A 72,089-nucleotide genomic window follows, 5' to 3' on the forward strand; every position below is an offset into this window, starting at 1 on the left:
CCGTCCAGCAAGCGTACGATGGAATTACTCATGCACGGCGGTGAGCATCATGAAATTGGTGATGGAGGAAGGTTGATGATGACGATGGCGACAGATTCCCCTCTCCAGAGCCCCGAACGGACTCCAGATCAGCCCTCCCGAGAGAGATTAGGGCTTGACGGCGGCTCCGTATCGTAAAACGCGATAAATTTTTCTCTTTGATTTTTTTCTCCCCGAACGTGAATATATGGAGTTGGAGTTGACGTCGGTGGAGCCTTAGTGGGCCCATGAGGCAGGGGCGCACCCCAGGGGGGCGCGCCCTGCACCCTCATGGATAGGGTGTGGGCCCCTAGTGTTGATTCTTTCGCCAATATTTTTTATTAATTCCAAAACGTGTCTCCGTAAATTTTCAGGTCATTCCGAGAACTTTTATTTCTGCACAAAAATAACACCATGGCAATTCTGCTGAAAACAGCGCCAGTCCGGGTTAGTTCCATTTAAATCATGCAAGTTAGAGTCCAAAACAAGGTCAAAAGTGTTCGGAAAAGTAGATACGATGGAGACGTATCATTCGTCCATTTCTCTCTCTCTCTCATGCTTGCATTAGATTTTGCTACTGTTGTTCAATTGCTCCTAGTCTGATGCATAGCCTACTTTTGTAACCTGCTTTTGTTAGTTTACCTGTTATCCTATATGCTTAACATAGGTTGGTTAGTGATCTATCAGTGACCCCTCATCCTTGTCCTTGTTGCCCTATTTGTTATCGATGACTCGATCAACGTGATCAATGTGCAGAGACCGACACCTTATCGCACACCCCCTAGTTTTACGACTCTGCAGAGCTACTATCGAGTGCCGAGGGTGATACCTCGTAACGCACTCCTGATGATATCTCTGTTGTGTAGCTGATCGGTCGTGGATTACGGAGGGTGATTCCTCCTTCACCACTCCCGATAAAGACTCCGTCGTGCAACACATCAAATGTGAACCCTTCGAGGGTGATTCCTCTAAGGCCACATTGACGGTTGCATCGAGTGGAAATCCATCAAGGGTGATTCCTCGGATTTCCCCCTTGTTGTTATGAACACACGGTTACCTTGACTTTACCTCAAACATGTTGAAGTCGGGTCGGCCCCGAGGGGTACCCGCGAGAGATGTGAAGTCGGGTTGACCCTGAAGGTACTCGCGAGATAATTACGTGTCACGGCTGGGCAGTCTTGGCCCTTGTCGTAAGTCCGCAAGACGGGGAAACGGGACCACAGATCGTGGATCATTGATCGTCTCCGCGCTCTCCCAAGACACGAACGGGTTTGGATATGTGATCTGAGTAGGCCGGTGTCCTTTTCGCACTAACCACCACGCGGGAATAAGTATGGTCACTCGACGTCGTACGATTCTCCTGAAAGCTCTACAGACGTCATAGTTAAGTGGCACGCGCCTGGGTGGTCTGCGTAAGCACCTGCTTTGTATAAAGAGGTAGCCAGGACTAATCCCGACCATCCTCGCAACGCGCAAGATTGCAAAGGACGATTGGCGACCCCTTTGCATTTAGACGCTGCAAGATGCTAGTATTCGATAGAGTGGGCGTTCCCCTCTATTTTGGCAATTCTGTAGTATAGTCCACAAATACAGCCCCTTCCCATTGATACTGATGCATACTTAGCATAGATCTGATGTAAGTCTTGCGAGTACTTTGGATGAGTACTCACGGTTGTTTTTCTATCTTTTTCTCCCTTTACTGATGATGCGATCAGATGACGGAGCCCGGGAACCAGCTGATCCCGTCGATGACTACTACTACACCGACGGACGACCAGGAGTAGATAGGAGGCTCCTAGGTAGGAGGCCTGCGCCTTTTTTTATCTAGATGTCGTTGTTTTGCTCTGCCTTCTTAAGGCTGACTTGTTTACTTATGTCTGTACTTAGATATTATTGCTTCCGCTAACTTACGATATTCGAGCCTTCGTGGCCATGGCTTGTAATATAAAGCTTTATGTTTGATGAATTTGTGTCTAGAATTATGTTGTGATATCTTCCCGTAAGCCTCTGATCTTGATCATGCATATTTACGTGTATGATTAGTGCACGATTAAGTCGGGACATCACATGGGGTAATTTTACCCCCAAGAGAAAAATTCATTTGCGGCCACTAAAGTTGTTGCAAAATTCACTTTGATATTGTCCTTTGCAGTATCCAAAATATGGTCTGAAGTGGTTTAAGTGGCTCGCGTACGGTCACTCATATGATTTGATATATGTATTTCGCTTAGCTGGAATACGGTTAACATGTCCAACTGTCACATGGGCGACTGTGTGGATATGATGTGACATTTTGCAAAAAAAAAACACCTTGAGCTATCTGTCAGATGGACGAGAGAAATAAAAGCACCCCTCGGCCATGGATATTTGATCTCACGACCTCGCGGGCTTGGCTAATGCGCAGGGTGGGGCCCAGGGTATTTCTTTTCTCTCAAAATGTCACACCACGTTGTCCATATAGTTATCGCTCATGTGGCGGTTGGACCCGTCAACCGTATAACAACTAAGTGAAATATGAATATCAAACTGTATGTGAGTCATTTAAGCCACTTCGGTGATCATATTTTAGATGTTGCAAAGTACGACCGCGAACCACGACAAATTTAGTGACTGCAAGTGATATTTTTTTTTTGCATCCACAATATCACTATAAAAAAATACTCTTATATTATAAGATGGAGGAGTAGTTGACATGGAATATGTAAATCAAAATTTAGAAGAATTGACGACAAAGAAACCGAGGAGTTAAGATTTGAGGGGCATTTGGAAATTTCTCTAGCAAAAAGAGGTGCCCCGAGGGCTTCCCCGATGGAGGTGTGATACATCTTCTCATCTCTCATCTGAACCGGTCGGCTGCTCTGCAAGACTGCAACCAAGTCTGTGCCCACAAGAGTGTCCCGATCTCGACGGCCCTCGCTGACATCAGCCCATGACCAGGTGACCAGACCTAAGCTCTCACGGCCATGGCGAGGGCGAAGGCACCGAGGCGGAAGCCGCCGCAGGCGGTCTCCCGACGGCTCCTCGGATTTTGCGGGCTGAGCTTCGCGGCGGCGTTGTACGTGGGGATTGACTACCTGCGGTACCTCTCGCCGACATGGCACGACCGGCTGCAGCCGGTGCTCTGGGCGGCGCTGGCGCTCGCCGCCGCCGCGCGCGCACCCTTCTACCGCCACTGGGATGTCGAGCTCCGGGCGGTGCTTCCCTTCCTCGGTTCCATCGTCTTCATGCTCAGCGCCTTCCTCATCGAGATGATCTCCGTCCGCTTCGTCTCCGTCCTGATGGGGCTCCAGTGGCACGGGTTAGTATCTTTGGGAACTCAGGAGGGAGCTTCCTCCTTGGCACATGCTTTAGCTTTTCGAGCTGTTTGGTCGCGAATTGCCATGGATCTCGGAGAGATTTGGTTTGTGTTGCTATTTTTGGTGCTTGTTTTGGTTTATGATGCTTGATGATATGTTTTTCAGATGTTTCTAGTGTGTGGTTCGTGTCAGGATGGTATGATCTTGGAGGATTACTTTTGAACAGTGAAACAATCGAGTAGTTTGTATCAGAGAGGCGTGTGTCTTGGAGTAGGGGTTTAATTGTTGAGTGTGGATAATGGTTAAACTTGACGGGTGAAGAATTAGGCTTGTAATGACATACAATTGTTATCCTGGAGAGGGCTGTGAAACATTTCAGAGACTGCAGTTTGGGGGATCTTGAAGAAGTTTATTTCGTAGGTAGACCAAACCTAGAAAATGCTGCGTTTATCCTGTTTATTATTATGGTGCTCAAAACCAGTGGCGTAATAGAGATTCATGGAGATGATAGTATTTATCATGACAAGTGCGTAAAGTGAACCTTGTCGATTAATTGTTGCTACGGCTTCTTGTTGCTGTATATAATTTTGGTGAATGTTGCGTGGCAAATGCATCTTTGTGTAGCCTCTTCGTCTGTCAAGTTTTATTTCAATCATATTTCTGTGGGTTATTGGTCATTGCTAGAGGTACATACCTTGTTTGACTGTTGTTACTCCATGCTATTTTTGGAGTTTTAAAATATTCCTTTGCAGCCTTGTAATGAAGAAAGAAGTCCACATTATTTCTTGTTCAAAATAAGCAAAAGTTTTTATGGTGATTAGTGTTTCAAAGAGTTCAGTTTAAGCAAGGTATCAATGATCTGAACAAAGGGGCATCTAGAAGTTAAGTGGTTAAGAAAGGCATAAGCATTGCTTCATGCTTGGGCAAGTGTATTCCTGTTTGATTACTGAGCATTGGTGTTTACTCTCTCAATCTGATTTACATAAATGAGCTAACCTTCCCTAAATATGCTCCCATTGTGCCCATTGACAAAACATCAAGAAGTTCATATCATGCCTCATTAGATGGCAAGATGGGACTGCACTAGGTTTATTTGGTCATGGCTTTTCAGCTAAGTGTAACTGCCTTTGTGATATGTTGTCAACTTGCCCTCTGTAAAAAGATCATGGTTCGGTCATACTTTGGCTCTCATTGTCAAGGAGTTGCAGTACTTACGGACTTTAACTTTTTATAGTTATTTATTTGCGTGCTCTCATTTCCTTGCCCAGATAAATACATGCATGGATCCTAAATTTTCACACAGTTACCTGTAAACTAAACCTTTTTTTTAATTGTTTTAACAGATCTGCTGCTCCACTTCCTGACACTGGCCAATGGCTGCTTCTAGCTTTGAATGAGAAGCTTCCTGGAAGTGTTGTTGATCTATTGAGAGCTCATGTTATCACTCTTCACCATTATTTGATGTTATTTATGATGTTGGGGTTCTCAGTGCTGTTTGATTGCATCAAGGCTCCTGGTCTTGGAATAGCCACAAGATATATGTTCACCATGGCAGTCGGACGGTTGCTTCGGGTGGCAACTTTTGTTGGTACAATTCTTCCATCTGCGAGACCTTGGTGCGCTGCAGGTCGTTATCAAATACCTGGGCACCCTCATCCCTGGGCGCAAAAATATTATGTTCCATATGCTTCTGATTCACATGCTATTCGTGCGGTCATAGACACTGATATGGCTTATGGTTAGTGTATTTGTCTTATATCACGTAATTGAAGTATGTATTTTTCTGGGATTTGAAAACTGAATTGTCCTTTAAAAAATACAGCTGATGTTCAAGCTTACCCTGATGAGTACAGTCCTGACTGGGGTCGGATGAGTTTCTTAGTAGACATTTTGAGGCCAACCCCTGGAGAGGGGCCTGCATGGTACCATCTGTTGAAAAAAGCCAGTGGAGGTTGCAATGATCTTATGTATAGTGGGCACATGCTTGTCGCTGTTCTTACTGCCATGGCATGGACGGTACGTAATTCATTTTACTTTTCTGTGTTACAACACCATAGTCTGAATATCCCCCGCTGTACTGAAACTGAATTTCCATTATCTGGAGCCACCACTTCCAATCTAGGTTCTATATTCCATTTTCTTGGATATTGTTTAACCAGTTGCATGTAATTGATGACATCTTAACTCATTTTCGACCTGTTTCACACGCATATAGGAAGCTTATGGAGGCTGGATTTCTGTTGCAATATGGTTTCTCGTCCTGCACAGTGCACAAAGGGAGGTACGTGAACGGCATCATTACACCGTGGACTGCGTCGTGGCAATCTACGTCGGAATCCTCTTGTGGAGGATGACACGGTTCATCTGGTCTGCTAGAGATGCCAGCCGAGCTAGAAGGCTTGCTAAGCTTGAAGAGGTTCAGAGCAGGCTAATTCATGCAGCAAAGGATGCAGACGTCAATGAAATCCGGGATCTGCTGAAGGAGGTTGAGCTAGCAGGCCATGACAAGCCCGGCTTTTCACAGAGAGCCATCCTGGCCTTCGCTGCAGCTACAATTATTTTCACGCTGACCTGTGTTGTCCTTGCCCTTACTTTAACCAGTGACGGGTGATTTCAGTTGCTAGAATCCCTTAGATTTTACCCCATTTTCTTTGGTTACACTATTGTTCTCTGCAGTTTGAGACCATCGAGTGTCATTTCTCGCAGGAAACATGTTTGAGCAAAAATGCAAGTTCAGTTTAGCGGCGTCAATTCGATATAAGTTGATAAGTTTGCAAAATGTTGCTGTCGATCATGTTTTGAGCTTGTGTCGTCGTGAACTGTAGCAGTCCTGCTGTGTTCTTTCCTCTGCACCGACCGAAGATATTAGAGAACAAAACTGATGATTTGAACATGGCAGTTGAACTTCTCAAACTCCAATTACATGTCTCTCTTTAACTAGTTATATTAGATACTTAAAATATCATATTTGTAGATGTGTATCAGAATGTATTTCATAATTAAAATATCATATTATTTCATAATTAAAATATCATATTTGTAGATGTGTATCAGAATGTATTTCATAATATTATAATTCTGGTGACTTCGTACAAATATGTTGTCAGTTTTTCTATCTGTCAATCTCTAAGTCGACGCTATCTGGTGATCTACTCCTAGATTACCTTTGTACCCTCTTGCCAGATATGTGGCAAGGCACACATCAGGTGCGGTACTCAGCATGGCACACCGTATAGAGGGGACGACCTGCGTCCTTCCTTTTTCTTCTGCCGTGGTCGTGCTTTAAGTCTTAACTTCATACCTTATAACTCAGGCAAGAACTCCTTCTTTGACTGATCCATCTTGAACACTTTCAAGATCATGTCAAGGTATGTGCTTATTTGAAAGTATCATTAAGCGTTTTGATCTATCCTTATAGATCTTGATGCTCAATGTTCAAACAGCTTAATCCAGGCTTTCCGTTGAAAAACACTTTCCAAATAACCCTATATGCTTTCCAGAAATTCTACGTCATTTCTGATCAACAACATATATTCATCAGAAATTCTATAGTGCTCCCACTCACTTTTTTGGAAATACAAGTTTCTCATAAACTTTGTATACACCCAAAATCTTTGATCATCATCAAAGCGTACATTCCAACTCCGAGATGCTTACTCCAGTCCTTAGAAAGATTGCTGGAGCTTTGCATACTAGTTAGCATCTTTCAGGATTGACAAAACCTTCCGGTTGTATCACATACAACATTTCCTCAAGAAAATCGTTGAGGAAACAATGTTTTGACATCCTATCTGCAAGATTTCATAAATAATGCAGTGATCGCTAATATAATTCCAACAGACTCTTAGCATCGTTACGAGTGAGAAAGTCTCATAGTAGTCAACTCCTTAAACTTGTCGGAAAACATCTTAACGACAAGTCGAGCTTTCTTAATGGTGATACTTACCATCATTGTCCGTCTTCCTTTTAAAATCCGTATGTACTCAACAGCCTTACGACCATCGAGCCGTTCTGCCAAAGTCTACACTTTGTTTTCATACATGGATCCTCTCTCGGATTTTATGGCCTCGAGCCATTTACCGGAATCCGGGCCCACCATCGATTCTCCATATCTCGTAGGTTCATTGTTGTCTAGCAATATGACTTCCAAGACAGGATTACGTACCACTCTGAAGTAGTACGCATCATTGTCATCCCATGAGGTTTGGTAGTGACTTGATCTGAAGTTTCATGATCACTATCATAAGCTTCCACTTCAATTGGTGTAGGTGCCACAGGAACAACTTCCTGTGCCCTGCCACACACTAGTTGAAGAGAAGGTTCAATAACCTCATCAAGTCTCCACCATCCTCCCACTCAATTCTTTCGAGAGAAACTTTTCCTCGAGAAAGGACCCGATTCTAGAAACAATCCCTTATTGCTTTCGGATCTGAGACAGGAGGTATACTCAACTGTTTCGGGTGTCCTATGAAGATGCATTTATCCGCTTTGGGTTCGAGCTTACCAGCCTGAAACTTTTTCACATAAGCGTCGCAGCCCCAAACTTTTAAGAAATGACAGCTTAGGTTTCTCTAAACCATAGTTCATACGGTGTCATCTCATCGGAATTACGTGGTGCCCTATTTAAATTGAATGTGGTTGTCTCTAATGCCTAACCCATAAACTATCATGGTAATTCGATAAGAGACATCATGATATGCATCATATCCAATAGGGTGCAGTTATGATGTTCGGACACACCATCACACTATGGTGTTCCAGGCTGTATTAGTTGTGAAACAATTTCCACAATGTCTTAATTCTGTGCCAAACTCGTAATTCAGATATTCATCTCTATGATCATATCATAGATATTTTATCCTCTTGTCACGACGATCTTTCAACTTCACCCTGAAATTACTTGAACCTTTCAATAATTCAGACTCGTGATTCATCAAGTAAATATACTCAACATCTACTCAAATCATCTATGAAGTAAGAACATAACGATATCCACTACACGCCTCAGCACTCATTGGACTGCACGCATCAAAATGTATTACTTCCAACAAGTTGCTTTCTAGTTCCATTTTACTGAAAACGAGGCTTTCAGTCATCTTGCCCATGTGGTATGATTTGCATGTCTCAAGTGATTCAAAACCAAGTGAGTCCAAACGGTCCATTTGCATGGAGTTTCTTCATGCATATACACCAATAGACATGGTTCGCATGTCTCAAACTTTTCAAAACGAGTGAGCCCAAAGATCCATCAACATGGAGCTTCTTCATGTGTTTTATACCGATATGACTTACATGGCGGTGCCACAAGTAGGTGGTACTATCATTACTATCTTATATCTTTCGGCATGAACATGTGTATCACTACGATCGAGATTCAATAAACCATTCATTTTAGGTGCAAGACCATTGAAGGTATTATTCAAATAACCAGAGTAACCATTATTCTCCTTAAATGAATAACCGTATTGCGATAGACATAATCCAATCATGTCTATGCTCAACGCAAACACCAATCTCGATGGTAGAGGGAGCGTGCGATGCTTGATCACATCAAGCTTGGGAAAAACTTCCAACACATATCGACAGCTCACCTTTAGCTAGTCTCCATTTACTCCGCAGCCTTTTATTTCGAGTTTACTAACACTTAGCAACTGAACCGGTATCTAATACCATGGTGCTACTAGGAGTACTAGTAAAGTACACATTAACATAATGTATATCCAATATACTTCTATCGACCTTGCCAGCCTTCTCATCTACCAAGTATCTAGGGTAATTCTGCTCCAGTGGCCGTTCCCCTTATTACAGAAGCACTTAGTCTCGGGTTTGGGTTCAACCTTGGGTTTCTTCACTAGAGCAGTAGCTGATTTGCCGTTTCATAAGCATCCCTTTTTGCCCTTGCCCTTCTTGAAACTAGTGGTTTCACCAACCATCAACAATTGATGCTCCTTGATTTCTACTTTTGTGGTGTCACACATCGCGAATATCTCAAGGATCATCATATATGTCCCTGATATATTATAGTTCATCACGAAGCTCTAGCAGCTTGGTGGTAATGACTTCGGAGAAACATCACTATCTCATCTGGAAGATCAACTCCCACTCGATTCAAATGATTGTTGTACTCAGACAATCTGAGCACAAGCTCAAGATTGAGCTTTTCTCCCTTATTATGCAGGCTAAGAAAATCGTCGGAGGTCTTATACCTCTTGACGTGGGCACGAGCCTGAAATCCCAATTTCAGTCCTCGAAACATCTCATATGTTTCGCGACGTTTCAAAATGTCTTCGGTGCCTCAACTCTAAACCGTTTAACTGAACTATCACGTAGTTATCAAAATGTGTATGTCAGATGTTCGCAACGACGTTCGAGGTTCAGCACACTGAGCGGTGCATTAAGGACATAAGCCTTCTATGAAGCAATGAGGACAATCCTCAGTTTACGGACCTAGTCCGCATAATTGCTACTATCAACTTTCAACTAAATTTTCTCTAGGAACATATCTAAACAGTAGAACTGAAGCGCGAGCTACGACATAATTTGCGAAGACCTTTTGACTATGTTCAGGATAATTAAGTTCATCTTATGAACTCCCACTCAGATAGACATCCCTCTAGTCATCTAAGTGATTACATGATCCGAGTCAACTAGGCCGTGTCCGATCATCACGTGAGACGGACTAGTCATCATCGGTGAACATCTTCATGTTGATCGTATCTACCATACGACTCATGCTCGACCTTTCGGTCTCTTGTGTTCCGAGGCCATGTCTGTACATGCTAGGCTCGTCAAGTCAACCTAAGTGTTTCGCGTGTGTAAATCTGGCTTACACCCGTTGTATGTGAACATAAGAATCTATCACACCCGATCATCACGTGGTGCTTCGAAACGACGAACTTTCGCAACGGTGCACAGTTAGGGGGAACACTTTCTTGAAATTATTATGAGGGATCATCTTATTTACTACCGTCGTTCTAAGTAAACAAGATGCAAAAACATGATAAACATCACATGCAATCAAATAATAGTGACATGATATGGCCAATATCATATAGCTTCTTTGATCTCCATCTTGGGGCTCCATGATCATCTTGTCACCGGCATGACACCATGATCTCCATCATCATGATCTCCATGATCGTGTCTCCATGAAGTTGCTCGCCAACTATTACTTCTACTACTATGGCTACCGGTTAGCAATAAAGTAAAGTAATTACATGGCATTGTTCAATGACACGCAGGTCATACAATAAATAAAGACAACTCCTATGGCTCCTGCCGGTTGTCATACTCATCGACATGCAAGTCGTGATTCCTATTACAAGAACATGATCAATCTCATACATCACATATCATTCATCACATTCTTTTTGGCCATATCACATCACATAGCATACCCTGCAAAAACAAGTTAGACGTCCTTTAATTGTTGTTTGCATGTTTTACGTGGCTGCTATGGGTTTCTAGCAAGAACGTTTCTTACCTACGCAAAAACCACAACGTGATATGCCAATTGCTATTTACCCTTTATAAGGACCCTTTTCATCAAATCCGATCCGACTAAAGTGGGAGAGACAGACACCCGCTAGCCACCTTATGCAACTAGTGCATGTCAGTCGGTGGAACCAGTCTCACGTAAGAGTACGTGTAAGGTCGGTCCGGGCTGCTTCATCCCACAATACCGTCAAAACAAGATTGGACTAGTAACGGTAAGCATATTGAACAAAATCAACACCCACAACTACTTTGTGTTCTACTCGTGCATAGAATCTACGCAATAGACCTAGCTCATGATGCCACTGTTGCGGAACGTAGCAGAAATTCAAAATTTTCCTACGTGTCACCAAGATCTATCTATGGAGAAACTAGCAACGAGGGGAAGGAGAGTGCATCTACATACACTTGTAGATCGCTAAGCGGAAGCGTTTAAGAGAACGGGGTTGAAGGAGTCGTACTCGTCATGATCCAAATCACCGGAGATCCTAGTGCCGAACGGACGGCACCTCCGCGTTCAACACACGTACAGCCCGATGACGTCTCCCATGCCTTGATCCAGCAAGGAGAGAGGGAGAGGTTGAGGAAGACTCCATCCAGCAGCAGCACAACAGCGTGGTGGTGGTGGAGGAGCGTGGTACTCCAGCAGAGCTTCGCCAAGCACCGCAAGAGACGAGGAGGGAAAGGGGTAGGGCTGCGCCAAGAAGGAGAGGAACTCGTGTGTCTTGGGCAGCCCAAACCTCAAGTATATATAGGGGGAGGGGAGGGGCTGCGCCCCCACCTAGGGTTCCCTCCCTAGGGGTGGCGGCAGCCCCCAGATCCCATCTGGGTGGCGGCCAGGTGGAGGGGGAGAGGGTGGCGCACCAGGCATGGGCCCTAAGGCCCATTTGCCCTTAGGGTTTGCCCCCTTTCCTCCCCTTGGGCGCCTTGGGCCCTTGTGGGGGGGGGGGGGCGCACCAGCCCACCCGGGGCTGGTCCCCTCCCACACTTGGCCCATGCAGCCCTCCGGGGCTTGTGGCCCCACTTGGTGGACCCCCGGGACCCTCCCGGTGGTCCCAGTACGTTACCGATAAAACCCGAAACTTTTCCGGTGACCAAAACAGGACTTCCCATATATAAATCTTTACCTCCGGACCATTCCGGAACTCCTCATGATGTCCGGGATCTCATCTGGGACTCCGAACAACATTCGGTAACCACGTATATCTATTCCTTATAACCCTAGCGTCATCGAACCTTAAGTGTGTAGACCCTACGGGTTCGGGAACCATGCAGACATGACCGAGACGTTCTCCGGTCAATAACCAACAGCGGGATCTGGATACCCATGTTGGTTCCCACACGTTCCACGATGATCTCATCGGATGAACCACGATGTCAAGGACTTAATCAATCCCGTATACAATTCCCTTTGTCTAGCGGTACGATACTTGCCCGAGATTCGATCGTCGGTATCCCGATACCTTGTTCAATCTCGTTACCGGCAAGTCTCTTTACTCGTTCTGTAACACATCATCCCATGATCAACTCCTTGATCACATTGTGCACATTATGATGATGTCCTACCGAGTGGGCCCAGAGATACCTCTCCGTTTATACGGAGTGACAAATCTCAGTCTCGATTCGTGCCAACCCAACAGACACTTTCGGAGATACCTGTAATATACCTTTATAGCCACCCAGTTACGTTGTGACGTTTGACACACCCAAAGCACTCCTACAGTATCCGGGAGTTGCACAATCTCATGGTCTAAGGAAATGATACTTGACATTAGAAAAGCTTTAGCATATGAACTACACGATCTTGTGCTAGGCTTAGGATTGGGTCTTGTCCATCACATCATTCTCCTAATGATGTGATCCCGTTATCAACGACATCCAATGTCCATGGTCAGGAAACCGTAACCATCTATTGATCAACGAGCTAGTCAACTAGAGGCTTACTAGGGACATGGTGTTGTCTATGTATCCACACATGTATCTGAGTTTCCTATCAATACAATTCTAGCATGGATAATAAACGATTATCATGAACAAGGAAATATAATAATAACTAATTTATTATTGCCTCTAGGGCATATTTCCAACATTACACTGTTACAAATGTATGCTAAAGCTACTCCTTACGACAAGGAAAAAGAGGATGAATGCTTTCTATCTTCACCACTTTTGTAGCATGTTCCAAATTGTTGGCTCTTTCTTATTTGAGGATTCATCATTTTTTTGTAATTTAGAAGCTGATCTGAAAGCTTGATAAGGTTAAGCTTGACAAATACTCTAGAATACTTTTCCTTCCATCTTTATTTTTCTTCATAACTCATTTTAGTTTCTATACGTACAAAGCGTCTTACATCATTGTAAGTTAGTATGGTTGCCAACGCATAAACACATACAAAACCGGATAAATATTTTCTATCATGATAATTATTGGATTTCTTTTAGCTCTTTTACATTTCAATTAGTTCTTGTAAATCATCTTTATTTCATATAGAAGTCGTTGTAGTCACATATCATCTTCTATTTCCTATTATCCACAGTAGGTAGCTATATAATTTTGGCAGTCCACACAACAAAAAAAATATATAATTTGATCCAAATTAGTACAAATATATATTTTGCTACGAGGATTAGTAGAATAAAATAAGATTCAAGAATTAAGCATCTTGAACAATATAATTGCACCGTAAGGCAGTTTATACTTTTTTTTCCTGGCTACACTCAAAGAGAAGACTATACTACATGCCTATATTACTGCATTAATAAATAATTGCTGATTTTATTTAAATGAGAATATTTTCCTGCTATTACTCTATGCAGCAACATAACCACTATTGTGTCTCGCTTTTGAAAATACAATTTGAGCGACATCAAACATTGTGTATCCATTTGATTTATATTTTTAAAAACGTTTATTTTTTTATATTATGTGAATTCACCTGTTTTATGTTTGAGACGTGCGTTGCACGTGCATGCTTACTAGTGTATACAAGGATGTAATGTGTACGTGTGCACAATTTCAGGATGAAATACCTTGAATTGTGAGCTGCAAAAAAATCATGGACTTTGAGGGTGAATAGTACATATGCTAAAATGGCACAATAATTTTTGTGTAGCTCTCATTTTAACGTATCTCGATCTAAAATTTTACACGGATGCACATTATGTCTCTAGTTATATGTGTATTTTTTTCAAAATTTTTTAAGTTGCAATGTTTGAATTTTGAAGTTTCTGAATTCGGTTTCCATGGAGCTCAGCCTCCATTTGGCATTTTCGCACTCGTACCCTATATATATAGGATTACAAAACTACAAGAATTTGGATGAAATGTGTTTTTTTGTGAAAAAACTTTCAATCTATTCATCTTTGATCATGGTAGTACAACAAACACTAGAAATAAAAAAATACATCCAGATTCGTAGACCACCTAGCAACGACTACAAACACTGAAGCGAGCCGAAGGCACGCCGATGTCATCGCCCCTCCCTCATGAGAGCCGGGCAAACCTTGTTGTAGTAGACAGTCGGGAAGTCGTCGTGCTAAGGTCTCATAGAACCAACGCACCAGAACAGCAACCGCCGCGGATGAAGAGTGTAGATCAAAAGGATCCAACCTGAAGACACACGAATGAAGACGAACGGCGAACAGATCCGAACTAATCCACCAAAGACAGATCCGCCGGAGACACATCTCCACACGCCCACTGATGATGCTACACGCATCACCGGAACAGGGACTAGACGGGGAGACTTTTATTTCATCTTCAGGGAGCCACCGCCGTCTCGTCTTTCTAAGCAGGACACAAACCATAACTGTAACGCCCTCGATGCGGCTATATCTCCTACGTGTCGAAGCACGACTTAGAGGCATAACCGCATCGAAAGCAATGTCGCAAATGAGGTAATCTTCACACAACCCATGTAATACATAAGGGAAAGAGATACATAGTTGGCTTACAATCGCCACTTCACACAATTACATGAATAAAGCATTACAACATCCAAATACAATCAAGGTCCGACTACGGAACCAAAATAAAAGAAGAACCCCAAATGCGACAAGGTCCCCGATCGACCCCAACTGGGCTCCACTACTGATCAACTATAACGAAACAACACCAAGGACAAGATCTTCATCGAGCTCCTCCGTGAGCTCGGTTGCGTCATCTGCACGGTTCAACGGCACCTGCAAGCTGGTTTTGGAAGTAATCTGTGAGTCACGGGGACTCAGCAATCTCACACCCTCGCGATCAAGACTATTTAAGCTTATGGGTAAGGTAAAAGGTATGAGGTGGAGCTGTAGCAAACGACTAGCATATATGGTGGCTAACATACGCAAAAGAGAGCGAGAAGAGAAGGCAAAGCACGATCGAGAAACTATGATCAAGAAGTGATCCTAGAACAACCTACGTCAAACATAACTCCAACACCGTGTTCACTTCCCGGACTCCGCCGGAAAGAGACCATCACGGTTACACACGCGGTTGATGCATTTTAGTTAAGGTCAACTTTAGGTTTTCTACAACCGGACGTTAAAAAATTCCCATCTGCCCATAACCGCGGGCACGGCTTTCGAAAGTTCAAATCCCTGCAGGGGTGTCCCAACTTAGCCCATGACAAGCTCTCACGGTCAATGAAGGATATACTTTCTCCCGAGACATTCCGATCAGACTCGGTATCCCGGTTCTACAAGACAACTTCGACAAGTTAAAACAAATCCAGCAACACCGCCCGAATGTGCCGACAAATCCCGATAGGAGCTGCACATATCTCGTTCTCAGGGCACACTCAGATGAGCGCTCCATACAACTAAAACCAAACCTCGAGTTTCCCCGAGGGGGCGCTGCACAGGACTCTAGTTTGGACCAACACTCAGAGGAGCACTGGCCCGGGGGGGGGGTAAAATAATGATGACCCTTGGGCTGGCCGACCCAAGGGAAAGAAAAGGCTAGGTGGCGAATGGTAAAACCAATGTTAGGCATTGCTGGAGAAGTTTTATTCAAGGCGAACTGTCAAGGGGTTCCCATTATAACCCAACCGCATAAGGAACGCAAAATCCGGGAACATAACACCGATATGATGGAAACTAGGGCGGCAAGAGTGGAACAAAACACGAGGCATAAGGCCGAGCCTTCCACCCTTTACCAAGTATATAGATGCATTAATTAAATAAGAGATATTGTGATATCCCAACAAGTAAACATGTTCCAACAAGGAACGATCTCCATGTTCCAACAAGGAACAAACTTCAATCTTCACCTGCAACTAACAACGCTATAAGAGGGGCTGAGCAAAGCGGTAACATAGCCAAACAACGGTTTGCTAGGACAAGGTGGGTTAGAGACTTGGTCCAACAATATAGGAGGCATAATAAGCAAGTGGTAGGTATCGTAGCATAGGCATAGCAAAAGAGCGAGCAACTAGCAAGCAAAGATAGAAGTGATTTCGAGGGTATGGTCATCTTGCCTGAAATCCCGCAAGGAAGAAGAACTAGTCCACGAAGAAGACAAACGGACGTAGTCAACGGATCCTCACAACACGACGTTAACGGAAACAACCCGAAGAAGCATCACCGGCAAGGAGCAAACAACATAGTAAACAACCACCACATAAGCATGGCACGATGCGCAAACAAGTATGATGCATGTCCAGTTTAATGAGGCATGGCATGGCAAAGTGCACAAACAATCCTACAAATTAAGTGGAGCTCATTATGCAACGGAGTTGCATATTGAAGAAAACACCACATGACTTATTTAGTTCTCTCTCGTTTATGTACCCAACAAGATTAAATGTTGTTAGCATGGCAAGAGGTGAGGCAAAGAAAACTACCTATCTAGTCAAGTTTAAATGAGGCCGGAAACAACGAACAACAATTCCGGAAACTCCTCATATGCATATATTAGGTTTGGTACTGTTCTGCCCTAAACATAATTTTAGAGTTGTTAAGCATGCAAAATAAGGCCACCATGTTAAACTAGGCAAAATTCTACCCCATTTACATATAAAGTTTATTAAATTCAGAGTTACGACTATTTAGTTATGAATTAAAGCATTTTTAACATGGCATAGGGGCAAATATATGCAAACAGTATTTTAAACATTTGGAACATGGATGAAAGTTGCATATTATGAATCTAGACAAAATTCTAAGCAAGTTTCATATATAATTTATTTAGATTCGATGCACGGTTGTGAAGTTATTAAATGCATGAAACTAGGTTTTTTTTGTAAAACTGCAATTCCCTGGAAATTAGTTAAATTCACAGAGACTGGAAAAAACATCCACGGGCTGAAACTGGTGCAAGTCTGGGCCAACTGGAAAAAAACAAAAGGGACGCTGCTGGGGGGGGGCGTCTCACCATGGGCCAAAGCCCAGTTCGGGCGAGACGGCAGGCTTAAGCTGGGCCTGGGAGAGGCCGCTGAGTCAACGTGAGGCGCAGCGGAGGCGCTGACTGCGTGCGCTCTGCGCGTCTCTGAAGAAAACGGCAGCAGCAGGTCGAGGCAGCCCGGCAGGGGACAGGCGCGGCGGCAGCTGGTGCTTCCGGCGACACACAACGACGGGACGGCCACCGGATGCGAGGCGAGGTCGTCGGGGACCGATTCCCGGCAGTGGGCGGCGGATCCGGCGAGGCAAGGTCTTGGCGGCGGCGACAGCAAGAACGAGCACAGGGGTGGCGAAGAACTTGGCGGGGCGGCGGAGGCAGAGACTTGTTCGATGCAGAGGCGAAGCAGCAGTCACAAGGTTCGGAGAGGACGCGAGGATTCAGGCGGGGATGGACGCCGACGACGCGGACGAGGCGAAGGCCTCCGGCGAAGAAGCTCCAGGCGGCGGCGCTGCAAGATCGGGGACGTGAGCGTCCAAGGCGTCGGGTCTCTGCTGGAGAAGGGAGAGGCGAGAGAGATTAGAGAGGTTGAGAGACAGGAGCACGACGAGCAAATGAAGGGAAGGCAGGGGCATGACGACCTGGTCCTCTGTGGCCTAGCTGACCGTGGTGGTGGTGGTGAGGCACAGCTCCGGCGCGCTGGGCAAGGGGCTTCTGCTCCGGCGATATACGGCGGGGCCATGGCACTCGGTTCAGGAAGGGCACGGGAGGAGCTTGCGCCGACGAGCTTCCCGGTGACTGGAAGGATTTTTTTTTGAGTGGCTGCGAGTGATGGGGATCGAGGAGGGACATGGGGGAGCGCTGGTTGGTGGAGAAGGGGATCTGGGAGGATCCTGATGAGAGAGTGGCGGCGGGTGAGGAAAAAGAGGGAGTTGGTCTAGGGTTAGGCTAATATATATAGCGAGTAGGATAGGTTAGGGGCTATCTCGTCCCTCCGATCGTAATCGTACGAACGAAAAAAATATGTTAGGAAGTCCAATTAACAAAACAGAGACGTTTTGTAGATGTTTGGGGTTGATCCGGACACAGCGGTAACTACTGTCCGGGTCGGGCCCGGGACAGATTTCGAACGCGCGCGGGAGGAGGTCCGCGGGCTGACGAGAGAGATTAGGTAGGGCCTGGCGGTGAGAGGTAGTGCAGAAAGAAAATGGCTGAGAAGATAGAAGAGGAGAGGCCCGGCGACTGTTTTCAGAGACCGAAAACGTCCGACGTTTGACCGACTATATGCCGCTATAGTTATCTGTTGTGGCATCAAACGATCTCCGAATGCGATGAAACTTGACAGGCGGTCTATCTACACTATAATAAGACCACACGTCAACTCTCATCCCATTCCGAGAACATTCTCTGGCCACTTATAAAATACTATTTCGGACATGCCGCGGGCGCTTGCAAGTGTGTTTGGGCTCAGAACGGACAACGGACGGAACTGGGAGAACCCGGGCTAATGCAAGTTTTGATAACATGATGATGCAATGCACATGATGACATGGCAAGATGCAACACGCAAGCGAATGACACGGCAACGACACCGAATAACTGGAAGACACCTGGTGCAACGGTTTCGGGGCGTCACAATAACAGAGCTCGAAAAAAGGTATGAAAGCGGAGCCCTCCCACCGGTAAGGGCCGAGATCCACTCCGCCTCCATAGCCCTAAGGCCACCGGAGACGGGACGGACCGGCGCCGACGCCGGTGGGAAGTAAAGAACCCTAGTTTTGAGGAGGCGGCGGCTGGCTACGTTGGAGGCGGCGGCTGGGTACGTTCCTAAGTTGGATGAAATGTGTTTGATAGAACATAGTACAAAACAAAAGAATTCTTCCAAGAAGTTTAAGCGGAAGGAGTTTTTTCTTCAAAATCGAGTAGAAATGAATCCTATGAAAAAATCCTAATGATTGAGATCATGCAAATCAAACAATCACCATAGGGGACGTACTAAATGTTTACTTTTTAGTTCTTACTAGCAAAAAAGCCCGTGCGTTGCAACAGAAGAGAAAATATAACACACGCTCTTAACTCAACAACCATCACTCAAGACCACAAAAGGTTCATCTCCTTTATTTTTGCGAGGCATCATATTTGTGTTACCGCTTATCCTCCTTCTCACTCTCGTCGGCGATGGCCTCAGTGTTCACACAAAACAACAAAAAAACGTGTGTTAAATATGGTTAATCCCTCTCCCTCTCTCTCCCCCTCTCTCCTCCCTCTCCCTCTCTCTCTCCCTCTCTCTCTTGCTCGCTTTCACTCACTCTCGCGATGAGAAATCTGTTGTTTTCCCCTGCGATATTTTTCAGAGGTATGCATGTGTAGTTATCGATATTTTATTTTTCCGTATATGGTTATAGTGGGGTGTTTATTTGCAATCTGGATCGCCGCCGGTATGAAAAAAATGAATCTTGCGCTATAAATTATAAGTTTGCTTCCATAACAATATTTTAAAAATGTTTAACAGGTAAAATTAACATGATATTTAGATTCCACACATTTTTCTAATAAAATTGAAGTTACGGTTTAAAAGATACAAATAATTTAGAAAATCATTTGGTTTGACTCAAATATATTCTAAAATAATATTTAAAAATACTTAACATGTAAAAATAATCTCATATTCTACATATTTTTCTAATCAAATTTTATATATAACATGTTCAAATCGGAGTTACGGTTTAAAAGATATGGATAATTTTAAAAAGCATTTGTTTGACTTAAATATGATCCACGGATGAATTACCTAAAACATCAGGGGGGGTTTCGAAAAATGTAAAATAACGGTTCGGGTGTGACTTAAATCCGGACGGCGGGTTGATTTCAAGAAAAGACAGAGACTTTTGTGTAAAATACGAAAATAACGATTCATTTTAACTTAAAACAGAATTGCAGATTGAATTCTTTGAAATAGAGGGACTTTTCTGAAAAATGCCATGACAGACGAAAGAAACCAAATTTGCTTTATTATTATATACTAGCAAAAGAGCCCGTGCGTTGCAACGGGAGAGAAAACATAACACACGCTCTTAACTCAACAACCATCACTCAAGATCACAATAGGTCCATCTCCTTTATTTTTGCGAGGCATCATATTTGTGTTGCCGCTTATCCTCCTTATCACCCTCGCCGGCGATGGCCTCGGTGTTCACACAAAACAACAAAAAATGTGTGTTGAATATGGTTAATCCTAAGGCGTCTCTCTGCCTCTCTCCTCCCTCTCCCTCTCTCTCTCTCTCTCACTCTCGCGATGAGAAATCTGTTGTTTTCCCCTGTGACATTTTTCAGAGGTATGCATGTGCAGTTATCGATGTTTTCTTTTCCGTATATGGTTATAGTGGGGTGTTTATTTGCAATTCGGATCGCCGCCGGTATGAAAAAAATGAATCTTGCGTTATAAATTATAAGTTTGCTTCCATAACAATATTTAAAAAATATTTAATAGGTAAAATCAACATCATATTTAGATTCCACACATCTTTCTAATAAAATTTCATATATAATATGTTAAAATCAAAGTTACGGTTTAAAAGATACAAATAATTTAGAAAATCATTTGGTTTGACTCAAATATATTCTAAAATAATATTTAAAAATACTTAACATGTAAAAATAATCTCATATTCATATTCTACATATCTTTCTAATCAAATTTCATATATAACATGTTTAAACCGGAGTTACGGTTTAAAAGATATGAATGATTTTAAAAAGTATTTGTTTGACTTAAATATGATCCGCGGATGAATTAGCTAAAATATCAGGGGAGGTTTCGAAAAGTGTAAAATAACGGTTCGGGTGTGACTTAAATCTGGACATCGGGTTGATTTCAAGAAAAGACAGGGACTTTTGTGCAAAATACGAAAATAACGATTCGGTTTAACTTAAAACAGGACTGCGGGTTGAATTCTCTTAAATAGTGAGACTTTTTTGAAAAATGCCATAACGGACGAAAGAAATCTCATTTGCTTTATTATTAAATAAAGATAAAGATAAAGATATAGGTAAAGATAAAGATACAAGTTTGAGAGAGGCAAGCAAGCAGCGTGGAATCGTGTGCACCACGGGCCCTAAGATCACTCACAGTACATCAAGCCCAGTTTAGAAGGGCTCAGTACATCAGGCCCAGTTTAGAAGGGCTCAAAGCCTCAGATAAGTTCAATAAGCCATCAGCCCAACAACAGCACCAAGAAACAACGCACTCTCGTCTTCTCCGTCGCCGGGGCAACACGCCGCCGTGCCGCCCCCTCTCGTCCCGTCCGTGGTTGTCACCGCGCTTTCCTACCTCACCCGCAGGCTTGCGACTGCGTTGTTCGGCGGCTATCTCGGTTCCAAACTAAGTAAGCCTCACCTTCCCAGCTGTCTTTTTTAGCGAGGGTTTGGTGCCCTACGCATTGCTTCGCATCTCTGCAGCCGCTAGATTTTTCCAGGCCCTGATTTCAGTTGTCTTGAGAACGCTCAATTGTAGTATGTATCTTCAGTGCTCCTGCTCTTCTATTTTGCCCCTAAATGAACTGGTTTGACAGATGATACTCTAGTGGGAAAAATAGGTTTATTTGTTAAGAAGTTTTGGTGTAGTTTCTAAGACCAACCGGAGCCAAAGAGCATACAGGATGTATCATAAAGGGACGGTAGCTGAGACGTAGATCATGTTGCGGCGAAAGCTTAGTTCAGTTCTGCTGAGCATTGGATAATCTAGTCTAACTCATGTTTTCCCTTTTGCGCGAAACTGAACCTTGCAGCAGGAGGAAAGGACCCATGGCGATGGAGATGAGAGCCCGGGAATCTGTAGGCATGTCGGAGGACCTGACACGGGCAATCGCACCTTATGCCACAGCCCTGCACGACGCTTTCCTCCACTCCCATTGCTCCTCGTGTTTCAGGAAGTTGCCATCGCAACCTCCATGTGCCATGTCTTGTATGCTCTGCTGCTCCGTTCAGTACTGCTGCTCAGACTGCTTAAGCTCGGATTGTGAAGTGCATTCTTCTTCTGGTGAATGTTGTTTCTTCGCCGATCACCTCAAGAAAGCATCTCCATCCTACGTCACTGAAGGCACGAGCGATGTCCGTGCTTCTCTTCGACTTCTTTATTTTCTCGAGATGCATGGTCTTGTCTCGTCAGATTCAATCAACCGGTCCAGCAGAATTGGTGGGCTTTCAACAATTGGTATTCGGGAAGTTCTGGAGGAAGGTGGGGAGGTTGCCGAGATGATACTGAAGGGAAGCATGCTGATGTCGTCTGCCAGAAAAATGAGGACGCAAACATCTGTTGTTTTCTCCAATGGCCTGACAGTAGAGATAGTGGCATTATGGGCAGTGATGATCAACAGCGTTGAGGTGCAGATTAGTGACCAGTGGGATCTGGGGATTGCAGTTTATGGACCTAGTTTCTCATGGTTCAATCATAGTTGCTTTCCGAATGCTTCTTATCGTTTTGTGTTGGCTCCATCCAATGAAGATTATGTTTCAGACAAATCAGAATACCGTGCAGTCCCTGCTAGCAAAGGGGTTGCTCCAGATGCGGTAAAGGAAATCAAATTATTGTTTTGTTTGGTGTATTCTGAACTTTTGCATCCACTATTCTTACAGTCAATCAACTACTTTGAATATCAAATATTTCTGAATTTAGAGTAAGTTATTTGACTTTTCATTGGTTGCAGTGGCATGCTTGGCAATTTGAAGAGGGTTCTACTCATGGTACTTCTTTCATGTTCATTTATTCTGCAACGTGAGGCAACATTCTGAACCTTTACCCTGACTCTCTTTAGCACTTGGCAAATATGGCCCAAGAGTTGTTGTCCGTTGCATAAAGCCAATCAACAAGGGGGATGAAGTTTGCATAACATACATTGATCTTCTCCAGACCAGGGTACTGTTTTCTTGCTAAATCCTAGTTTGCATGAGTTTCCAATGCAAGTACTCCCTCTGTCCGGTGAAGAGTGTACATCTAAATTTTTTAGGAAAAATTATGGAGTTAAGTAAAAAATGCATTGGAAAGGTGCAAGCCACCATCTCTCTCCTCTTTAATTACCCAGCCCCCAATGAGCTAAGTGCATGTGGCAATTAAGAAGACCATGTGTAGATTGCTATTGGTCTTGATTACCGTGTGATGAAAGAGAAGTAACTTTTTCTACTTTAAAGTGAATCTGAAAGATAGAAGTACACTTTTTTGTGGACAAATTTTGAAGCTAGATGTACACTTTTCACCGGACGGAGGGAGTAGGTCAGTTATCTTAATATATTATTAGTTGTGCAGAATCACATGAAGGCTCAATTGTTCCATGAACTGTAATAATGGGCTATAGTGGTTCCCTTAGTATTAGTTTTTACATCAAAATCCCCCTTAAGTTTAGATAACCATGCTTAATATAAATCTTTATGCACTTGGCGAAACTGTGTTTCTTGTCGAAAAACAGGGCCACCCTTGTCCATTTTCATCCAAAACAGAAGCACATAGATATTGTAATGCAGTTTAGTATTATAGCTTCTAACTTTCTGTTGAGCTGCTGCTGTCGGTAGATGTTCCGATCACTATTTAGTCCTACCATATGCGAAAGCTATATCTGAATGAAGAACATTGTCCAGTACTCCTAAGCCACAGGAGCACAACCAACAAGCTCCCAAAATTCTAAAACTAATTAAGTCAATTAACACAGTATACACCTGTCATGCTACACAATTGCATGTTCAAACCCAACCTACACATCAAGAAAGAAGAAAAAAGACAAATTCTGCCATGAATAGCACCATCTCCTGTGAATAGCATTTCTCTTCTGCTTTTCTTAGTGGCGGTGTGGAATTTGCATTTTGAAATTTCATGACATACTATAAATACACATTGTATCAATCCACCCGATGTTTCAGAATTTTTTAAGACAGTTTGGTTGTGCTCCCATGAGGTCGTGGGTTCAAGTCCTGGAAACAGCCGCTTGCAGAAATGTAGGGAAAGGCTGCATACTATAGACCCAAAGTGGTCGGACCCTTCCCAGGACCCTGTGCAAGCGGGAGCTACGTGCACCAGGCTGCCCTTTTTTAGTTTGGTTGTGCTCCCATGGCTTGGGATCATGCGAGCTCCACAAGCCTTGGGAGCACCAGATATGTCTTTCATCTGAATGCACACCTACTTCAGGATGGATTTGCACATTATATGTTTCCATTTAGATTGTGTAGCTGTGTTATATCTTGGATCTTTTTATTATGCACACTGACTGTCTTGGTTAAGTAGTTGTGGTAGACAATGTTTTCCGTGCCATCCATATAGCAGGTCAATATGCTTTAGGATATTACATAGTCCCTCCATTCTTGAATGCATAATGACTTAGGAGTTTGCACTTCTAACAAGTTGCATGTGGAAAAGAGTCAAAGACTGCATGACCCCTCTTTATTAGGCCGGTTATTACCTTTCGAAGTTGTCTGTTACTCTAGTCGAAACTAATAAATGGAATTTGAAATAGCCAAAGGGAAGGGTATGCAAGGGAAAATCTGGTGTAAAGTTATCCCGAAATGGTAAAATGACATATTTAGGAACAAAATTTTGAACTAGAATAACATGCGTTCAAGAACTGCAGGAGTTCAGGTGTGTTGTTTCTTTTTTGGTTTTCTAACTGTTTGCACATCAAATAAAGTAGGAGTTACTTTTATTTCCCTTCTTTGTCACACTCATAAGTTAGAACTTCCCTTTACAGGAAGCAAGGCATTCAGATCTTTGGTCAAAGTATAAGTTTATTTGTTCTTGTGAGCGCTGTACTGCATCACCAGAATCATATGTGGATTTTATTCTAAACGTAAGAGCCAAACCCCGGAGAAAATATTGTCATCATTTGCTTGCAATTTACCATGTACTATCTTTATGCACTTCTAGTATTGTGCCATATTCCTTTCAGTCAAATAAATTTGATTTTCTACTCTGCTATGAAGTTCTTTCTAGCCACCCATATTTTCAGACTCTTATAAATTCCAGTGGCTTGTATGTTTGTAAACCTTGGTGCGTTATCTCTATCAGTGTGACCCAGCTTACATCTTTGAACTTCTCTCAGATATCTCTCATCCCAGCACAACTTACAAAAAACTATAAATTGACCAGTAACTAGTATCAGTGACATATACATTAACTAGCAACCCTTTTTAGATAGTCGCGTATGTTGCAGGTTCCTGACAGTTTATGCTTAACTTATATCTTCTGTGAGCTGACATGGTACCCTCATCAGTGTGACTTCAGGAACTTGAATTCACCAGAGAATGCTTTTATATCTCTAGCAATTGAGGATTTTGATGATATCTTACAACAAGCAATATCGGAATATTCATTGGGTGATGATCCCAAAGCCTGCTGTGCTATGATTGAAAGTTTGCTTTCTGAAAACTTGATGGGTGATTTGCAGCAAGTGGAACTTTCACAGAAAAGACATATACTACATCCTCTTCATCATATATGTCTAAGAGCTTATATGACGCTTGCCTCTGCTTACCGCTTTCGTGCCCTAGAATCCAGTACTGATGGCTTTAAGGGAGAAAACAGTGCCGTTTCTTTCAAAATGACCAAAGCTGCAGTAGCTTATTCATTTCTTCTTGCAGGAGCTACGCACCATCTGTTCTTATCTGAACGTTCCTTTATGACCCCGCTGGCGCATTTTTTGTTAAGCGCTGGACGGTCCATGTTAGATTTTGTTGAATGTGTAAAGGGAGAGAGAAGGAAAAATGTATCCCAAGCTAAGTTTAGCTTTGCTTCATGTTCAGCAAGTTCAGGAACACGTGATTCCATGCAGTACCATCAATTCAGATCAACTTGTGAGGAATTTGGCAAGCACATGTTATCGTTATCATTGCAGTGCTGGTCATTTCTTGTGCAAAGCTCACCCTGCCTGGAAAAGATAAAAAACCCTATAGACTTCAGTTGGCTTGGGACAGCAATATTTCAGTCTCTCCATCTTTCTGAGGTAGATTCTGCCAACCTTTCTTGTACAGATGGTCTAGAAATTTTCACTGAAGAGCAGAAGGGGTGTATTCTCAGCTTAGCTATTTGCTGCATCACCTTTTGCAAATATCTTGCAAATTTATGCTATGGTCCACAACATTATTTGGCAAATCATGCTAAAGATCTGCTTGAAGGTATCAATCTTGCACAATGAAGTTGATGTTTGATGTGCTCCATCGTCATTATCGATGGTTGTGGAGCTTACTTTCAAGATGGTCGCAGGATTAAATGAATATTTTCTTTGTATGTAAGCACAGTTTGTCAATTCTGTTTATTCCGATGAACAAAGTTAATGACAATGAGATTTATTGGAAAAGTCTCTGACATGCTTTCGTGGCAGTGGTTTCACTTAAGATTCATGCTTCTGTATAATGATGTAGCAGTGTTGTCTCGAAGTCTGTTCTAGACCTCTGTCACGCTAGCATTCTATGGTTGATCCCTGGACCATTCTATTGGTAACCTCTCCCATTATGCAAAAGTATTCACATGCTTTCTGGTTGAGATGCAAATTCTTTTTGTTTATCGGACATGGAAGAATCATCATCAAACTGGGCCATGAAGATCTTCACCTTAAGTAAAGGCGCAAACAAAGCTATTATATTTCTACTCTTTAGTTGGTGTCAGTTATTGGTGGCTGGGGGAAGGGCAGGGAGGGGATACTCTCATTTCATAGATGACACAAGTTGCATGTTGTTGGCAGCGCAGTGCAGAGTCGTGTCATCTAGCAATAATTGAAGATATTTTCTAAAATAATTTTTGTGAGAAACAATTTACCTTATTTTTGGTCACAAGTTCAAGTATGTCTTGGTTCAATGAACTGAAAACGACATGTTTGCCTCTTTGATCAAGAATATAATTATTTCATTCTTTTTGGCAGCAAAACTGTTAAGTGGAGGATGCTCCTTGTAAATGTATTCCTCAGATGAAAAGAAAATTGTTTTAGACATGAATGACATGGTGACAGTTTATTGCTATGTTTGAACAGAGATATTTCATTCTACACAATTGGATGAAACGAATTCATCCTGCAAAGTTGCCTTGTGTCACCTGCATCTTTGCAGATGGACAGATTTTGTGGATTGTTGTGTACAGTAAACCAAACATGTTTATTTTTCTCATTTTGTCAATTTTAGTATGATAAGTGATTTTGGCCCTACTTCTGTATTCTTAGTTGGTTACTTTCTAAGCCTGATTTGATCTTTGCTGCAGGGATTCCTAAGCACACTGGAGAAATGTGTAAGCACATGAATGACTAATCATTCTGATACCAGCCAGCACAGTTTACTGCAACTGCAACTGCAACTGCAACTGCTGCTTTCTCTTTAACCTGCTCATTATCATGCCAACAGTAACTTGTAGCTTATCTCTAGAACTTCAAGCTTCTATATGTTTCAGTACCACTTAGTTAGCTTCATTGTTTCAAGTAACGGGTTTAGCTTAGACATGTGTTTTACTGATAAGCTGAACAGCATAAATGATCAGAAATTTAGGTTCGACCACAACCACAAACACAGCAAATTTGGTTACTGAGAAACAGATGCTCTGCCGTAGCAGGTTTAATGGATGCCCACCAGAATAATTGTCAGAATATGCTTTGGCATCTTCCACTGCCTGCAGCATTGCTTCCACTGACCTAACCAGTGGGAAGTTAAACTGTCCTCCATTAATGAGCCGGCGTGTCTATTCCTACCAGGCACCTTTCTGCTTAAAGCGGGTGTTGCTGATAATTCAGGAATTTCTCCTCTCTATCGTATCTCTCTCTCTCCCCCAAAGAAAGATCTTATGTGTCAACATTTTTCTAGTTGAAGGATATTCTGTATCGCATGGTATTCACGATGTGCTGCGTGTATAATGAATTCACGATTGATTTGTAGGCACTTATTTGATGCTGAGCTAATGGTCTATACCTGCATCTTAATTCTTAATTTTATACAAGGTTTTTTATAGATGTAGTGCTGATGCTGCAAACCATATGTTAGGAGTGAGCTTTTATTTTAACGGTGTTCTCTTCTCACAATATGGGTGTGCTATGTATGGTTTGTTTTCCCTTTTAGAACAGTTAAAATTTCACAGTTAACAGTTGTAGTGCATAAACCTGCTTTACTTTTGCTGAAAAACTATATATATAAATGAACTTGACGTAGGACCCATCCTTTCAATAAGGGGAGTGATATTTCCCATGTATGTTTAGTTGATTATACATTAACTAAAATAATATGGTGTGCATTGGAAATTTTGAATAATTGAAGGGTATATTTGTGGATTATTTTTGTTTTTGTGGGCACATGTCGCTGCAGTTCCACTTGTCCCTTGGTTACAAAAATTGCAAAAAGATCTCCACCAGAGAACAGAGGAAGTGCTTTCAGTCATTAAGTGTGCATGATATTAGCCACATAATTTCGATTGATGGAGCCTTGTTCTGATGCAATAATTTATTTTTCCAACTGCTTTGGTGTAGCTAGTTACCGCTATAAATACCTCCTACCGTATTGCTTCTTAGTAACACAGTGCAACCAAGCAGCTACTTGTGTTCTGTGTGATACATTTCTCTTTATTTTGAGATGGCAGGTGAGTATGATCGCAGCAGTTACGGAAGGTCAGGCACAGGCAGTGACGAAGGCGGGTACAACAAGACCAGCGAGGAAGACTATGGCCGCAGCAGCGATGAATACGGCCATGGTACCTGTGGTTTCAACAAATCCAGCAACGACACCAACACGGACGACTACAGTAGCAGTGGCGACTACAACAAGTCCAGCACTGACAATTTCACTGGCGGCTTGAACAAATCTAGCACTGATGACTACACTGGCGGTGGCAGCTACAACAAAACTGGTGCCGACGACTACAGTGCCGGTGGCAGCTACAACAAGTCCAGCACCGACGATTTCAGTGGCGGCCACAACAAGTCTAGCACGGACGACTATGATGGTGGCTACAAGAACTCCAGCGCCGATGCCGGCTATGGCGAAGGCGGTTACAAGAAACCAAGCACCGAGGACTCCTCCGCGTACAACAAATCAAGCATCGAGGAGGACTACAGCAGCGGCAAGAACACCCCCAACACTGATGACTACGACGGCAGTGGCTACAACAAGTCCAGCACTGATGACGACTATGATGGCTATAAGAAGCCCAGCGCCGACGAGTACAGTGGTGGCTACAGCAAGTCCGGCGCCGATGGGTATGCCACTGGTGCAGGCAAGACCGGCTCTGATGATTACTAGACAAAATCACCGTGAAAGTGAGTGTGTTTGCGATGCTAAATACTCCCTCCGTAAACTAATATAAGAGCGTTTAGATCACTATTTTAATGTTCTAAACATTCTTATATTAGTTTACAGAGGGAGTACGTATGTATGTGTGGTTGCTACTGCTACTGGTCCTTGCTAAATGATTTAGCATTTGTATTCTTACTCTTTTCTTTATGGTAGGGTTCGTTTATATGTATACTGATGTGATCCCATCATAGAGCCGCGGCTGTTGAGATGAGTGTGTATATGTACCCGTGTATAGCAGTCTTGCTGTCCATCTATGCGCCTGTACGAATGCGTAATACACTTTATCATGTCTGTAGCTGGATATAACGTTACTCCATCCGTCCCGAAAAGGTTGCCTTAGATTTGTCTAGATACATATAATCCTCGGTCATATTCCATTCCCTCCGTTTCACAATGTAGCGCGTATAAGGTCAAACTTTATAAACTTTGACCAAGTTTGTAGAGAAAAATATATACATCTAGAATATCAAATACATATCCTTAGATACATCACAAGACGTACTTCCATATTGTATATATTTTGTATTGTAAATATAAATAGTTTTCTTCATAAACTTGATCAAAATTTGTAAAGTTTGAAAGTCCTGCATATGTATGAACTAGCAAGATGCCCGTGCATTGCATGGGACATCAAGATGCATTTTTATTATAAAACACATGTTGTGATTGATCCATGTGGGAGTAATTTCATGTATAAAAACTAATGATATCTCAAAAAAGAGGAGAGATAAAGTGAGGAGTGGGCGTGATGGTGATTGGTAGTCGACTGAGCAGAGGCATGGGGATGGACGACGCCGGCAGCGGCCACCATGCCAGATTGTTCCAGAGTCTTTCTTTTTAATTGCTCAACAATGAGATTGTGGGAGATAAGAATGAATGAGGAAATGCCTTGTCTGCAAATATGGAGAGAGATGCGGATATCTTTTTGCAAAATTGCCATAGTTTGCTTTCTATATCCGCCAGATATTAGATTGGACGGTTATATTACAAGATGATAGACATACTATTATCATCAACTCGTTTTTTTTATAAAAGTAAAGATTTTGATTATAGTTATGCAAATGTGTACTACACCATTTTTTTCCTTTCGTGCTACTTTTTTGCAGTCGATTATTCATAGCTGAGCAACAGGAAACTAGCTTGATGTGCAACCACACACACGCGGTCTCCATATCAAACTACCCGCAAATGTGTACTGTATGAATAGTTGATTATAATTAAAAAATGTTGCAAATGATCACCGGTACAAAACACCTTAAACATAATAAAAATTAAATCAAGGCCTATGGACTATCGAACAAGCATTTCCGCCACCAGAGTGAGCTGTTGACACGCTGCTGTCGCCGCTCTTATATCAGAGCTGACCCGACCTTGTCGATGACATCACTTATAGTTATGCAAATGTGTAGCAAAAAGAAAAAATATAGGCTTACCAAACAAAGTGTGGTTTGTTGACAAAAGATCACAAATGACTTGGTATACATGGTCTACAGGTCAAAAATAATGCCTTGCTCAGTAAATGATTTGTTGGGGAACGTAGTAATTTCAAAAAATTTCCTACGCACACGCAAGATCATGGTGATGCATAGCAATGAGAGGGGAGAGTGTGATCTACGTACCCTTGTAGACCGACAGCGGAAGCGTTAGCACAACGCGGTTGATGTAATTGCTACCAAGTTATCAGCAACTGGCAGGAGCCATATGGTTGTCGCTTTATTGTATGCAATGCAATTGCGCTGTAATGCTTTACTTTATCACTAAACGGTAGCGATAGTCGTGGAAGCATAAGATTGGCGAGACGACAACGATGCTGCGATGGTGATCAAGGTGTCGCGCCGGTGACGATGGTGATCACGACGGTGCTTCGAAGATGGAGATCACAAGCACAAGATGATGATGGCCATATCATATCACTTATATTGATTGCATGTGATGTTTATCTTTTATGCATCTTATCTTGCTTTGATTGACGGTAACATTTTAAGATGATCTCTCACTAATTATCAAGAAGTGTTCTCCTTGAGTATGCACCATTGCGAAAGTTCTTCGTGCCGAGACACCACGTGATGATCGGGTGTGATAGGCTCTACGTTCAAATACAACGGGTGCAAAACAGTTGCACATGCGGAATACTCAGGTTATACTTGACGAGCCAAGCATATACAGATATGGCCTCGGAACACGGAGACCGAAAGGTCGAGTGTGAATCATATAGTAGATATGATCAACATAGTGATGTTCACCAATGAAACTACTCCATCTCACGTGATGATCGGACATGGTTTAGTTGATTTGGATCACGTAATCACTTAGAGGATTAGAGGGATGTCTATCTAAGTGGGAGTTATTAAGTAATATGATTAATTGAACTTAAATTTATCATGAACTTAGTCCTGGTAGTATTTTGTAAATTATGTTATAGATCAATAGCTCGCGTTGTTGCTTCCCTGTGTTTATTTTGATATGTTCCTAGAGAAAATTGTGTTGAAAGATGTTAGTAGCAATGATGCGGATTGGATCCGTGATCTGAGGTTTATCCTCATTGCTGCACAGAAGAATTATGTCTTTGATGCACCGCCAGGTGACAGACCTATTGCAGGAGCATATGCAGACGTTATGAACGTTTGGCTAGCTCAATATGATGACTACTTGATAGTTTAGTACACCATGCTTAATGGCTTAGAATCGGGACTTCAAAGACGTTTTGAACGTCATGGACCATATGAGATGTTCCAGGAGTTGAAGTTAATATTTCAAGCAAATACCCGAGTTGAGAGATATGAAGTCTCCAACAAGTTCTATAGCTAAAAGATGGAGGAGAATCGCTCAACTAGTGAGCATGTGCTTAGATTGTCTGGGTACTACAATCGCTTGAATCAAGTGGGAGTTAATCTTCCAGATAAGATAGTGATTGACAGAATTCTCTAGTCACCATCACCAAGTTAGTAGAACTTCGTGATGAACTATAATATGCAAGGGATAACGGAAACAACTCCCAAGCTCTTCGTGATGCTGAAATCAACGAAGGTAGAAATCAAGAAAAACATCAAGTGTTGATGGTTGACAAGACCACTAGTTTCAAGAAAAGGGCAAAGGGAAGAAGGGGAACTTCAAGAAGAACGGCAATCAAGTTGCTGCTCAAGTGAAGAAGCCCAAGTCTGATCCTAAGCCTGAGACTAAGTGCTTCTACTGCAAAGGGACTGGTCACTGGAAGTGGAACTGCCCCAAGTATTTGGCGGATAAGAAGGATGGCAAGGTAAACAAAGGTATATTGGATATACATGTTATTGATGTGTACTTTACTAGTGTTTATAGCAACCCCTCGGCATTTGATGCTGGTTCAGTTGCTAAGAGTAGTAACTTAAAACGGGAGTTGCAGAATAAACAGAAACTAGTAAAGGGTGAGGTGACGATGTGTGTTGGAAGTAGTTCCAAGATTGATATGATCACCATCGCACACTCCCTATACTTTCGGGATTAGTGTTGAAACTAAATAAGTGTTATTTGGTGTTTGCGTTGAGCATAAATATGATTTGATCATGTTTATTGCAATGCGGTTATTCATTAAAGTCAGAGAATAATTGTTGTTCTGTTTACATGAATAAAACCTTCGATGGTCATACACCCAATGAAAATAGTTCATTGGATCTCGATCGTAGTGTTACACATATTCATAATATTGAAGCCAAAAGATGCAAAGTTAATAATGATAGTGCAACTTATTTGTGGCACTGCCGTTTAGGTCATATCGGTGTAAAGCGCATGAAGAAACTCCATACTGATGGACTTTTGGAACCACTTGATTATGGATCACTTGATACTTGCGAACCATGCCTCATGGGCAAGATGACTAAGACTCCGTTCTCCGGAACAATGGAGCGAGCAACAAACTTGATTGGAAATAATACATACTGATGTATGCAGTCCAATGAGTGTTGAGGCTCGCGGTGGGTATCATTATTTTCTGACTTTCACAGATGATTTGAGCAGATATGAGTATATCTACTTGATGAAACATAAGTCTGAAAAGTTCAAAGAATTTCAGAGTGAAGTGGAGAATCATCGTAACAAAATAAAAGTTTCTACGATATGATCGCAGAAGTAAAATATTTGAGTTACGAGTTTGGCCTTCAGTTAAAACAATGTGAAATAGTTTCACTACTCACGCCACCTGGAACACCACAGTGTAATGGTGTGTCCGAACGTCGTAACCGTGCTTTATTAGATATGGTGCGATCTATGACGTCTCTTACTGATTTACCGCTATTGTTTTGGACAGCTACATTCACGTTAAATAGGGCACCATCTAAATCCGTTGAGATGACACCGTATGAACTATGGTTTGGCAAGAAACCTAAGTTGTCGTTTCTTAAAAGTTTGAGGTTGCAATGCTTATGTGAAAAAGTTTCAACTTGATAAGCTCAAACCCAAATCAGAGAAGTGCGTCTTCATAGGATACCCAAAAAGAAAAATGTTGGGTACACCTTCTATCACAGATCCGAAGGCAAGCTATTCGTTGCTGGGAATGGATCCTTTCTAGAGAAGGAGTTTCTCTTGAAAGAAGTGAGTGGGAGGAAAGTAGAAAACTTGATAAGGTAATTGTACCTTCTCCCATATTGGAAAGTAGTTCATTACAGAAATCTGTTCTTGTGACTACTACACCAATTAGTGAGGAAGCTAATGATGACGATCATGTAACTTCAGATCAAGTTACTACCGAATCTCGTAGGTAAACCAGAGTGAGATCCGCACCAGAGTGGTACGGTAATCCTGTTCTGGAAGTCATGCTACTAGATCATGATGAACCTACGAACTATGAAGAAGCAATGGTGAGCCCAGATTCCGCAAAATGGCTTGAAGCCATGAAATCTGAGATGGGATCCATGTATGAGAACAAAATATGGACTTTGGTTGACTTGCCCAATGATCGGCAAGCGATTGAGAATAAATGGATCTTCAAGAAGAAGACTGACGCTGACGGTAATGTTACTCTCTACAAAGCTCGACTTGTCACAAAAGGTTTTCGGCAAGTTCAAGGGATTGACTACGATGAGACCTTCTCACCCGTAGCGATGCTTAAGTCTGTCCGAATCATGTTAGCAATTGCCGCATTTTATGATTATGAAATTTGGAAATGGATGTCAAAACTGCATTCCTGAATGGATTTCTGCAAGAAGAGTTGTATATGATGCAGCCGGAAGGTTTTGTCGATCCAAAGGGAGCTAACAAAGTGTGCAAGCTCCAGCAATCCATTTATGGACTGGTGCAAGCCTCTCGGAGTTGGAATAAATGCTTTGATAGTGTGATCAAAGCATTTGGTTTTATACAGACTTTTGGAGAAGCCTGTATTTACAAGAAAGTGAGTGGGAGCTCTGTAGAATTTCTGATATTATATGTAGATGACATATTACTAATCGGAAATGATATAGAATTTCTGGATAGCATAAAAGGATACTTGAATACATATTGGGCATCAAGATCTATAGAGACAGTCCGAGACGCTTAATTGGACTTTCACAAAGCACATACCTTGACAAAGTTTTGAAAAAGTTCAAAATGGATCAAGCAAAGAAAGGATTCTTGCCTGTGTTACAAGGTGTGAAATTGAGTAAGACTCAAAGCCCGACCACAGCAGAAGATAGAAAAAGAATGAAAGTCATTCCCTATGCCTCAGCCATAGGTTCTATAAAGTATGCCATGCTATGTACCAGATCTATTGTATACCCTACACTGATTTTGGTAAGGGAGTACAATAGTGATCTAGGAGTAGATCACTGGACAGCGGTCAAAATTATCCTTAGTGGAATAAGGATATGTTTCTCAATTATGGAGGTGATAAAAGGTTCGTCGTAAAAGGGTTACGTCGATACAAGTTTTGGCACTGATCCGGATGACTCTAAGTCTTCATCTGGATACATATTGAAAGTGGGAGCAATTAGCTAAAGTAGCTCCGTGCAGAGCATTGTAGACATAGAAATTCGCAAAATACTTACGGATCTGTATGTGACAGACCCGTTGACTAAGATTATCTCACAAGCAAAACATGATCACACCTTAGTACTCATTGGGTGTTAATCACATAAGCGATGTGAACTAGATTACTGACTCTAGTAAACCCTTTGGGTGTTGGTCACATATCGATGTGAACTATGGGTGTTAACCACATAAAGATGTGAACTATTGATGTTAGATCACATGGCGATGTGAACTAGATTATTGACTCTAGTGCAAGTGGGAGACTGAAGGAAATATGCCCTAGAGGCAATAATAAAGTTATTATTTATTTCCTTATTTCATGATAAATGTTTATTATTCATGCTAGAATTGTATTATCCAGAAACATAATACTTGTGTGAATACATAGAAAAACTAAACGTCACTAGTATGCCTCTACTTGACTAGCTCATTAATCAAAGATGGTTATGTTTCCTAACCATAGACATGTGTTGTCATTTGATTAACGGGATCACATTATTAGGAGAATGATGTGATTGACATGACCCATTCCATTAGCTTAGCACCCGATCGTTTAGTATGTTGCTATTGCTTTCATTCATGACTTATACATGTTCCTATGACTATGAGATTATGCAACTCCCGTTTACCGGAGGAACACTTTGTGTGCTACCAAACGTCACAACATAACTGGGTGATTATAAAGGAGCTCTACAGGTGTCTCCAGAGGTGAATGTTTGGTTGGCGTATTTCGAGATTAGGATTTGTCACTCCGATTGTCGGAGAGGTATCTCTGGGCCCTCTCGATAATGCACATCACATAAGCCTTGCAAGCATTACAACTAATGAGTTAGTTGCAAGATGATGTATTACGAAACGAGTAAAGAGACTTGCCGGTAACGAGATTGAACTAGGTATTGAGATACCAACGATCGAATCTCAGGCAAGTAACATACCGATGACAAAGGGAACAACGTATGTTGTTATGCGGTCTGACCGATAAAGATCTTCGTAGAATATGTGGGAGCCAATATGAGCATCCAGGTTCCGCTATTGGTTATTGACCGGAGACGTGTCTCGGTCATGTCTACATTGTTCTCGAACCCGTAGGGTCCGCATGCTTAAGGTTTTGATGACAGTTATATTATGAGTTTATGCATTTTGATGTACCGAAGTTTGTTCGGAGTCCCAGATGTGATCACGGACATGACGAGGAGTCTCTAAATGGCCGAGACATAAAGATTGATATATTGGAAGCCTATATTTGGATATCAGAAGTGTTCCGGGTGAAATCGGGATTTTACCGGAGTACCGGGAGGTTACTGGAACCCCCCGGGAGGTATATGGGCCTTAGTGGGCTTTAGTGGAAGAGACGAGAGGTGGCCAGGGCTGGGCCGCGCGCCCCTCCCCCCTAGTCCGAATAGGACAAGGAGAGGGGGGCGGCGCCCACCCTTCCTTCTCTCTCTCTCCTCTTTCCCCCCTCCCGAATCCTATTCCAACTAGGAAAAGGGGAGGAATCCTACTCCCGGTGGGAGTAGGACTCCTCCTGGCGCGCCCTCCTCCTGGCCGGCCGCACCTTCCCCTGCTCCTTTATATACGGGGGCAGGGGGCACCCCTAGACACACAAGTTGATCCACGTGATCATATTCTTAGCCGTGTGCGGTGCCCCTGCCACCATAATCCTCGATAATATTGTAGCGGTGCTTAGGCGAAGCCCTGCGACGGCAGTACATCAAGATCGTCACCACGCCGTCGTGCTGACGGAACTCTTCCCCGACACTTTGCTGGATCGGAGTCCGGGGATCGTCATCGAGCTGAACGTGTGCTAGAAGTCGGAGGTGCCGTAGTTTCGGTGCTTGATCGGTCGGGCCGTGAAGACGTACGACTACATCAACCGCGTTGTGCTAACGCTTCCGCTGTCGGTCTACAAGGGTACGTAGATCACACTCTCCCCTCTCGTTGCTATGCATCACCATGATCTTGCGTGTGCGTAGGAATTTTTTTGAAATTACTACGTTACCCAACATTTATAACATCTGGTGTTGCTCCAGCAGCAGGCCTGGCACCCAGCGGTGCTTTCAGGACGTAATTCTTCTGTGCAGCAATGAGGATATCCTCAAGTTACGGACCCAGTCCGTGTAATTGCTACCATCATCTTTCAACTTTGCTTTCTCAAGGAACGCATTAAAATTCAACGGAACAACAACACGGGCCATCTATCTACAATCAAACATAGACAAGCAAGATACTATCAGGTACTAAGTTCATGATAAATTTAGGTTCAATTAATCATATTACTAAAGAACTCCCACTTAGATAGACATCCCTCTAATCCTCTAAGTGATTACGTGATCCAAATCAACTAAACCATGTCCGATCATCACGTGAGATGGAGTAGTTTCATTGGTGAACATCGCTATGTTGATCATATCTACTATATGATTCACGCTCGACCTTTCGGTCTCCGTGTTCCGAGGCCATATCTGTATATGCTTGGCTCGTCAAGTATAACTTGAGTATTCCGCATGTGCAATTGTTTTGCACCCGTTGTATTTGAACGTAGAGCCTATCACACCCAATCATCACGTGGTGTCTCAGCACGAAGAACTTTCGCAACGATGCATACTCAGGGAGAACACTTCTTGATAATTAGTGAGAGATCATCTTAAAATGTTACCGTCAATCAAAGCAAGATAAGATGCATAAAAGACAAACATCACATGCAATCAATATAAGTGATATGATATGGCCATCATCATCTTGTGCTTGTGATCTCCATCTTCGAAGCACCGTCGTGATCACCATCGTCACCGGCGCGACACCTTGATCACCATCGCAGCATCGTTGTCGTCTCGCCAATCTTATGCTTCCATGACTATCGCTACCGTTTAGTGGTAAAGTAAAGCATTACAGCGCAATTGCATTGCATACAATAAAGCGACAACCATATGGCTCCTGCCAGTTGCTGATAACTTGGTTACAAAACATGATCATCTCATACAATAAAATTTAGCATCATGTCTTGACCATATCACATCACAACATGCCCTGCAAAAACAAGTTAGACGTCCTCTACTTTGTTGTTGCAAGTTTTACGTGGCTGCTACGGGCTTAAGCAAGAATCAATCTCCTCTACGCATCAAAACCACAACGATAGTTTGTCAAGTTGGTGCTGTTTTAACCTTCGCAAGGACCGGGCGTAGCCACACTCGGTTCAACTAAAGTTGGAGAAACTGTCACCCGCTAGCCACCTTTGTGCAAAGCACGTCGGGAGAACCGGTCTCGCGTAAGCGTACGCGTAATGTCGGTCCGGGCCGCTTCGTCCAACAATCCCGCCGAACCAAAGTATGACATGCTGGTAAGCAGTATGACTTATATCGCCCACAACTCACTTGTGTTCTACTTGTGCAAATAACATCAGCACATAAAACCTAGGCTCGGATGCCACTGTTGGGGAACGTAGTAATTTCAAAAAATTTCCTACGCACACGCAAGATCATGGTGATGCATAGCAACGAGAGGGGAGAGTGTGATCTACGTACCCTTGTAGACCGACAGCGGAAGCGTTAGCACAACGCGGTTGTGTAGTCGTACGTCTTCACGGCCCGACCGATCAAGCACCGAAACTACGGCACCTCCGAGTTTTAGCACACGTTCAGCTCGATGACGATCCCCGGACTCCGATCCAGCAAAGTGTCGGGGAAGAGTTTCGTCAGCACGACGGCATGGTGACGATCTTGATGTACTACCGTCGCAGAGCTTCGCCTAAGCACCGCTACAATATTATCGAGGATTATGGTGGAAGGGGGCACCGCACACGGCTAAGAATATGATCACGTGGATCAACTTGTGTGTCTAGGGGTGCCCCCTGCCCCTGTATATAAAGGAGCAAGGGGAGGAGGCCGGCCGGCCCTATAGGCGCGCCAAGGAGGAGTCATCCTCCTAGTAGGAGTAGGACTCCTACTAGGAGGGGGAAGGAAATGGGGAAGGAGAAGGAAAGGGGGGCGCCGCCCCCCCTCTCCTAGTCCAATTCGGACCAGGGGGGAGGAGGCGCGCGGCCCACCTTTGGCTGCCCCTTTCTTTCTCCACTAAGGCCCATATGGCCCATTACTTCTCCCGGTGTGGTTCCGGTAACCCTCCGGCTCTCCGATTTTCTCCGAAATCATCCGGAACACTTCCGGTGTCCGAATATAGCCGTCCAATATATCAATCTTTATGTCTCGACCATTTCGAGACTCCTCGTCATGTCCGTGATCACATCCGGGACTCCGAACTAACTTCGGTACATCAAAACTCATAAACTCATAATATAACTGTCATCGAAACCTTAAGCGTGCGGACCCTACGGGTTCGAGAACAATGTAGACATGACCGAGACACGTCTCCGGTCAATAACCAATAGCGGAACCTGGATGCTCATATTGGCTCCTACATATTCTACGAAGATCTTTATCAGTCAGACCGCATAACAACATACGTTGTTCCCTTTGTCATCGGTATGTTACTTGCCCGAGATTCGATCGTCGGTATCTCAATACCTAGTTCAATCTCGTTACCGGCAAGTCTCTTTACTCGTTTCGTAATACATCATCTTGCAACTAACTCATTAGTTGTAATGCTTGCAAGGCTTATGTGATGTGCATTACCGAGAGGGCCCAGAGATACCTCTCCGACAATCGGAGTGACAAATCCTAATCTCGAAGTACGCCAACCCAACATTCATCTTTGGAGACACCTGTAGAGCTCCTTTATAATCATCCAGTTACGTTGTGACGTTTGGTAGCACACAGAGTGTTCCTCCGGTAAACGGGAGTTGCATAATCTCATAGTCATAGGAACATGTATAAGTCATGAAGAAAGCAATAGAAACATACTAAACGATCGGGTGCTAAGCTAATGAAATGGGTCATGTCAATCACATTATTCTCCTAATGATGTGATCCCATTAATCAAATGACAACACATGTCTATGGTTAGGAAATATAACCATCTTCGATTAACGAGCTAGTCAAGTAGAGGCATACTAGTGACGTTTGGTTTGTCTATGTATTCACACAAGTATTATGTTTCCGGATAATACAATTCTAGCATGAATAATAAACATTTATCATGATATAAGGAAATAAAATAATAACATTATTATTGCCTCTAGGGCATATTTCCTTCATGATTGTACGGACTTTTTATCGAGAATAGTGTTTGGTAAACCCTCTTGTGCAAAAAATATTTGGGCTTTAAAGAATGTCTGAGACTAGCTAGGCCGGGGACTCAAATTTTTGGGTTGAACTGATGGCGGCAAAGAAAACATCTTTCCTGCTTCGGTTCCTTCGCGACCAAGAACGCCTCTAAGAACCGCTTTTGGGAGTACAAGTGTCTTGGAAAACGCTACACTTCAGAAACACTATTCAGTCTTGTATCATATTGTTACCGATAAGAATGATACCCTTGCGCATGTCCTAAACTTCTCGTCTGAAAAATGCCAATGGAGCTCGTTTTCAAAATTCAAATTTCCACAGCGTGATTGGTTTTTTTTTAATTTGTTGTGAACACTCATGCACATGTATAGTATGTTTGTGCAAAAATTCCTAACATTATACTTTCAGACATGGCATACAGAAAAAGGGCAAATACATATTTTCAAAATGGGCCTTTAAATTTTTTCTAGAAAAGGAGAAATCACCCCGTCTTTACATCTGGGTGATGCATACAGCCATATTATTTATTATTCACAAAGACCTTATAAAGTAATACAACAGTAAGCCCGAGGCCACCATCTAAACGACACCTGTCGCTACTCCTATCCTCTTGATGAAGGGGTGCATAATGCCGGGCCAAATAGCAAACAGACATCGCACGGAAGCCTAACATCTAACGTGGGATGCCTCATCAAAGCCACATAGACGGGACTAGGTAACACTCCGGTCCTACGCACTCTCAGTGAGTACGACACGCACACGCTGCAAAGGGCCGTCGCCTCCGTCTTCCTTCGATCCATCCTCAAAGCATGTATTGACACATCGAACTTGTCAGGCCTCTCTGTCATCGACGCCACCACGACGCCAGACAACGTCGACCTCCTGCGCGTGTCCATCGCCACACATCTGACGCCAAGCCTCCACTGCTCCATGCCGCCGAGAACCGCCGCCATGAATATGTAGAAAGAAACACCGCTCCACCGAAGAAGCCATCCGCTGGTCCCTCGAGCCCGAGTGCATCTCCAAGAATGCCGCCCCCAAGGGGGTAACGACACATGAATGTCACCGTCATCCGATCAACTGATCTAGGGTTTCCCCCGGAGGTATTGGGTGGGGTTGGGAGCTTCACCTCGATGATGTCTTCATAAAGGAAACGATGATAAGGGCATCGTCATCACCGGCTTCGGCCAATGACCGAAGACCAAGTTTTCACCCGGATCCGTCTCAAGAAATGGGCCTTTAAATGTTGTTGTTGGGCCGAAAATTCGTTATCTTTTTACGGCCTACAAACCATGATATTTTTAAACGAAATTTCACACGTTTGTGCGGGCCACATATATGTTTCCATGGATTTTTTTTAACATTTAAATACGCTTTCTGTTTTTTTAATACACCAAAAGTCTAATAACTAACCGGAAGAAGGCTAAGCTGCCCTTACGCATAATGCTCCACGTAGCCGTGTAGCATACGCTGTAAGTAGACGTCGATCGTACTGGCAGGCCTACCACCCACTACGTACGACTACACATGCAACTGTCGGTCTTCCCGTCGCCAAATTTGGACGCACGCACCACGCAGGCGCCGCGTCACTGCCCCGAGCCACCCAGTTGGTCCGTGCCGCGCGCTCGCCGTCGCCGTCGGCATCGTACTACACACCGACGGATATCGCGCGGGATATGCCCTCCTGGTTCCTTCCTTCCTTCCCCCCCGCGCTTGCTTGAGTGCTTGCCGACAGTCCCGCCCACATCGACGCCGCGATCGAGCGACCGACACCGCAGGGCGCCAACCAACTCGAGATGGACACGGCCCGGCACGTCCACCTCGCTCCTTTGTGCGAGCGAGAGCCTGACCCTGCACTGCCGGGGCATCCAGCTTACCTGCTTGTTTCTTTGAGCTTTATGCCCTCGCAAGTTGCGATGCAACATCCTGCCTGCCTTTTGCAACTTGCCTCCGTTTCGTTCCTCACCGATGCCAACCTCTCGGTTCACAAGGGTACTGCATTTCTGGAATTGGAATGGGGCCTGCGACCATTTGTTGATTGAACTCGCGACCGTCGCTGAACTGAGCGACAACTAATTCCAGACCCATCAAGTAGATAGCAGAGGTCAGAGGCAAGAGCATCTTCAGTCAGGTACCTTTATTTCGACCCCTCAAACGCCCACGGACGTGCCCAATCAGTGACCGTACGTATCCGTTTTGAATCCTTATTTATCCATCCATGCAACCATAATTCTCATTTTCTTCTTCATATGTCCGGTCACTTGTACGTGATTGGTGAAGATGAAGAGAGAAAAATAAAATAATGACTAAAGGAGAGAAAATGTGGTCCGAGGTGGGGCCGTGTTCTATGTGGCGGATTGACCGGGCGTGCCTGAGCGTGTCCGCAAGCCCTCGTATCCTTCCCGTATTTGAGATGAATATGGGTTCGCGAACAACCCAGACATATAAGAAAGATATGAAAGGTCCGATTGAATCACTTTTTTCCTCCTCTTCTTATGTCCGATCATTGACCGGACGCGTCCGCAGACATATGAGAGATGATTTGAGGGACCCGACTATAGATGCTCTAGCAATCTCCTTTTTGAAAGAAAAATTGACTGAACTAGCGACCAAAGCACATTAAGAAGATTTTGCTCTACCAGCCAATAGGGAGTCCGTTCAGCGCCGTATGGGTTCGTTCGTTCGGACGGGGAGCAAATTGAGTGTGCGAGGGTGTCTGCTCTGGAGCTTGGTACCGACACCGGCCATGATAAGACATGCACTAAAGGCCGACCTACGTATCGAACACGTGGATGCATTGATGTCTGAAAGGGTTGCCTAAAAAAAATTGATGTATGAAAGGGATAACCGGCTCCTCAGTTCAGTTGGATAACAACAAGCACCGTACATGATTTCTGTGTGACAGTTTTTCAGTTTTTTCTTTGTGCGGGGGGGGGGGGGGGGGGGGGGGGGGGTTGCAGTTTTTCAGTTAACTGACACATGCGCGGTCACCAGCACGGAGCCTTTAGTTCCAGAAATATTGCGCACACAAAAATAAGCCGCTCACACAGTTAATGTGAAAAGATTGGGGTGAGCTGCTTAACTTACAAGTGGCGCACTGTCAAGGGCCGCTAGCGTTTGTCATTTTCAGAATCCATCACGGTGCGATAATATCTCGGAGCAAATGGACCTGATGAAATGTCTATTGTGTTCTGATGAATTCCACGACACAACATTTTACAGATTTTGCTTTCTGTTCTGAACTTTTAATTCCTTGATATGTCCAAAGTTCAAAATGTTTTAGGTCTTATTTGGTTGTAGTGGAACTAATCCATTAGGAAGGCAAAAGCTAGAATGTCTCCCACCAGCCCCTTGCACGATGCCGCTCCGGCGACCACAGCCATCCTTGTGGGGACTGCTATTCTGGCGTCCTCACACCCCCCTCCCCAACCTAGCCGCACGTTACCCCCACAGGTCTCCTGCCCCTTGTGCGACGCCGCACCGCGCGCCGGGTTTCCCAACGCCCCCGCCCTCGCCTTGTGATCGGATCTGAGATCTGGACCTCTCCCTGCCTCGATCTGCGTGCCCCGGCACTTCGATGGTGCCCGAATCCCCGGTGCTGGTCATGGCGCCGGGTGTTGGCCAGCTGTGGGGCGCTGGTGCCTTTCATGTCGACTGGGCTGGTTGCTCCGGAGCTGCCTTCAATGAAGCTTCTCAACTGTCCACAGACCCCCTTCGCGACTGCATTAACGCGGGCGATGCGCGTGCTTCTTTGGGCGAGGCGGCGCATTCATGGCCTCCCTCGACTGGTCACCTCCGCGCACAGCTTCCCAGCCCGCTGCCGGCTGCCCCGCATCAATGGCAGGAGGTAAGGCCACCTTTTTGGTGGCACAAGCAGCGCTACAAGGAGCAGAGGAGACGTCCACGCGGCGCGCCTGCCTAGTCCGTCTGGCGTGTCGATCAATCACATTCATCGAGCCATGGCAGGGGTGGTTGGAAATTCAAGCGAGATCGACGCAAATGCTTCCGTTGCAGGCAGTGTGGGCATATCTCTAGAGACTGCAGAGACCCGATTGTGTGCGACTACTGCAACCTACAAGGCCACCGGGCGCGCTTCTACAACAAGCGTCTCCAAGCGCTCCACTCCCTGCGCCACTCAAGCCCTGCAATTCCACCCCCTCCGTCCCCTGCGCCCCGCCCTCCCCAAGCACCTTCCGCCGCCATGCCTCGCCTTGGGGAGCCGGCGTCCCGGCCCACGGAGGGGTTCGTCGCGATGCTGTCCTCCCCTGCCATGGACGTGCAGGCCGCCGCCCTCTCCGACCTTGCGGCCCTCGTCTGGCTCAGGGGCAACCGGCCGCGGGTGAACGCAACCATGATCCAGGAAGCCATCCACTGGCACACCAAGGTCGAGAAGGTGCTCATCAATGTCCTCCCTCACCATCCCGAGGACTTCTTTGTCCGGTTCTCCTTCTCGCACCACCGCGACCTCCTCACCACGGGCTCTGGAAGCTTCCATCATGGCGACCTCGACATCCACTCAGCAAAGTAGACAAAGCTCACGAGGGCCGAAGCGGCAGGCTACCACCACCACGTCCACCTCTGCCTTGAGGAGGTGCTGTCGGCGTTCTGGGAACTGGGGTCCTCAGACTTGCCTGCCTGCGGCCAGCGGTGTGGCTCAAAGGGGGCCCAGCACGGCCCATCTTCACCAACACAAACTCAAGACCCTCGCGAGGGGCCAAGCCTCACGGGGCGGACGACGCGAAGCCTCCTCAGGCACGGCCTCATCAGGCAGGCTCACGAGGAGGTGGAGAGATCAAGGCGGGGTACCTCGCGAGGTGCCCGTGACGCAAGCCATGACGACTCAGGGCGTCAGGCGGGTGCCAGCCCGCGCAGCGTCCTCCTTTCCTCTTTGGTGCAAAGGGGGCAAGCGCAGCCGTGGAGTACCGAGGCATCAGGCAAAGGTTGCCATTTCGGTGCAACGAGACCAAGACCAGGAGGACTACGAGACGGAGGTCACCGTGGAGCCCAAGACGGCGTCATCACCAGAGCTTTGCGCAGGCGAAGACTACTTTTGTCAGGATAGCTGATACTTGCTGTTCCCCTTCAAATTAGCCCGCCATTGTTGGCTCCCTTCCCGCTCGATATTTGGGAAGAGGACCAGGGCCTCTATAAATAGGACCAGCCACCCACATGGCAAAGGGTCGGCTGGTTGGAAGTAGAGAGAGAGAGAGAGAGAGAGAGAGAGAGAGAGAGAGAAAGGTGACTGAACTCCTCCCAGCAGTTCATCGCCCCAGCCAAGAACAGACCCTCGCGAGGCTGTTCTTCCTTGTATTGTTCATCATCATCAGCCCAAGAGGCAATCCACACATCACACACTGGAGTAGGGTATTACACCACAACGGTGGCCCGAACCAGTATAAACCCTGTGTCTCTTGTGTTGTTCTTTCGATAGTTTAGATCCTAGCACGGCGGAGGGGTGCAGGTAGGTAGGAGGCGAAATCTCCGCGCGTACCCCAGTGTTCGAACCTCAAGGGTCTGCCGGAACCCGAAATCCGACATTTGGCGCACCAGGTAGGGGTGCGCCGGAATTCGTCTTTCACCACCCCGTTCTCCTCCGACCATCACGTTCATGTCTGACGCTCGTCGGGCCCGCGCGAAGCGCCGGGCTGCCCTCGCTTCCCGCGTCGCCCAGACGGCCCCTGTCGGCGGGCGTCCTCGCCATTCCCCGTCACCTGCCGTCAACGCCGCCACCGGCCCGGCGGGGGACGGGCAGCAAGCATTGTCTCAGCATCCGTCCGTGCAGCAAGACGGCCGCACCGCAACTCCCTCGCTCGCCCCAGCTGGATCTTCGTCCCGCGCGCTCCGCGCGCCCATGGAGGCTCGGGCTGCACTCATCGCGGCGAACGAGCTCCTGCGCTACCGTCCCGTCGATGACGTCTACGAAGAATGGCTCGACCGCGTCGCCGAGCTCGTCCGCGCCGCAGGGGGCTCTTCCGCGCCATCCGTTCCGCTGCACCGCACTCCGCCCCACGCGGGCGAAGAGGCTCCGGCGGCGCCCCGGCCGCCTCCTCCTCAAGAAGACGCCATGGATCCAAGGCGCGTGGCCCCTGGGCGGAACCCGCTCCGTCAGGTGCCAGCGCGGCAAGAACAAAGCTGCCAAGAAGTCCCTCGCCCGCCAGAAGCTGCCCGGGCGCTCCCTGCGCCAGCACGTCGCGACCATCCTCCTGCTCCAGCGCGTGGGGACATGCAAGACCAGGCTCTCCATCACCCAAGGCCTCCCGTGGCCACAGCAGGCTGCCGCGCCTACACCACCGAACTGCGCAGCATCGCGTGGCCAGACAAGTTCAAGCCGGACCTGCCTCCTCGCTACGACGGCACGGCCGACCCTGCGGAGTTCCTCCAGCTCTATGAGCTGGGCATCGAAGCTGCCAACGGAGACGAGAAGGTCATGGCGAACTGGTTTCCCATGGCGCTCAAGGACGGGGCCCGCACCTGGCTCCTGAACCTGCCTCCAGGCACAATCTCCTCCTGGGAAGAGATGCGCACCCGCTTCATCGCCAACTTCCAAGGTACTCGCGACCGGCCACCCGCCGTGAGCGACATGCGCCACATCAAGCAACAACCCGGGGAGACCCTGCAGAAGTATATCCAGCGCTTCAACAACGCACGCCTCAAGATTACCAAGGTGACTGAAGAGGCCATCATCTCAGCCTTCTCCGACGGCGTGCGCGACGTCAAGATGAAGGAGGAGCTGGCGATGCATGAAGACCTGTGCACTTCCTTGGAGCTGTTCAACTTGGCGAACAAGTGCGCCAGGGCTGAGGAAGGGCGTCTCTCCCTCCTCGAGCTGCCTGCCACAGACCCAGAAGAGAAGAAGCTCAAGGCCAAGGAAGTGAAGCGCAAGGGGGCTGCCGTGCTCGCGGCAGAACCGGACACCAAGCGGGGCAGAGATCAGCCCGAACCTCCCAAGGGCAGCTGGTACTGCGTGTACCACGACCTCCACACCCACAACACCAGCGAATGCCAAGAACTCCGAGCCGTGCGAGAAGGAAGGATCGGCCGTCGCCCTGACCGCGGTGACCGGGGCTACGACCGAGGAGGAGGAAGGAACGCAGGGCGCTGGGAAGACCGTGGCCCGTGCCAGGGATGGCGCGACCAACCTCGTGAGGATCGCTGGCAAGACCCACCTCGCGAGGGAGGCTGGAGGGATCAGCCTCGCGAGGATCGCCCGCAGGGCAACGCAGGCCTCCCGCCGCTGCCGCCGCAGCCAAGGAGAAACAAGGACCGCCACCAGGACGAGGAGGCTGGGGGCTTCCAGGAGCCGCGCACGATCGCCTGCATCCTGGGCGGAGCCCAAGCCCCAGCCTCTCAACGCATCTTCAAGCAGTTCGCCCGCGAAGTGAATGCAACCCTCCCCAGGCTCGAAGCCACGCGCCCTCTCAGGTGGTCAGCATGCGCCATCACGTTCAGCTCAGTGGACCAACTCAAGTGCGCAGCTACAGCCGGAGTCCTCCCGATGCTTTGTTCCCCAATCATCAGCAACATGGTGGTCACCAAGACCCTCATCGATGGTGGGGCAGGGCTCAACGTCCTGTCCGTAGAGACATTCAACAACCTCCAAGTGCCCTACAGCCAACTCCAGCCGACCAAGCCTTTCTCCGGCATCACTGACGGCTCCACGGTCCCGATCGGGCAGGTCCGCCTCCCTGTCACCTTCGGGGCACGCGAAAACTACCGCACTGAGCTCATCGACTTCGACGTTGCTCACATCCGCCTGCCGTACAACGCCATCCTTGGGAACCCAGCGCTGGCCAAGTTCATGGCCGTGACTCACCACGGCTACAACGTCCTCAAGATGCCAGGAAGCGGCGGAGTCATCACGGTGCCCTGTGAAGAGAAGGACGCGGTGTGTTCCCTGGAGCGAGCCTTTCAGGCCGCATCGCTGGAAGACCCAGATCGCGGAAGCAGGAGGCTTCCCGAGGCCGCCCCCAAGAAGAAGAAGACATCGTCCGGCCTGGCCCCTCAGGAGGCAGGCCCCTGTGGGCCCGTGCCTTCCCAGGGGGAACCTCCTTCCATCGCATAGGAAAGCACGCCCGGTGCCCTCCTCAGGCAGGGCTCGGGGGCTCTCCCCTAGAGGGCCACCGACCTAGCTAGGGTCACGAGGGAGGCGCTTGGGCACCACATGGAGACGTGTTTCGAAGCACGTTTCCCTCAAGAAGGAGCAAGGCAAGGAGATCCAGACCCACAGGAGTTCGTGAGCAAGGCCATTCAGGAGTTACAGGAGTCAAGAGTCATGAGAGGCGCCCGCCGCCTACCAGCAGTGGCTCCCCATCCAGGCGAGGATGGCGAGCTGCGCGTCTGCGTCGACGTACCAGGGCTCAACCAAGTCGCCTCCCTGGAGCGCCTCTGGTCCTCGCGAGTGGGGCGCTGCGGAGGTCCACCCCACAGCTACATTCGCGCGCCTTACGGCTTGCCGAGCGCGGCTGACACGCACCAGCGCCTCATGAGGGGCATCACGGAGGCACAAGAGGCCAGGCGCTCCGCAGCCCTGGCGGAGATGGAGATGGCCCGCGAGGAACCGCCAGTGCCTCCGGAGCCTCCCGAGGCTCCTGGGCCTGGGGGCTCATGAGGATCGGCTCCCGTAGCCCACCGAGCCGGCTACACCAACACCCCTTCGTCTTCAGCGTCATCAGGTGACATCTTTCAAGTTTCACTTCCAGCTGGGAGCGCCCCCAGGGCTGCATTATTCCCAGGCCGCGTGGGTCCGTCCCTGCGGCGTGTATCCCTTTACATTCCATGTTGTTAGCTTACCTTGTTGGGGGCGCCCCTCGGGCTGCATGATCCCCAAGCCGCTCGGGCCAGGCCCAGCGGCATGTACCCCATTTGCGTTCATTTTCCGGTTATGCATTAGAACCACCATGCTTGATTATTTGATGCCGGTCCACGGCACCTCTTCTCCTCCATGCCGACCACTTGCACGTTAAAGGGGGTGGTACCTGAGCATCGCGACTCAGGGCTCTTACTGGCTCTCCAGCCCTCACCCTCTGGCCTTGACCACGGCATCGCGACCTGGCATACCAGCGACGACTAAGACCAGCTCGAGGGCCGGGACCCGATGCAGGCATTTAACCAGACTTGCAGGGACACAACACAAGATAAGACCCAGTGCCAGGCGCAACCCGCCTAGAGGTAGGGCCCCGTGAGTCCCGCGCTGGCTCACGGGTGCCCAGATACACCTCGCCAGGCCCTACCGTGCCAGCCACGTGTCAGGGCGGGGCTGTACACGCCCCGGGGGCTCCTCTCGGAGGGGCCCCCCTCCCACGTACCAATGGAAGCACCATGCTCCGCGCTGGCTGAAGACACTGCCGAGGAGCAGCTATGCCCGTACACATACGGAAGCGCTATGCTCCGCGCTGGTGATAAACAACTGAGGGTGGCCTCCGGGCCGCGCCAACCTCAGGGAGCCCAGAGCTCAGTGCCTAGCCTCATCGTAACGCCTCCCCTCGGGAGTGCCGCACAAGGGGGCTGGGCACGGGGGCTGCGCCTGGGTCACGCCCGGACGCACGCCGCCCAGCCAGGTTCCCCCCGGGCCTGGTTCGTCGCGCGCCTCTCCCCGAGTGGAGCCAAGGTATGAAGGCCGTTTGAGCGTCAAGGGGGACTCCTGAGCATCGCGACTCAGGAGCCTAACTGGTCACGTAGCCCCTCACTCCTTGGTCCCGTCCTGGTTTCCGGTCGGGGCTATTGCTGGGTGAGGTACGCGCGGGGCCGGGCTCTGCAGACGTAGAACGGTGGATCCACCTACATCATACCTCCCTACTTGCTGTTCGTGTGCCAAGGGGGACTCCTGAGCATCGCGACTCAGGAGCCTAACTTGTCACGTAGCCCCTCACTCCTTGGTCCCGTCCTGGTTTCCGGTCGGGGCTATTGCTGGGTGAGGTACGCGCGGGGCCGGGCCCTGCCGGAGTAGAACATAAGCAAGTAGGAAGGAAAAGCGCAAATTTCAAAGGAATTCGAAAGCAAATATTACAGTCCACACTGTTATCCCAATATCAGACGCAAGTTTAAACGCCTCCTCGAGGCATGATACATGTGCAGGAATTAAGAGCAGGACAGGAGCCACGATGGAGTCACTTGGCAGCGGGGGAGCAGCGCAGAGTGGGTTCGCCTCACGAAGCAGCGAGGTCGGCAGCGCCTTGCTCCGGCTTGGTGCTGAAGGCCCGGAACTTCCCCAGCAGAGCCTCTGCGCGACCCTTCACAGGCTCGGCAGCAGCCGCGGCACGCTCGCCGCTCACGGGCTCCAGCAGGCTGTCGAGGTCGAACCTGGGATCACGAAGGTGGATGTGGGTGAGGACCCGCGTCAGTGCTGCAGAAGACAGAACACGCGCCTCGGCCTCGGCCGTGGGGCCAAGGCCAAGGGCGACATCTTCAAGAGCGTGGACCAAGAAGGGAAGCAGCTTGGCGGGGCCGTCCTCGGTGCCGGCCAGTGGGCTCTCTAGGCCGCTGTCGTAAAGCGTCCTCAGCGAGGAACGAGCCTTTGCCTCCAGCTCCATGAAGGCCGCGTGGTCTTCGGCAAGGACCCGGGCCTTGTTGTCCAGCTCGGCCTTCCTCGTCCCCAACTCCTGCTCCAGCGCGCCTAGGCAGTCGCGGCGCTTCTTGAGCTTGGCCTCCCGGCCCTCGACGGCCGCCTCGCGAGCCTTCACGCCTTCTTCCTGCTCTTGGCGAAGGTGAACCTCTTTCATGAGTTGATCCTGCAGGCCTTGCAGCTCGTCCTCCAGTGCCTTGCAGCGACCACGGACGTCGACCACCTCTCACAGGGCTGCATCGCGAGCAGCCTTCGCCTCAAGGACGGCCTGCTTCTCCTCGTCGCATGCCATCGAGGCCTGGACCAGCGCCGCCCGAATCGAAGCGTCGGAGCGAACCCATCCAGAAGCCAGCACCAAGCGCCCGGCCACCAGGCGAGGGTCGGCACTGAGAAGATCCTACCGCAGCCGGTCCAGCTCAGCAACAACGCGGTCCAGAACGGCGGAAGGAGTCGGGGAGATAGCAGCCGGTGGAGTAGGAGGAGAAGGCGGCAGCACGACCGCAGCATCCTGAGGCAGAGTCTGCCGCGCCCCGACAACTGTAGCGGCGGCGGCAGGCGAGAGCACCTCGGGAGTCACTTGGGCCATGGGGGCTGAGCTCGCCCCAGCCGGCTTAGTCAGGCCTCGCGAGGACGACCGGGCAGGAGAAGCTTGTGCGTCGCGGTCACCTTCCTTCAGGGGCGCTGTCACGAACGGAACCTCAGGAGCCCCCTTTGACTTCTTCGCTGCGGGCGCCAGCCTATCCAAGGGATGCGAACGTCAAGCCTCAGAAGCAGAGCAAGAAATAAAGACAAGAATCGAACACTTATGGGTCATCGCCAGTGAGCTCAAGCGGCCTCCGGCCAAATTTGAAGCCCGAAAGCCGACTGGAAGGGTCAACCTCGGGAAGCTTGGAGGGGGAAGGTGCGCTTGCAGTCCGCCCCGAGGCCAGGGCAGACCCGCGGGAGATCAGCCCGGTCCTGTCCTTCTTCGGGATCGGGGGTGAGCTCCCGCTGCCCTGCTCGTCGTCGTCCACATCGTCGTCCTCGTCGTCATCCTCGTCGTCGCTCGGAGGGAGGAGGAGAGCACGGGACTTGCACCGGGGAAGGGGAGCCCTCGACTCTCCGTCAGTAGCCTCGGAGTCAGGCCCTTTTCCCCGCTCCCCTCCTTCCTCCTCTTCGCTGGAGTCGTCGGAGGGCACAGCCACCGGTCCCTCGGGAACCTCCAGGGGCACGGGCCCTTCCCCGTTGGAGACGGGCATGGACCTCACTACCCGCTCCCAGTCGTCGCGGAGGAACAAGGGCGTAGGAGTGCCCTCCAACCTTGCCACATTGCCCCCGACCAGAGATTGGAGAATCGCAGCCAGGTCTCCGTCGGCCCAGGCCACGGGGCTCGGACGGGGCCTCCACATTGGAAGCAAGTACTGTCGAAGCGGAGCCAGCTGGTGCTCCAGGAACTCCCTCAGCAACAACGCGCCGGTCAGCTTCGCCGCCGCCATGTCGGTCGGCCTCAGATCCGCATCCATCTTCTCCAACACCATCTTCACGTGGGGATCCGTGAGCTCCGCCCGACCCCAGTTGCTGGAGCTCGTGGGCTACTCCGTGGGCAAGATCAGCCGAGGGTGGATGCGCTCAGCATCCACCAAGACCCACTTTGTCCTGAAGCCCTCAATCCTCTTCTCAGGGTTCGAGATGGCAATGGCGCCACCGTACGCGACGAAGCTCGCGCATGCGGAAGCAGGACCGCGAGAGGTCCAGAGGTAGAAGTAGTGGCGCAGCAAGGCCACTGAGGGCTGCACCCCAACGTGGGCCTCGCAGTAATAAGCAAAGATCGCGAGGAGAAGGACGGAGTTGGGATGGAGATGCAGAGCCTGCAGCTTGTAATGGCGGAGGACAGAGAAGAAGAACTCGGAGAAGGGAGGCACCAGGCCAGCAACAATGGCACTTACGAAGAGCGGATAGAAGGTGCTCCTCTTACCCTCAGGGGTGGCGGAGCCGTCCTTGAACACCTTCGCTCCGTCAATGCCTCGCGCCATCGCTATCCAGCGCAATCGGGCAAGGCCCGCCTCCGACACGTTCGGCGGGTCCAGGGCAGACGAGTACCAAGCTGTGGCCGGGGGTTGGTGAGGTGCCATGGCTTCCTAGGTCGCACAGTCAGAGCAGATATGGAGATTTCGGAGGAAGGGAGGAGAGGCGCAAGAAAGGGGATCTGAACAGCAACCGGGGAAGGCAAGAAGAAGGGCCTAGGCGGACGCCACTCCCTTATCAACTCGCGCGGCTGCTAAGGCACCCACGACCAGTCAACCGCCACGCGGCGCCCAAGGCCGCAGGCTGATAGGGCCCGCGGCGCTTTGCTCTTGCCCTTCCGCCTCCCTGCACGGCCAAGTCCGGGCGCGCCTTGGGCCCGGGGGCTACTATCGGCGTTCTAGGAACGGGGGTCCCCAGACTTGCCTGCCTGCGGCCTGCGGCGTGGCTCAAAGGGGGGCCCAGCACGGCCCATCTTCACCAACACAAACTCAAGACCCTCGCGAGGGGCCAAGCCTCGCGGGGCGGACGACGCGGAGCCTCCTCAGGCACGGCCTCATCAGGCAGGCTCACGAGGAGGCAGAGAGATCAAGGCGGGGTACCTCGCGAGGTACCCGTGACGCAAGCCATGACGACTCAGGGCGCTAGGCGGGTGCCAGCCCGCGCAACGTCCTCCTTTCCTCTTTGGTGCAAAGGGGGCAAGCGCAGCCGCGGAGTATCGAGGCATCAGGCAAAGGTTGCCATTTCAGTGCAACGAGACCAAGACCAGGAGGACTACGAGACGGAGGTCACCATGGAGCCCAAGACGGCGTCATCACCAGAGCTTTGCGCAGGCGAAGACTACTTTTGTCAGGATAGCTGATACTTGCTGTCCCCCTTCAAATTAGCCCGCCATTGTTGGCTCCCTTCCCGCTCGATATTTGGGAAGAGGACCAGGGCCTCTATAAATAGGACCAGCCACCCACACAAAAGGTCGGCCGGTTGGAAGCAGGGAGAGAGAGAGAGAGAGAGAAAGGTGACTGAACTCCTCCCAGCAGTTCATCGCCCCAGCCAAGAACAGACCCTCGCGAGGCTGTTCTTCCTTGTATTGTTCATCATCATCAGCCCAAGAGGCAATCCACACACCACACACTGGAGTAGGGTATTACACCACAACGGTGGCCCGAACCAGTATAAACCCTGTGTCTCTTGTGTTGTTCTTTCGATAGTTTAGATCCTAGCACGGCGGAGGGGTGCAGGTAGGTAGGAGGCGAAATCTCCGCGCGCACCCCAGTGTTCGAACCTCAAGGGTCTGCCGGAACCCGAAATCCGACAGGTGCCCCTGCAAGCCTGGAACGAGGAGGTCATGGGCAAGATCATTGGCAAGGCCTGCATCGTCCACTACTTCAACATCGCCACGACTCAGAAGGAAGATGCGTCCACGCTTGATCTGTGGGCTTGGTGCTCAAACCCGTCGACCATCATCCCCAAGATCATGCGGGTCACGATCATGGACAATGAGGTGCTGGTCCATCTGGACAGATACGAAGACTACACCCCTTTGCCTGATGGCCGTGCCCCATCACGACCCCACAGCTCCGAGCGCTTCGACTGGGAGCGTGCCCATGTTGATGGCGAGTTGGCGCAGCGCGGCCGCCACCATGCTGCCCCAAGGCACGGCGGCAACGATCGGCGCCACAATGACCATGACAAAGACTGCAGGGACGACGACATGCGCCGCGACGACATCAACCATGGTCGGGACCATGGCCAGGACCGCTCCAGCTCTTGGCGAGACCGGCTATTCCGCAGTCACTCGCGGACTGACGACCGCCGTCGCGACAACTCGCGTCGCGATGACTCCAGGCGTGGTGATCGCCGGCATGGGCAGCTTCATGAGGAGTACGGCAGGCACGCCGATCTCTCCCTCGTGCAGCTACTGCCTGATGTCTCTCATGTTTCCTCGCGGTGCCAAGGCTCCATCGTCGTGCGGGCGTCGTCGGGCCGCGGGAGGCCTCTGGTTCGTTCTCCGTTCGCAGCTCTGGCCTAGAGGGCCAGGGCTCCGACCATAAGGTCGGCCCCTGAAGAGGCCCCGTCTCCGCCTCTGGGAGCACTGTCGGCAGACTCCACTCTTCCCGTCCCCGCCCTGATGCCTTCTGCCGCTGACGACATGCCTGGCGCTAGGTTCGCTCTGCTCCTTCGCCCCAGCCCGCCTGTGCGCCTGTTGCTGCGTGGCCACGAGCTCACCGAGCTCGGGGCTGGCGCTCAGTGCACGACTATGTTGCGGGAGGCGGGTGCTCTCTCGCCAGCCCTGCCGAGGACCCAGACGTCTCAAGATCAGGCCAATAGACCCCTGCACATCCCGATGAGCTCTCCGCCTGGCACCAGCGCCGATGACGTCCCTTCCTCGCCAGCGCCCACACCCTGCTCGCTCGAGGGCTCTCCGTTGTTTGTCCGTCAACCGTTGCCTTCGCTCCTGTCGCCTCCATCCTCCCGGCCGAAGTCGCCCGCCGAGTGATGCAAGACCATCGCACCAGGCTTCTCCCTGCGAAGGTGCAGTGCTCGTCTCCAAGGCAAGAACAGGGCCACGCCATTGCGACGATGGTTGAGAAAATCCTTTGCAAGCGCTTGGGCATAGTGGCAATGGCATCACGGAGACGGCCATCTCCAAATTCGCGGACCTTTTTCGTGGGAAGCCGCCGCCGATTGCTGTCAGCGCTCTCAGTGCTCTTTTCTAGCTTGACTGCGACCTAGCCACGACGGTCGAACATGCCCTTCTCGCTCACGGAGGGGCCGATGCTATGGACCGCGACGGCGCGTAGGCCGCCGCCTGATGTCTCAGCAATGCTCGCCACTCCTACAGTTCAAGTTATTTCTGAATGTTAGCAAACCTGAAATCTGTTTGTTCTTGCTGTGTCACTTTTGCTATTCTTGTTGCTTCCAGGGCGTGTTGCCTGGCCTCTATAGTCTCCTGCTCGTGTCTGCTTAATGCCTATGCTTTGTTAGCATCCATGTCAGCTCTAACCTGTACTCCTGTGCTGTTTATCAACATGAAGTTGTGTTTCCTCTGTCTCTTCCCATGCTCTGTTGTGAGTTGCTACCGTTCTAAATGTTAGAAAACAACCTCAGTATCATCAACTGGAACGTTAGGGGGCTGAACTGTCCAAACAAAAGAGCCATTGTTCATGAGACCATTGTTTCCTCCTCCTGTAACATCGTTTGCCTTCAAGAGTCGAAGCTATAATCGCTTGATTGCTTCACAACATCCATTCTTGGAGGCTCCAGGCCGTGAAGCTTTGCTTTTCGGCCTGCCATAGGTACTCGAGGGGGTATTGTGTTGTTGTGGGATGATTCCTTCATCTCGGCGTCCAACATTATTCCAGGGGAGTTTCATTTGTCTTCCACCATTGAGATTATCAATTCAGATGTGGAGTTCTTGCTCATAAGCGTGTATGGGTCCTCAGCCAACAACAGGAAGGATGATTTCTTTGCTGAAATGGCCGCGCTTAAGCCGACTCCCAATGTCAAATGGCTTGTCACTGGAGATTTTAACCAGATTTACCGGGCAAGCGGAATGCTAATATTTCATGCATCAACCATTTTAGAGTCGCCCTAAATTCTTGTGAGCTAAAAGAAATCCGCCTCCAGAATAGAAAGTTCACTTGGAGCAATGAGAGGATTGATCCAACTCTTTGCAAGCTCGATAGCTTCTTCTGCAACTCATATTGGGACCTGCTCTTTGATAGTCACATCCTAACCGCGCTCTCTTCCTCCCTCTCAGATCATTGCCCTCTGCTCCTCTCTAGTGACCGAGGATCCAAACGACTGAGGATTTTTTGTGTTGAGAATTTTTGGACCAAGTTGCCGGGTTTTCAACAGGTGGTCACTGACTCCTCGGGAAAGCCTTCTGTGCACACTGAGCCATGTCAAAAGCTGCATGACAAGCTCCGTTGAACGGGTCTCCACCTCCGACGATGGAGTAACACCTTCTTTTCCATCGCTAATATTCAACTACACATGGCTCTTGAGGTCATTCTCCGTCTCGATATGGCCATGGATTCTCGAGCCCTCTCCCCGGATGAGAATGATTTGAGGAGAAGGCTCAAGAGGAGGGTCATTGGCCTGTCTGTCCTTGAGCGACCACGCAAATGTTAATGCTCTCGTATCACCAACCTTAAGGAGGGAGATGCCAACACGAGATATTTTCATCTCTGGGTTAACGGTCGCCGGCGAAAGAACTTCATTCATCGTCTCCTGAATGGTGCGGGATGGGTCACACAACATGAGGAGAAAGAGAAGCTCGCTTATGATCACTTCTCTTCTATGCTGCATAAGGGCTAGAGGAGATCCCATGATTTCAACTGGGAGACCATGGACTTCACCCAATGCAATCTGTCGTCTCTCGACGACCCCTTTACGGAGAAGGAGGTCACTGATGCCATTGCTCATCGCCCAAAGGACAAGGTGCCTGGCCCGATGGCTTCTCAGTGGCTTTTTTCAAAGCTTGCTGGGACACCATCACGGGAGATGTCATGGTTGTGATTAATAATTTTTCAGACTTGCGCGCGGAGCACTTCCACTTGGTCAATTTAGCCAACATTGTGCTTCTTCCCAAGAAAGAGGGCGCCGAGTGGATCTCAGATTTTAGGCCTATTAGCCTCATCCACGCGATCACCAAGATTGTGGCCAAGATGATGGCCTCGCGGCTCGCTCCCTTTATGCACCAGCTTGTCTCTAGATCCCAGAGCGCCTTCATCAAGACGCGGAGCATCCATGACAACTTTCTTTACATTCGGAATTTGGCGCGCAGGCTGCACCGTTTGAAAAAGCCCTCTCTTCTCTTCAAGCTAGACATCAAGAAAGCTTTTGACTCCGTCCGCTGGGATTATCTGCTTGACCTCCTTTGCCGGCGTGGTTTTCCGATGAGGTTCAGAGACATGATTGCTTCCTTGTTGAGAACATCGACCTCTAGAGTTTCTCTCAACGGGGTTCTAGGGGATCCCATCCAGCACCATATTGGTCTCCGTCAGGGTGACCCCCTCTTCCCGCTGTTGTTTGTGCTTGCCATAGACCCACCGTAGAACTTTCTGGACATAGCCACACGCAAGAACCAGCTGCACCCCATGGACGACTGGGCAGCTTGCCTCCGCACCCCACTTTACGCCGATGATGCATCCATTTTTGCAGCTCCTATTCGTGAGGACATCGTGTGCTTGACCGCCATCCTGCACGGATTTGGGGAGGTTACGGGCCTCATTACCAATTTGGAGAAGACTCTTGTGGCTCCCATTCGTTGTGCTGGCATCGATCTCGACGTGGTGCTTGACAGCTTCCCAATTAAGCGGGCCACTTTCCCCATGAAGTACCTCAGGCTGCCCCTCTCTGTGCACCGGCTCCGAAGGATTGATCTTCAACCCCTGGTCGACAAGGTGGCTGGGAAGCTTGTTCCCTGGCAAGGTGGGCACATCACGACCGCCGGTAGGGCCGCACTCGTCAAGGCGGTCCTTACGACATAGACTACCTATCATATCACGCCCCTCATCCTTTCGGAGGGGACCCCTGATGTAGTTGAGAAATTGAGTGCGCTTTCCTCTGGGCAGGCTCCGACAAGGTCTCTGGTGGAAAATGCAAGGTTAACTGGAAGCTTGTCTGCAGACCAAAAAAATACAACGGATTGGGGATTTTGGACCTCCGAAAGTACGCCCGCGCGTTCCGACTGTGGTGGCCGTGGTACTAATGGAAAGAACCTGACAGGGCCTAGGTTGGATTGGGGAAACCATGTAATAAGGTGGACATGGACCTATTTTATGCGGTTACAACCATCACTGTGGGCGACGGCAAAACCGCCAAATTTTGGCATACCCCATGGCTGCTTGGGGCCAAGCCTAGGGACATCGCTCCTCTGATCTTCAAAATCTCCAAGGGCAAGAACCTCACTGTGAGGGACACGATGCACGACCTCCTTTGGCTCAGGAACATTAACATGGCTAGCAGGCTCTCGGCCAACCACATTGTGCAATTTTGCGCTCTGTGGTCTAGCATGGAACAAGTACAACTTCAAGATGGCATTGCCGACGGAATTGTTTGGAAGTTCACCGCCAACGGAAAATACTCTGTGGCGTCCGCCTACAAAGCTCAGTTTCTTGGGACGATTGACTCGGTCATGGTGCCTGCAGTGTGGGGCAACTGGGCTCCCCCCAAATGCAATTTTTTTGGCTTGGCTTGTCCTCAAAAACAGAATCTGTATGACTGACCGTCTGGAGAAGCGAGGTTGGCCAAACTGCGGCTTATGTCAGCTATGCAAACATGAGCCGGAGTCAGCGGTGCACATGCTGTTCAAATGTAGGTTCTCCACTCGCATCTGGAACGCGGTCAAATCTTGGATAGGGGTGTCAGAGATTGACATCGTTGTGTGGCGGGTGTTTCCGTCGGTCCGCGCCTGGTGGGAGGCTACGACTCTCAGGGAAGGCCATAGAAGACGTGCGATGACCACTCAGCTGATGTTGGTCGTTTGGGAGATCTGGAATGAGAGAAACGCGAGGGTCTTCAGAAACAAGTCCACCTTATCGTCGCTCATCATCGATCGCATCAAATGCGAGGCCAAGGATTGGATCTCATCTGGGGCAAAGCATTTGAGTTATATCATGCCGTGAGAGTAGGCTTCTTTTTTCCATCTGTGGAGGGGTGATGGCCCTCACTTAAGACTCTGTTAAACCTTCTTCTTTATTAATAAGATGAGGCAAAGCTTTTGCTTCCGTTTCGAAAAAACACTAGGGATTAAGTTGATTCCTTCTTGTCACCCAAACCCTGCATACCAATCCCCTCTCTTTAAAATCTCGTTTGGTTCTCCCAGGCACAGGAGCAACAATGGAGATGAACAGCCGCAACGAGAGGAAGTAGCCTCGAGATGTGCCTCACATGATCGGTTCCACGGATCAGAGGCGATTTTTTGCGCCCCGTGGATTGAAGGAGATCGACGCGGCCTGGGCTGGGAAGTTTTCCGTCGCGGCAGAAAACAAACACGTCAACTGGGATCCATAGGGAACAGTTCCCCATCAGAATGAACCACGTGGATCATGCTGCAATCCCAGACAATCCATGTGGATTGTATCCCAACCAAACAAGACCTTAGGAACTTGTGCTATAATAATCCATTGCTGATGGTTGTGGCTGAGAGCTGGAAATATTTTTTCGTTGGTTTTTGCCTTGGCTTAATAAAGTTGGGGTAGGGGAAACCCCTTTCATTAAAAAAACTCCTTCAGGTTCAAACAAGTTTTCAGATGTGCGGCTGAATTTGAGAATTGGAAACACGGTAATTTTGACAAGATATTATCACGATCCCAATCCTAAATCCATGACCACTATGGGAATGAACTATTGAGAAACATAGTAGAAAACAAAAAAATCGCTCCACAATCCCGATCCCAGGAACACTAAGAAGATTCACTAGAGGTTTAGATCGGATCGTTACCAACTTAGAGTTGCATCAGAAGAAGAGTTGACGTAGATTGTCGATGAAGTCCCTCGAACCGTTCATGAGCTATCCCTCGAACTGAAGACCGAAAGCACGACCTCTCTACGGATTACAGACCTACAAGCTTCATGATCCGGCGGTGCTTTGTCGTCCAGAGCTAATCGCCGCCTATGAATTAGAGGAAGAAAAAGAGGACCCCACAAGACTTCTTTATTATGAGGATTAGAGAGATTTAGGTCTAGCTCTAATTATATCAACTCTAAATTAGAACTAGAACAAGAGGAGGCTCCAAAAATTTGTATCTCTCAAGGGGCAAAATCCTCTAGTATATATAGGTGTAGGGGAGAGAGGCGCCACACAAGGAGGGAAGGACTCCCTCCTTGGTGCGCTGGCCTAGGAGAGGAGGAGTTCTCCCCCCTCTCCAATTCGGCCCCCTAGCTTGTCATACAAGCTAGGGGCACCCCAATTGTTATTGGGATTTAGGGCCCAATAACTCCCCAATTGGGCACCCTTATTATATTTTCTTTAGAAAATTGATATTAAATAAATTCTAAAAGCCTCTTAATCGATATTAGAACCTTTTATCATTTATTTAACATCTTCAAAAACATTTTCGACTGTATATCAATTCCTGGTATTACCAGGAAAACCCTGAAACGCTTCTGGTTTTGTTCGGAACTATTTCATGAATTTTTCCCATAACTCATACTCCACTAACACTCAACAGACTGTGATTCCCTTAAGTGTGTGACCCTGTAGGTTCAGTAAAATATAGACATGAACGAAACTCCCTTTCGTTCAATGATCATTAGCAAAGCTGTGGACATCCATATTGATCCCTATGAATATACGAATGATATTCGAGTGAACCTTTTGGTTATCATATGTTATTCCCTTGCTTCATGATACTCTACAAAACCTGAGGTGAGATATATTGGTATCCTCTTGAGTCATTCTCATGCTCATTATACTGATCTTCTTGTTACCGTTTTTGTCTTCTTTCTCGTTGACATGTTTCAGCATCCTTGTAACCTAGTCACATGTGTCTCGTCAGACGATGATGGATGCGGTCACGCCGAGAGGGCCCTAAGAATATCACTCAATCGTCGGAGGAGCAACTCCCACTCTAGAGCTATCTAGCCCCTTGTCACACTTTTTGATGAACCCGAAAGTTGTCATTATGATCACAGTGTTACAGATGACGTTTGAGCAACCCCAAAGTCCATCGTTTGGTACAAAGTGACTACAATACTCTCATGGTCTAAGAAACTAAAGCATACATTAGCTCTCCATGTTGTATCAGTAGACTTGTGACAATTACATCTCAAAGTATAACAAACAAGTTGGGTTCATTTAATATGATCATTCTTCTAACATCATACTCTCAATGTTATTTTGGGATTATTGTTACACTTAACAAAATCTCAAGATCTGAAAAACATTATCAATATACATCAGTTGAGCTAGTCCCGGAGGCAAGAGTAGGAATCAAGTTTTACTGTTTATCATTCCACACATGCTTAAGAGTTTTCCTCCGAATCACATGTTCTAGAATCATATCAGTTGTATCATCAAATATAAACTCTTAATTATAAATGTGAAAATAAATATTACAATATTATTACCTCTAGGGCATATTTCCAACATGAACCCATCCATTATCATAGCCAATCAAAGAACACCAAGAAACATAAAAAGCAAATACATAACTCAAAATGGAAAAATAGCAAGAATATCTGCGTAAAATCAAACATCTATAGAGTTGATTCAGATTTAATTAATTCTAAAATTCTTTGAGAATTAACAAATCCATAGTCATTTTCGGTATTCATCGTAGCGTGAATACATAATTTCTCGGACCAAATGGATCTGACAAAATGCCCGACTTGCTTTGATGAAGCATTCCACAATGCAAAATTTTACATACTTTTGTTTTAAATTGTAGTTCTGTGTTATGCCCAAAGCTTTTTAAACAATAAAAAAATCAAACTTTGGCTAAACCTCCATCATCATGACTGATCTTCTCTTTTAGGTTCCTTCAAAGGGATTCAACAACTATTGTTGCGAACAAGGCAAAAGGAGCTATTTTGGATTCATTGTCATCTATCTTCTTCTCATGGTTCTCTATTTTGTTTAAATAATTGTTTCAATCTGTTGCTAAATTCGATAGCTAAAATCACTGTAGTTTATATGGTTTTGTTCATAATCCCAATCCTAAACCCAGGTCCATTGGGTTGAGCAATTTTGGGAATAAAATTCTCCATCCATCATTGATTATGATCCAAGCAAGCCATGCAGACGGCAACAAAATAAGTCTACCTGTGTAGGGATTTAGACAATGTGGTTGTTCGTCTTGGTTCTCTGGCTCTAGCTCCGACCAGTGATGCTTGGCCAGCCTCGACCTTGTCAGGGAGAGTGTGAGATTTGTATTTCCCATCTTCGTCTGATCATACTTGCACTACTAGGGAAAACCTTATACGCAGAATCTTAGCAGCAGCGTGGTTTAAAAACAAACGCTACTGCTAATTAGCAGTAGCGAGCTCCAGGAAACCGCGTTACTAACATCCCGATAGCAGTAGCGCTCTAGGTGAAACAAGCGCTACTACTATAATTGCCACGACATTGCCTCCAGGCTAGATATAGTAGTAGCGCCCTTCTCCTGGACGCGCTACTGCTAAAGTACTCAGTAGCAACGTTTTTCTTCAAAACTCGCTGCTGCTAAGTATCACCGCAAATAACTAAGTTTAGTCCCATACTGCTAAGCGAACAAAGGTGTTTACCACCTTAAATATGTTACTTCTCAAACTATCTTGAGCACTTGGTCTTCATTGAACTATATGTGTAGGATTTGTGGCTGCAATATGAATCTTCACCTGTGCCTATATAGGTACGGTGAAGATTCATGTTGACTATTTAGATTCTACACAAAAAGATCAATGATGACCAATGTATACTTTTGATGTTTTTACATGCTTAGACTTATAGCGTTTTTCCAGGACAAAGCGCTACTGATATTGGGATGAACAAAAGAAATAACTGCTTCCTTTAGAAGTAGCGTTTTTTCTAAAACGCGCTATAGCTAAATTAGCTATAGCGTGTTTCCTTAAGAGTGGTATTGCTAGTTCGACTTAACCACCCGCAGGCTCAAAATTTTGCTAAGTCCTCCTTTCCCTCCTGTTCCCCTACTCCTCTGTCGCCGCCACCCGAGCCCGAGCCTGCCCTCACCGCCGCTGCCCGAGGCCGCCCTCAACCTCACCGCCGCCGCCCGCCGCCGCTCTCGACCTCACCGTTGCCACCCTCGACCTCACCGCCGCCGCCCGATCCCGCCCAGGACCTCCGCCTCCCGATCCCGAGCCCGCCCTCGCCGCCCCTACCTCTGTCGCCGAGCACCTCCCCGCCACCGTCTCTCCCCTCTCTGTAAGCCCCCACCCCTCTCTCTCTGCTTAGTTAGTAGATGTTTTCTAGTAGTAGTAGATGTTAATTTAGGGTTCATAAATAATGATTTTAGTAGTAGTAGGTGTTAATTAGTAGTAGTGATGGTACTAGTTAACTAGGGCAGTATGGTTAATAGTAGATGTTTTTTTACTATTGTATAATGTAGTTTTTTTACTGTTTTTAGTAAGTGTTTAAAATAATTAGTAAGTAAATTAATAAACTAGTTGAACTAGTTTAGTAAGTAAATTAATAAACTAGTTGAACTAATAGAACTAATGTATTTTTAGTACGAAAATTAATATAACTAGTTGAACTAGTTTATTTTTAGTTTATTTCTATTTATAGTAAGTTTATATTTAGTAAGAACTATTTGAATTAATAGAACTAGTTGAACATGTCACATTTGTTGTTATTTTTTTAGTTTAAGCAATTATTCCCGCATCGATGTCGTTCGCTAGGGTTTTATTTATAGGGTTTTTGTTTTTGCAAAAATCAAGGAACCCCTCCATCATCCCCGTCACCGACCCCCTCCGACCTCGAGGTGAGACCAGCCAAATCTCCATGTCAATATGAGTCATATAAGATATGATGTAGATAAAAACATGTATATCTTGTGTTGCTCAAATAGGATATGTGGTTGCCCAAGTAGCCGGTCATGTTCAGGTGTAGGATCGAAAGTATGTCTAGAGGGGGGGGGGTGATTAGACTACTTGACCAAATAAAAACTTAACCTTTTCCCAATTTTAGTTCTTGGAAGATTTTAGCTATTGTAGGACAAGTCAAGAAATCATCACACAATTCAAGCAAGCATGCAAAGAGTATATTGGCAGCGGAATGTAAAGCATGCAACTTGCAAGAATGTAAAGGGAAGGGTTTGGAGAATTCAAACGCAAGTGGAGACACGGATATTTTTCCCGTGGTTTGGATAGGTGGTGCTATCCTACATCCACGTTGATGGAGACTTCAACCCACGAAGGGTAACGGTTGCGCGAGTCCACGAGGGCTCCACCCACAAAGGGTAATGGTTGCGCGAGTCCACGGAGGGCTCCACCCACAAAGGGTCCACGAAGAAGCAACCACCCACAAAGGGTCCACGAAGAAGCAACCTTGTCTATCCCACCATGGCCATCGCCCACGAAGGACTTGCCTCACTAGCGGTAGATCTTCACGAAGTAGGCAATCTCCTTGCCCTTACAAACTCCTTGGTTCAACTCCACAATCTTGTCGGAGGCTCCCAAGTGACACCTAGCCAATCTAGGAGACACCACTCTCCAAGAAGTAACAAATGGTGTGTAGGTAATGAACTCCTTGCTCTTGTGCTTCAAATGATAGTCTCCCCAACACTCAACTCTCTCTCATAGGATTTGGATTTTGTGGAAAGAAGATTTGAGTGGAAAGCAACTTGGGGAAGACTAGAAGATCAAGATTCATATGGTAGGAATGGAATATCTTGGTCTCAACACATGAGTAGGTGTTCTCTCTCAGAACATATGAGTTGGAATTGTGTATGTGTTCTGATAGCTCTCTCCACGAATGAAGAGGAGGTGGAGGGGTATATATAGCCTCCACACAAAATCCAACTGTTACACACAGTTTTCCAATCTCGGTGGGACCGAATCAACAAACTCGGTCGGACCGAAAAGGTAAACCTAAGTGACCGTTAGAGATTTTCGGTGGGACTGACATGCAACTCGGTAGGACCGATATGGTTAGGGTTTGCATAACGTAATCTCGGTGAGACCGATTACACAAACTCGGTGGAACCGATTTTGGTAATTAAGCTAACCAGAGAGTTGGTCAGGCAAACTCGGTGGACCGATTTGCTCTTTCGGTGAGACCGAAAAGTTACAAAAAGGAAACACTGAATTTACATTGCAATCTCGGTGGGACCGATTCGCTCTTTCGGTGAGACCGAAAAGTTACGAAAGGGAAACAGAGAGTTTGCAATCCCATCTCGGTGAGACCGAGATCCCTATCGGTAGAACCGAATTGCTAGGGTTTGGCAGTGGCTTATGACAAGTGAAACTCGGTGGCGCTGGATAGAAAGAATCGGTATGACCGAGTTTGGCTTAGGGTTTAGGTCATATGTGGATATGGGAAAGTAGTTGAGGGTTTTGGAGCATATCACTAAGCACATGAAGCAAGAGGCTCATTAAGCAACACCTCATCCCTCCTTGATAGTATTGGCTTTTCCTAAAGACTCAATGTGATCTTGGATCACTAAAATGTAAAATGAAGAGTCTTGAGCTTTTGAGCTTGAGCCAATCCTTTGTCCTTAGCATTTTGAGGGTTCCACTTTCACATCCATGCCATGCCAATCATTGAGCTTTCCTGAAATAATCATCTTGGAATAGCATTAGCTCAATGAGCTTATGTTGTTATGAATTACCAAAACCACCTAGGGATAGTTGCACTTTCAATCTCCCCCTTTTTGGTAATTGATGACAACATATAGATCAAAGCTTCGACAAATGATAATAAGCATGAAATATATCGTCGCTTTGAGAAGTATGTGATAAGTAAGAGCTCCCCCTAAATTTGTGCATATTTAAAATTTGCTTTGGACTGCAAATGCACAAAGAGTTAGAGTCATGGGTTACTCTTCCATGTCACATACATCTTGGTGGAGTGCTTAAAATGATAAGAATGAAATACATGCACTCATCACCAAGAATAGTGAATGATCACATAAGATAGATAAGATAATAGCATTACGCAAACATTAAGTGTAGCTTATGATCAAACACATGATCATCAATGTCTCACAAGCATAGTATCTCAAGCACTCAAAAGCAAACAAAGTTCGAAAAACCACCAAATAAAGCAAGAGAGAAAAAAAGCAACACTCTCTCTCTCGAAGCCTATGATCTATACATTTTTCTCCCCCTTTGGCAACAAGTTACCAAAAAGTTCCTAGAAAATGCATAGTGCTAGATCGACACTCAGGCTTGATCTTCAGGTGGTGGTGGAGTCCGGAGCACTCCAAGGACGAAGCCTTCTGTAGACATGGTTGGAGTTGAGGCTGAAGTAGATGCTGGAGCTGGTGGAACTGAAGCTGTAGCTGGTGCAGAAGTGGTGGCTCTGGTGTCAGCAACTGGCACTGCAGATGACCTCGGACCTCGTGGCACTCTGGCAAAGGCATCAGTTGTAGTCTTGCCTCTCCTCTCCTGCATGTCATCTTGGAGCTGCTCCACTGCCGTCTGAATCTCTGTCACCTTGACATCCAAGTCATAGAACTTTTGGTCCATGATTCTCTCTAGGCTTGCCTGGTTCTGAGTTAGGGTGGCTAGTCCTTTCTCAATCCGCAGGGTGGATGCAATTAGGTAACCAAGCTGCTCTTGTTTGGTTTTCAAGAAATACTCAGATGCCTCCTCTTGAGTTGGCATCTTGGCAGCTTTCTCCTTCCTTGCCTTCTCCTTCTTTGCTTGTGCTTGTGCAGACGATGGTTCATTCTCAGTGATGACCATTTGATTATCCTCAAAATCTGGACGGATGGGCAGGTGTTCCTTGTCCAATAAATATATGCCCGTGCTCATCTTGGAGTTAATGAGCTCCTGAATTTGTGGGGCATACCCACAGCTCCTCTTCTGATCAGCTGCTGTCCTCTTAATGGTCTCTACCATGAGGCTCATCACCTTGAACCTCTGTGGCACATCAAAGATATGTAGCAAGTTGATTGCATGGCCTCTGATCATCTTGTGATCACCTGACTTGGGCAAGAGAGTGTGCCTCAAAATCCAATTAATAGTTGGCAATCCTGACAGAAGATAATGCACTGAGCCAAATTTGAAAGTTTCAAGAGCTTCATTTGGAATTTCCTTGTACATATTGGACATTGAGTTATGATCCATCTTTTTCTTGGCATAGACATCCAAGTCATCCTCATGCTCTTCAGGGGCATTGATGAGCTGTGCCCACTCAGCAACAGTAGATTGGTACCTCGTACCTTCAGACATCCATGTGATCCTTCCATCTGGGTAGAAGTGTGCCGTGGAGTAGAATTGCATGATAAGCTCCTCATTCCACTTTGTGAGCTTCTGCCCAACAAAGTCTGCAACTCCACAAGCACTAAAGCTGTCAATCAAACCAGGGTAGTACTCTTTGTTGTCCTTGATGTACTCCCAATCAACCCATCTCATGTCACAGACTATTGGCTTCTTGTCAAGCAAAACTGTCTCATAGAAGTCCTGCTGTTCCTTGGTGTGAAATCTGTAATCCACAACAGTTCTTCTCCTTGAAGCATACGGATCTGCTTCTCTCCACTTCCTGAGCCCTGAATCTCTCCTGAGCTTCATGTCCTCAGCCACAGGATGAGCATCATTATGGTCTGGGATCTTGGGCTTGAGTTTTCTGAGTACTTTCTCTTCATCATCTTCTTCTGCAGCTTCAGGCACTGGGGCCTTGTTCTTCTCAGCTGCAGGTATGCTCCTTGTATTTCTCTTTGGTGCAAACTTGGGCTTGGAGGCAGCTTTGGGTGCTTCTTTGGGCTTAGATGTGGCAGCCCCTGTCCTGATAGCATCACCCATAAGCTTAGGTGCCTTAGGTGCTGGTGCAGCAACCTCTTCTTCCTCTTCCTCTTCCATGATGGAAGCCTTTCCAAGCACTCTGGCTACGCTCTTCTTGACCCTTTCCTTCCTTTTCTTTCCTTCAGCAGCAACTGGCTCTATGGGAGTGGGCTTCTCAGTTGAAGCTCTGGCCTTTGACATAGGCTGCCTGCCTGCTGGCCTTTTGATCTTTAACCCTGGCTTTGTGCCTTGTGCTGGCTCAACTCTCTTGGAAGTTGCTTCCTCTTCTGCCACATAATCTTCATCCTCAGAATCTGAAGTTCTCTTCTTCCTCTGTCTGGTGGCAGCTTTTGGCAGATTGCTAGGAGTACTTCTGCTGCCATCATCTGACGAACTTGAGGGACTAGTGCCCTCACTCATCTGCACTTGCTGTTCTGACACATTCTGGCTGTCACTCTGATCTGACATGATGAACAAGCTGTCTGCTGACCCTGTGAATAGTTTATAGATGAGGTAGAGTGGATGAGCATCACAAAATGCAGAGATTTTTTGCAAAAGAATGATCCAAAAACTTAGTTTTAGTTTCCCACTGAAATCATCTCGGATCTACTGATTTTTAAACTCGGTGATACCGAAGCAGTTTTGGAACCTAAACTAGTGAACTCGGTCAGACCGAGTCACAGTTCGGTGGCACCAAGACTGCTAGGGTTTCACAAAGTTCCAAAATCGGTCACACCGATAAGTAATTCTCGGTCAGACCGAGTCTCACTTGTGCAATGGCATAAGCCAAATCGGTGGGACCGAGTTTTTCAACTCGGTGGGTCCGAGATGGTTTCGGCGGAAACCTAACCCTAAAATTTTCGAATCAAACCTAATCTACGAGCGCATTGACTGGATAGGAGTGTTTGAATCGTGGAAAGAATCATTAAGAACACAATGTGCTAGGAATCAGACGGGGAATAGCACTGTGATCGAGTCCATACCCTAGTTCAGCGGAGACTCGCTACGGCGGCAACGGCGGGGTAGAATTCCGTTGACGGCGATGGAGACCAGCGACTAGAGGCGGCTGGCGGCGAGAAGACGATCCGGAGACCAAGTTGGCAGAGCAGGCTATCGCGCGGGCGAAGGGGTTCGGAGAAATTTCCAAATTTTTTCCCGTGACTATATATAGCCCGACCCTGTCGGTGTGACCGAGTGGAATGACTCAGTGGCACCGAGATGCAAAACTGTATACAGTTATTGCAACTCGGTGTGACAGAAAGGTTCAAATCGGTTCCACCGAGATCGAAAACATAGATCAACTTAATGATCTCGGTAGGAACGAAAGTAGGGTATCGGTCAGACCGAGAATCATAAAGAGGTTTTGGAAGTTTAAGTCTATGATGAATCGGGGACTCCGAGCGCTCCTCACATAGAGTGGTTCGAATCTGACTTGATCAAATTTTGTGATGTAGCATGAATAGAGTTTGAGACGAGAAAAGCATAGATAGCTAGGGTTCTTAGGCATTCTTGTCCGTCCACTTGGCAAAAGGAAATAAAACCGAACAATCAAAACAACAAGTGGATGTCCTCGAATGAGGAAAATATGCAACCAGCATGCTCACACAATAAGATGGCAAATGAAATATGTGACAAGGCATGCACAACCAATTCTAGCATCTATCAAGCAATTTGCGATGACAAGGTCATCTATATATGAGTATATTGACTTAGGAGTCAAGTGAGAACACTTGATCATAGGTCATACTCATCGTTTAAGCTCAAGTGGGGTTACCACTTTTACATAAAGCATTGTTGTGTTCACATCTTTAGAGTTGCTTTAGCTCAAGTCTTAGAGTAAAGCTCCCCTAGATGTGATATCCCTCCTTAGAGGGATGAACTAACCTCGGGTTTTGTCGATGATGACTTCATGTAGATGTTGAAGATGTGGATGCTCAATGTTGATGTAGATCACTTGGAGCTATCCATTTGAGTGAATTGCACTTTCAATACCTACATGGGTTAGTCCCACAAGGAACAAACAAGGATATCCATAGACATAGAGTGATGCACACATAAGATGATGTCCATGAAAACTTTTAGGTTACCTTGTCCCTTGTCTTACCAACAAGAGGGTTTGTGACTCCTTGAACTAGTGCAAGATGTGGAAGTTGATTGCACTTGTTCTTGCCAAAATGATAAGAGTGAAGTATGTTGGCGGAGTCACCCTCAAGAACTCTCTAGTTCTTCTTCTTTTGGTCCACACCATCTTGATGGGAATCCTTGGAGTTGTAGTCGTACTTGATGAAGTGGAACTTGAAGTAGTCTTGGGAATCCACTTGACTAAGGTCTTAGGAGCTTCTTCAAATGCATCAATTTCCTCTTGAAGCTTGTCCTTGCCTTTTTGCTTGTAGTCTTGTGGTGGAAGATCATCTTGAGCTTGTGTCCCCTTGAAAGAAGTATCATACTTCTCTTGTTGAGGAACAAACTTTGTCTTGGGGTATTGATCTTCTTCCCACTCAACTCCATTGGCATTGAACTTTCATTCAAAACCAATACCTTGATTCTTCCAGTGCATTCCTTGCTTGCGCACAATTTCCTCGAATTGCTTACTCCCGGCAAGGCTTTTGTACACTCCTTTCTCTATAATTCCCTTCAATAAGCTATTTTCTTGCTCAAGTGTAACTTGGCTAAGAGAATCATTAGTGGAATCAAGAGAACTACTAGAAGCAACAATATTGGATTTAGCATGATCATTGTTACTGCTAGAGGAAGAATCTTTCTTGTTCTTGTTACTAGACTTGACTTGAGGCATGTAAGTGGATAAGAGTAAATGCTTGGCAATGTAAGAAGAACTTTTCTTGCGGAGATCATCATTGATTGCTTTTAAGAACTCATGCTCTTGCTCAAGATTGAGCTTTTCAAAGCGTAATTTCTCATGAGCTCTTAAAAGTTCTCGATGATCTTCGAAGATAGTTTCATGAGCTAACTTAAGAGTGTTTAGTTCTTTAGTTAGAGCCTCAATCTTCTCCTTATCATTGTCATTCATTTTATCTTGATTAGCATGATTAATTGACGTTTCATCATAGTATTCATCACTAGAGTTGTCAACAAGCAAATCATCACCTAACAAGTCATCTTCATCACTATTGAAATCAACATACTCGGGGTGTGTTACCTTAGGACCTTTGGCCATGAAGCATCTTCCAATTCCTTCATTTGGTGAGTCAAATATGTCGTAGGAGTTGGTTGACACAAGTGCTAGACCGGCAACACCTTCATCTTGAGTATCTTCGGAGTCGGAGTGATAACTTCTCTCGGAGTGGCTGTCGGAGTCGGAGCCGGATACCCAATCACCAACATGAGCTTGATGTCTTCGTTTCGTGTAGCTCCTTGATGATTTTTCCTTCCTTTCCGAATCCTTGCTTCTCCGTGAATATCTTCGTTCATAACGATCATCTCTACTCCTTCTCTCTCTTGGTGGTGATTCTTTGCTTCTTCTTTTTGGAGAATCTTCTCTTCTCTTGTAGGGAGCCGTACACTCATTGGAATAGTGTCCGGGTCTTCCACAACTG

General features: G+C 47.0%; 3 protein-coding genes across 3 annotated transcripts; all 3 read left to right on the forward strand.

Annotated features, from left to right (window-relative positions):
* The first annotated feature begins 2,831 nt into the window (after nt 1–2,831).
* Nucleotides 2,832–6,065, forward strand: LOC125538229 (protein PHLOEM UNLOADING MODULATOR-like). Its single transcript, XM_048701503.1, has 4 exons — nt 2,832–3,316; nt 4,658–5,052; nt 5,137–5,330; nt 5,530–6,065. The coding sequence occupies exons 1-4, from the start codon at nt 2,982–2,984 to the stop codon at nt 5,923–5,925; spliced, it is 1,320 nt and encodes a 439-aa protein (XP_048557460.1). The 5' UTR covers nt 2,832–2,981; the 3' UTR covers nt 5,926–6,065.
* Nucleotides 6,066–21,328: 15,263 nt separating this feature from the next.
* On the forward strand, nt 21,329–28,452 carry LOC125538231 (protein SET DOMAIN GROUP 41). Its single transcript, XM_048701505.1, has 7 exons — nt 21,329–21,515; nt 21,918–22,698; nt 22,836–22,872; nt 22,944–23,044; nt 24,861–24,959; nt 25,383–26,283; nt 27,359–28,452. Exons 2-7 carry the CDS (start codon nt 21,934–21,936, stop codon nt 27,403–27,405), a joined length of 1,950 nt encoding a protein of 649 aa, XP_048557462.1. The 5' UTR covers nt 21,329–21,515; nt 21,918–21,933; the 3' UTR covers nt 27,406–28,452.
* A 185-nt stretch (nt 28,453–28,637) lies between these two features.
* Nucleotides 28,638–29,662, forward strand: LOC125538232 (stress protein DDR48-like). Its single transcript, XM_048701506.1, has one exon. The coding sequence runs from the start codon at nt 28,711–28,713 to the stop codon at nt 29,374–29,376; it is 666 nt and encodes a 221-aa protein (XP_048557463.1). The 5' UTR covers nt 28,638–28,710; the 3' UTR covers nt 29,377–29,662.
* The last annotated feature ends 42,427 nt before the right edge of the window (nt 29,663–72,089 follow it).

This window comes from Triticum urartu, chromosome 2 (genome assembly GCF_003073215.2).
Source record: "Triticum urartu cultivar G1812 chromosome 2, Tu2.1, whole genome shotgun sequence".
Taxonomy (NCBI): Eukaryota; Viridiplantae; Streptophyta; class Magnoliopsida; order Poales; family Poaceae; genus Triticum; species Triticum urartu.

Coding starts and splice junctions, on each gene's coding strand:
- LOC125538229 (XM_048701503.1), top strand. CDS start 2,982: ATGGCGAGGGCGAAGGCACCGAGGCGGAAGCCGCCGCAGGCGGTCTCC. Junction 3,317..4,657: donor ATGGGGCTCCAGTGGCACGG/GTTAGTATCTTT, acceptor TTGTTTTAACAG/ATCTGCTGCTCCACTTCCTG. Junction 5,053..5,136: donor AGACACTGATATGGCTTATG/GTTAGTGTATTT, acceptor TAAAAAATACAG/CTGATGTTCAAGCTTACCCT.
- LOC125538231 (XM_048701505.1), top strand. CDS start 21,934: ATGGCGATGGAGATGAGAGCCCGGGAATCTGTAGGCATGTCGGAGGAC. Junction 24,960..25,382: donor ATGTGGATTTTATTCTAAAC/GTAAGAGCCAAA, acceptor TACCCTCATCAG/TGTGACTTCAGGAACTTGAA. Junction 26,284..27,358: donor TGCTAAAGATCTGCTTGAAG/GTATCAATCTTG, acceptor TCTTTGCTGCAG/GGATTCCTAAGCACACTGGA.
- LOC125538232 (XM_048701506.1), top strand. CDS start 28,711: ATGGCAGGTGAGTATGATCGCAGCAGTTACGGAAGGTCAGGCACAGGC.